The 70442-nt window shown below is 51.2% G+C and overlaps 2 protein-coding genes across 3 annotated transcripts; one reads left to right on the plus strand and one right to left on the minus strand.

Annotated features, from left to right (window-relative positions):
• Window positions 1-7600: 7600 nt before the first annotated feature.
• TSR2 (TSR2 ribosome maturation factor) lies at window positions 7601-13553 on the plus strand. Its single transcript, XM_084871172.1, has 5 exons — window positions 7601-7739; window positions 7894-7984; window positions 11091-11182; window positions 12162-12332; window positions 12780-13553. Exons 1-5 carry the CDS (start codon window positions 7611-7613, stop codon window positions 12912-12914), a joined length of 618 nt encoding a protein of 205 aa, XP_084727298.1. The 5' UTR covers window positions 7601-7610; the 3' UTR covers window positions 12915-13553.
• Window positions 13554-13691: 138 nt separating this feature from the next.
• Window positions 13692-53413, minus strand: FGD1 (FYVE, RhoGEF and PH domain containing 1). 2 transcript variants are annotated; one of them, XM_084871036.1, is made up of 18 exons: window positions 52362-53413; window positions 33589-33762; window positions 33156-33333; window positions 32598-33036; window positions 30808-30897; window positions 29759-29907; window positions 26788-26944; window positions 26547-26685; window positions 24710-24768; window positions 24451-24597; window positions 23744-23836; window positions 23512-23591; window positions 19218-19248; window positions 18657-18758; window positions 17275-17400; window positions 16980-17141; window positions 15800-15943; window positions 13692-14628 (listed from the first exon to the last, which is right to left on the minus strand). In XM_084871036.1, the coding sequence occupies exons 1-18, from the start codon at window positions 52663-52665 to the stop codon at window positions 14323-14325; spliced, it is 2880 nt and encodes a 959-aa protein (XP_084727162.1). In that variant the 5' UTR covers window positions 52666-53413; the 3' UTR covers window positions 13692-14322. The 2 variants fall into 2 exon arrangements, with proteins under 2 accessions (XP_084727162.1, XP_084727163.1); XM_084871037.1 differs by lacking the exon at window positions 52362-53413 and adding an exon at window positions 37798-37813.
• Window positions 53414-70442: the final 17029 nt, after the last annotated feature.

Raw genomic sequence — 70442 nt, forward strand, 5'->3', positions numbered from 1 at the left:
GCACATCCCTAGATTGAAGTCTGGGTGCATGTGGGAGGCAACCAATCAATGTCTGTCTCACATCAATGTTTCTCTCTCAGTCTCCTCCCCCCCTTTTCACTCTCTCTAAAAATGAATGGGAAAAATATCCTTGGGTAAGGATTAACAACAACAAAATGCATATCTTGTTTTTTTACTAACCTCCAATGAAATTTAACAATTCTTTCAATAATGAATGTAGGCAACCAGCCACAGTAGTATTGGCAGCACCTATGACTTTATTATCAATACACAGATACTTTTCATAGCGATCTCTTAAAATATTATTTACTCAATGTTTCTAACTCTCTGTCCCTCTCTCTTCCTCTCTGTAAGAAATCAATAAAATATATTTAAAAAAAATATTATTTACACTTGTCATTAATTTGAAATTTCAGTACTGTAGTAATTTATCCTGTTAGTAGATCATAGTATTTCATGAATTAATAAAGAAACACATATATTACAGATTGTTATTGTAATATTTTGATAACTGCATTTTAATATAATTGGTTTCCTTTGTAATCCCATATTTTATTGTATGTATTTACAAACATTATTCTGGGGCCCTAGCTGAGTAGCTCAGTTGGTTTAGAACAGGGGTTGCAAACAAATTAGTCAACAGAGCCAATTATCAACAGTACAACGATTGAAATTTCTTTTGAGAGACACATTTTTTAAACTTAAACTTCTAACGCCATTTCTTCAACATAGACTCTCCCAAGCTGTGGTATTTTTGTGGAAGAGCCACACTCAAGGGGCCAAAGAGCCACATGTGGCTCATGAGCCGCAGTTTGCCGACCGTGGGTTTCAAGCATCATCCCAATACACCAAGGTTGCAGGTTCAATCCCCAGTCAGGGCACATGCAGGACTCACCCAATGAATGCATAAAGAAGTGGAATAACAAATTGATATTTCTCTCTGTGTGTCTCTCTTCCTCTCTGTCTCTCAAATCAATAAATAAAGAAATTAAATAAAAAATAAAACCATGCCGAAACCGGTTTGGCTCAGTGGATAGAGAGTCAGCCTGGGGACTGAAAGGTCCCGGGTTCGATTCCAGTCAAGGGCACGTACCTTGGTTGCGGGCACATCTCCAGTGGGAGGTGTGCAAGAGGCAGCCAATCGATGATTCTCTCTCATCGACGTTTCTAGCTCTCTATCCCTCTCTCCTCCTCTCTGTAAAAAAATCAATAAAATATATTTTTTTAAAAACAACATTATTCTAGAAAGGGATGTATTAGCTTCACCAGATTGTCAGATAGGTGCAAGGCACAGAATAGGTGAAGAAATCATTTGGGGACTTTTTTAAAACGCCGCGGGACAAATTGTTAAAAATCGGGACTGCCCCGCCAAAAGCGGGACGTCTGGTCACCTTAGTCAGTGATATTGTGATTTATAATAAGATATGTGTATTTGAATATTTGATTTTCCACCCCTTTTCTAACAAAGCACCCCTAAATTCCCTTTAGAGTTTGCTAAGCGATGACTGTGGTAAAGGTCCTTTTGCCATGTTAATGAGGTTACTTTGGGAAATTCCCTCCGTATGGAAGGGGGTTGGTTGCCATGGAAGGGGGTTGGTTGCCTATAGAGCCAACCACGTGATTAGAGGTTTGGCACTTTCAGTCTTATCCCAGGAGCCCCTGGGAGGGGAGAGAGGCTGGAGATTGAATTCAAGCATCGGTGGCCAATGATTTATATATATATACACTGAGTGGCCAGATTATTATGATTTCTGAAGGCATAATAATCTGGCCAGTGTATATCCTATATAATAAAAGGCTAATATGCAAATTGTCCCCTCAACCAGGAGTTCTACCAGCAGGCAGGCCGACCAACCGCCCTGGCCAGGCTGGCTGGACCCCATCCATGCACGAATTCATGCACCAGGCCTCATATATATATATATATATATATATATATATATATATATATATATATATATGTGTGTGTGTGTGTGTGTGTGTGTGTGTGTGTGTGGCCAGATTATTATATGCATTCAGATGTCATAATAATCTGGCCACTCAGTGTATAGGTTTTTAATTTATTTTTTTATATATATTTTTTATTGATTTTTTTTTTACAGAGAGAAAGAGAGAGGGATTGAGAGTTAGAAACATCGATGAAAGAGAATCATCCATCAGCTGCCTCTTGCACACCCCCTACTGGGGATGTGCCCGCAACCAAGGTACATGCCCTTGACTGGAATTGAACCCGGGACCTTTCAGTTCGCAGGCTGACGCTCTATCCATTGAGCCAAACCGGTTTCGGCAGTGTATAGGTTTTTATTGATTTGCTATTGGAATCTGAAATGTGTGTTGGGGGAAGTGAGTTTTGTAGGACTGAGCCCTTAACCTATGGCAGTGTTTCCCAAACTTTTCTCATGACGAGAATCACCTGGTGGAGTTGTTAAAACACAGATTCCTGATTCCCAACTGAGAAGTGCTAAACTAGGATTTTTGGGAACATATAGGTAAAATTGTATACTTAACTTACTGCTCTGTCTTAGTGTACAGTTTTACCTATATGTTCCCCAAAATTCTAGTTTAGCACTTCTTAGTTGAGATTCGGGAATCTGTTTTAACAACGCCACCAGGTGATTCTCATCATGAGAGAAGTTTGGGAAACACTGACCTACGGGATCTGACAGTACCTACAGCTGGTGTCAGAATGGAGCTGAATTGTAGGTCACCCAGTTGATGTCGGAGAATTGCTTGGTGGTGAGGGAAATCACCCCCACCCCCACCCCATGCCCCCACTTCCCCCATGCACACAGTGGAACTGGTGACCAGAATCTAATCTACCCGCTCCATGTACGTTTGAGGTCTCAGATCCTGGGAACTCAGGCAGAGGTGCCTAATCTCAGTGTCTCCATTGGGCCTCTTTGAACTCCATCTAAATTGCTGAGTTGAAATGGCTGCATCTGCTGGAATGAGGGTCTGGAGCTCGGGAGGAGTTATGCCTCCTGAGTTTATCAGTCTTGGAATGTCCACTCTTCTTATCACACACCATGCTGTTTCCCGCCTCTGTATACACATTGTTGCCACGGCCCGAAAGGTTATTTCTTCCTTTTAGTGACACCCCCTCCCTCGTACACACACACTGCCCACCGCCTGGCAAAATGCCTCTTCAACTTTGCATGGCCCCTGGTGTCATCTCTGAGAGGCTTGCCACAACCCCCATGGCTGGGTCAGGGACCCCCCCTGCTGGTCTGTCTTGGTCTCCTTTCTCCTCCGGCTTTGCCAGGAGCTGGAGAACTAATCAGGCTTGAGCCTCAGTGCCCCGCAATGCCACAGGCCGGTTCCGAGTCTCTGGTTGTTTTACTGAGCATCGTCCATTTGAAACGCGTTTAAGATTTGTCATGGCACAAGAATAGTTCAATACCCTGAAATTTTACAGCTCACATGGAAGAGAAACTAGATAGAGGTTTTCCCAAATTTGGCAACAATCTTAAAATTCGCATTACTCATAACGAGCTGCGAGGGTGAAACTTTTCTAAACATACCAATAATAAAAAAGTTTTGGCCCTGACTGGTTTGGCTCAGTGGATAGAGCGTTGGCCTGCGGACTGAAGGGTCCCAGGTTTGATTCCAGTCAAGGGCATGTACATTGGTTGTGGGCACATCCCCAGTGGGGGGTGTACAGGAGGCAGCTGATAGATGTTTCTCTCTCATCGATGTTTCTAGCTCTCTATCCCTCTCCCTTCCTCTCTGTAAAAAATTCAATAAAATATATTTAAAAAAATAAAAGCAAATATTTAAAAAAAAGTTTTGATCACCTGAGTGGAATTGAATTCTTTTTATTCTCTCTAGGAGTTGTTATTATAAAATAATTGTCCTACTTATTTATAAGAGAATCTAAAAAATGGAAACATTAGTTGAGGGGTGAGTCAGGCAATTGATAAGAATATTTTGGTTTTCTGGATTTGAGGATGTTTATGTAGATAAATGCACTTTAAAAATTGTAATTTGTATCATTTGTGATTTCTTTGTAAATCTAAAGCAATGTTTACTATCATACCTAAATTGATACTATTTTTCTTTTTAAAACATTTGATTTTAGAGGGAGGAAAGGAGAGGGAGAGAGAAAACATCTATTTTATAATAACATTTCCTAGAGAGACTACAAAGAATTCCATTCCATTCAGGTGATCAGAACATCTATGGGCTGCCTTCTGCAGGCCCCCTACTGGGGACTGAGCCCACAACCTGGGCATGTGCCCTGACCAGGAGGGACCATTTGGTGCATGGGGTGACAACCAACTGGGCCACATTGGCCTGGGCTGTACTATTTTTGTTTTTCTTTTTAAAATATGTTTTATTGATTTTTTGCAGAGAGGAAGGAAGAAGGGTAGAGAGTTAGAAACATTGATGAAAGATAAACAATGATCAGCTGCCTCCTGCACACCTCCTACTGGGGATGTGCCCGCAACCAAGGTACATGCCCTTGACCGGAATCGAACCTGGGACCCATCAGTCCCCAGGCCAATGCTCTATCCACTGAGCCAAACTGGTTTCGGCTGTACTATTTTTCTTAAACAGAGCTTGCAAAATTCTATCTGCTTCAGGCCCTTCAAAACCTAGAATCCCCCTGAGCACTGATCATACTCTATGGTCCTTGAACAAATCTTAAGCGCCAGAATGGGCTCCCTGAGCATCTGACCAAACCCCATGACCCAACACCATTCCGCACAGGGCCAGGCACAGAATCATCAGACTGTTTGTTAACAAGGATCTAGTCCTTAGTTTACAATCATTGTTGTGAGAGAAAGTCATCTACAATACTTTTCCAAGAACAGCTTTATTGAAATATTTGTTTCCCTTATTAAAAGTGTACAATTCAATGGCTTTTAGTATATGCACAGTGTTGTGTAACTATTAGTTTGCTAGGGCTGTCATAACAAAATACCACAGACTGATGTCTTCAACAACAAAAAATTATTTTCTCTTTAGTCTAGAAGCTGGAGGTTCAAGATCAAGGTGTTAGCAGGTGTGGTTTCTTCTGAGGCCTTTCTCCTTGGCTCACAGATGTCCACTTTCTGTGTTCAACGGTCATCTCTCCATGCATGCATGTGTCTGCTGTCTCTGCGTGTCCTGATCTCTTCTTACAATCACACCAGTCATATTAGATTAGGATAGGGGTGTCGAACTCAATCAGAGAAGGGGCCAAAATCTAAAATCCAGCCTAAATCGCGGGCCGAATGGTTTACTGAACAGTCATAAACTGACAATGTCATAAACTGACAGCGGAGTGCAGTGATGACAGCGCGGTGCGGGCCACATCGCAAGGCCTGGCGGGCTGGATTTGGCCCGCGGGCCTTGTGTTTGACACATGTGGATTAGGATGTACTAATATGGCTCATTTTACCTTAATTATTACTTTATTATTTTTTTTTCTTTTTTCTTTATTGATGAAGGTATTACATATGTGTCCTTATTCCCCCAGTGCCCCCTCCCTCATGCCCTCACTCCCTGGTATCTGTGCCCATTGATTAGGCTTATATGCATGCATACAAGTCCTTTGGTTGATCTCCCCCCCTTACTCCCACCCTCCCCAACCTGCCCTCTGAAGTTTGACCATCTGATGGATGCTTCTCTGTCTCTGCATCTGTTTTTGTTCATCAGTTTCTGTTGGTCATTATATTCCACAAATGAGTGAGATCATGTGATATTTATCTTTCTCTGACTGGCTTATGTCACTTAGCACAATGCTCTCCAGGTCCATCCATGCTGCTGCAAATGGTAAGAACTCCTTTTTTACCGCAGCGTAGTATTCCATTGTGTAGCTGCACCACAGTTCTCTAATCCACTCATCTGCTGATGGGCACTGAGGCTGTTTCCAACTCTTAGCTATGGTGAATTGTGCTGCTATGAACACAGGGGTGCATATATCCTTTCTGATTGGTGTTTCTAGTTTCTTGGGATATATTCCTAGAAATGGGAACACTGGGTCAAATGGGAGTTCCATTTTTGTTTTTTGAGGAAACTCCATACTGTTCTCCACAGTGGCTGCACCAGTCTGCATTCCCACCAGCAGTGAAGGGGAGGGATCCTTTTTCTCCGCATCCTCACCAGCACTTGTCTCCTATTGATTTGTTGATGACAGCCATTCTGACAGGTGTGAGGTGTTACCTCATTGTTGTTTTGATTTGCATCTCTCAGATGATTAGTGACTTTGAGCATGTTTTCATATGTCTCTTGGCCTTCCTTATGTCTTCTTTTGAAAAGTACCTATTTAGGTCCATTGCCCATTTAAATATATATATATATTATTGATTTTTCACAGAGAGGAAGAGAGAGGGACAGAGAGTCAGAAACATCGATGAGAGAGAATCATCAATCAGCTGCCTCCTGCACATCCCCCACTGGGGATGTGCCCGCAACCACAGTACATGCCCTTGACCGGAATTGAACCCGGGGCCCTTCAGTTTGCAGACTGACGCTCTATCCACTGAGCCAAACCGGTTTTGGCCCATTGCACATTTTTTGATTGGGTTATCTTCCTTTTGTTAAGTTGTATGAGTTCCCTGTAAATGTTGGAGATTAAACCCTTATCGGTGATAATTATCATTTTAAAGGCTCTATCTCCAAATATATTTCTACATTTTGAGGTATTGGGGGGTTAGGTTTTCAACATGAGTTGTGTGTGTGTGTGTGTGTGTGTGTGTGTGTGTGTGTTACAGCTCAGCCCTTATAGCATGTAATTGTAGAACATTTCCATCACCCCCAAAAGAAAGCTTGTACCTATTAGGAGTCAGACCTCATTTCTCCCTTCCCTAAGCCCTGGGTAAACGTTAATCTATTTTCTATCTCTATAGATTTGCCTGTTCAGTACATTTCTTATAAATGGTATCATACAAAAAAAAGTACAAAAAAATAAATGGTATCATACAATGTGGTCTTTTTTGACTAGTCATAACTGATGCCGCCTTTCTCATCCTGATTTCCATAACTTGGAGTCTTCTCTCTTTCTCTCTTTCATTACCCACTCGTGCTGAGTTTGTCAATGTTTTTGATCTTTTCAAATAACCAACTTTTGGTTTAACTGATTCCCCCCCCCCATTGTTTTTCTATTTTACTTATTTCCTCTCCAATCTTTATCTCCTTCTTTCTGCTTGCTTTGAGGTTATTTTGTGTGTGTGTGTGTTTTTTTTTCTTGTTTCCTAGAGTGGAAGGTTAGGTTATGTTTGAGATATTTATTTGTTTGTTTGTTTATTTATTTCAGACAAACATCAATTTTTTCTTCCACTTGTTGATGCATTCATTGGTTGATACTTGTATGTGCCCTGATCAGGATGGAACCCACAACCTTGGAATATCCAGGCCAGGTTCTCACCAACTGAGCTACCCAACCAGGGACCCCACATCTTTTCTGCGCAGTAAACATGGCCCTGGCCCGGAACCCAGGGGCTCAGAACCCTTGGCCCCACGCCATCCTCCACAGCCCAGTAGCTGTGATGCTGTCATCCGTTGCTCCGACAGACTTCTCTATTGCTCTAGTCTTGTGCCAGGTCAGCGGAAAGATGAGGCCGGGTTCTCAGGCTCGGCGATCGACTCCTGCTGCCTGGGCCGTCCTGCGATCCGATTGGTCCGCGATGCGAGCCGATTGGTCCGCCTACGCATCACATGCTCAGAGCCCGATGATGGCGGGCGCCGGGGAGGATTTGAGAGCGCTCTTCAGGGCTGGCGTCCGCGCGGCGCTGGAGGCCTGGCCGGCCTTGCAGGTGAGCGGGATCGGGGACGGGAATGGTTAGTGCCCGGGACAGGCTAGGATCGGCCGGCGAGGGCGCTGCGGCTCGGCGTCCTCGGCGGCGGCCTCCTGCGTCACCCCCTGCGGGCTGTCGGGCTGACGTGGTGGGCTCGGGCCTGTGTTCGCAGATCGCCGTGGAGAATGGCTTCGGGGGTGTGCACAGCCAGGAGAAGGCCGAGTGGCTGGGAGGTGCCGTGGAGGAGTACTTCTCCCGCAATGGTGAGCGGATGGCGGGCGCTGCGGCTGTGGAGGGGGCGGGTGGGGGAGGGGACGGGGGGGCGGAGGGAGGGGGGAGGCAGGAAGTTGGGGGGTGGGGGGGGAGAATCCGCCCTTCCTCTTGAGCAATGATCGCTGGTACCTGAGGGCGAGGTGGCATGAATACCAGCTTTGGAGTCAGGATTGTGGGTTCAGATGCCTTACGGGAGGGGGTGTTACTCATGGTTTCACGCAGGCGAGTCATTTCATCTCCCGGAGACTCAGTTTCCTAATTCCTAACATGGGCATCAAAGTAGCCACCCCAGAAATATATTTGTATCCATCCTGACCAGGGCCTAGACAAGTCCAATAGAAATAGAAATATTTGTATCCATCCTGATCGGGGCACATACAAGTGCAATAGAAATATAATGCGAGTCACGTCTCATTGCCTTCAAAAAAAATTCTGCAGTTGCTTTACATGATTTTTAGCATTGCGTTTTCAAAATCTGCGTATTTTCGTTTTACCAAAATTTCTTCTTCTTCTTCTTTTTTTTTTTAAATCCTCACCCGAGGACATTTTTCCATTGATTTTTAGGGAGAGTGGAAGGGAGGGGGAGAGGCAGAGAGAATCACGATGTGAGAAACACATTGATTGGTCGCCTCCCGCAGGCGCTCTGACGGGGGCCCAGGCCGGGGAGGAGCCTGCAGCTGAGGTACTACGTGCCCTTGACCGGAATCGAACCCGGGCTGATGCTCTATCCAGGGAGCCAAACCTGCTAGGGCCCGTTTTTTGCAAATTTCAGTTTGGCGTCGCCGCTGCATTGATATTCTGGATAACCACATCTGGCCATTTGAACGACAGGGATCCCCTTTGCTTTGTAGTCTTGAGGGCTTTTTGCATAATACGATTTTTACAAAATTCTTCAGTGTTTGAGTCTTGAAGATGACAGTAGGCAGAGACTTTCCAGGAAATGTACAATCTATCCAGGGATCCAGATAAAGAAATAGGCATTCACACACAGGGTGATGAGTGTGTTCTGATATCAGGAGCTCAGGGTGCGGGGGTGACAGGAGACTTAGGAGGAGGCTTTGGTGGTGGGTGAGCTGAGTCTGAAGAGGGGAGAAAGAGTTAAGGAGGTGGAGGAGTCAGGGAGAGCTACACTCAAACCCTGTGGTATGCGGAGATGATGTGTTACATTTGGAAAGTGGTAGGGTGCTCAATATTGGAGTAAGTGTGTGTGGTGTGTGTGCGTGCGTGCATGCATGCATGCACGTTTGCTTGCTTGTGGGTGTGTGGAGGAGAGGAGTGGCAGAGAATGAAGCTGGGGGTGGGGGTGGGGAGGCCCCCGGAAAAGGGTAGGACACTGATGGCCTCACGTGCCTTTGGTTTTGTCCTTTAAGCCAGTGTTTACCAAAATGCATGCTACGGAGGCATAGCTCTGTTAGATGTTCAGGGACGAAAAAGCTTCCCCAGCCAAATTATGTAAGAAAAGCTCTTTTTTGCAGCTCCTCCTTAGGAGTCACAATAATCATTAACATAGTAAAGGCTCGGATGAGGTGAGAACTAGTCAAAAGAAGCCTGTTTACCTCGGTTTCCCAATCGCTTTCTGCAATAGATTCCTTTAAAACCGAGCAGGACAGCTGTTTTTCAAAAGCCCAATATGAACACTGCAGTAGGTGAGGAGAATTCACTGGCAGGTTCTGAGGTGAGTAATAGGATAGGATTTGCTGACTAATGGGAGGCTGTTTCTCTAGACTGAACTAGGCCTGAACTAGGGCAGTGGTGAGAGCCATGGGAAAGAAGGGGTGGGTTAGGGGCCTGGAGATTGCTTGGCTGCAGAGAGTGAAGGAGAAGGAGGCAGGTTCTGGGATGAGTGACCCAGTGGATTAGGTGCGTTCATGGTACAGAGAAGCCTGGAGGGTAGGTAAGGTGATGAGTCTGGCTTTGGATATGGAGGGTCTGAGGTACCTATGAAATAGGCGAAGCAGTCGGAGTTGGAGACAGATGTGGAGGATATTAGATTAGAGTGGTTGGCCAGCCATGAAGACAGAAGAGACACAATTCAGAGAGGGAAGATGCTGACGACGCCTCAGCATACCAGCAGACAGCAGCTGTGTGTTGCTGAAGGATGCCCAGGACCAAACCAGAGACGGGCGGACCTGCATTACCGCCATTTGTCCACCAACCAGATCTGAAATATCATGGCTGGCATGTACACATAAGGAACTATCTGGCATTGAAATTGGGATGCAAAAGAACTGTTGGCCCAGAAAGGAACTCACTTCAGACTGATTCGTTTGCCTCTCAGCGTAACCATTATGGCTTGTTGCAGTTTAGGTTCTTACAAGGGTATTTCTTGGATCACATGATCTCACACATCTAGAGGAAATAATGAACAACAAACACAAACAGACAGAGGAAATAATGAACAACAAACACAAACAGAGAAAGAGAACCAGCGATCAGACTCTCAAACCTCAGAGGGAAAGTAAGGGAGGTTGGGGGTAAGGGGAAGAGATCAACCAAAGGACTTGTGTGCACACATATGGGCCTAGCCAGTGGCCATGGACAACGAGGGTTGGGGGGAGCATATCTAGGGAGGGGTTTGGGATGGGAATGGGGGATTAAGGACAATTATGTGAGACCATAATCAATAAAAAAAAAATAGAGTGATTGGGAAAGCCAAGGGGGTGAATGAGGTCTTGGGGGTACAGGGGGTGGGGGAGCTTTGTGGACGACCTTCTTGAGTAATTCTCCAATTCAGAAGACGATGGGCCCATAGGGTAACGGAAGCCCAGAGGAGAGCTTAGCTTAGCCAAAGCCACACAATAGGATGTTGATGTTCAGGCTAGGATATTTCATCATTGCGAGTATTTATACCCATTTCTTCTTATCTGTCCCATTGGTCTGTGGCCTCCTGTATCCACGGAGCCACAGTCATGAAGGGTCTCTCCATTTAAAAAAAAAAAAAAAAGTGATGTTCAAACCCAGAATGCAGAGCACGGCAGCGTATAAAAGGCTCACCAACCAGATGTGGCCCCAGCCGGTGGGCGCTGGAAAAGCAGCAGGCGGGCGTGGTGGCGGTGGCTCGTCTCTGACCACAGCGCCCTGTCCTTCCCTCTCCAGCTGACTTGGAGCTGGATGAGGTGGAGGACTTCCTCGGGGAGCTCATGACCAACGAGTTTGACACGGTTGTGGAGGACGGGAGCCTGCCCCAGGTGAGCATGTCATGGGCACAGCTGCCCCCTTCCTGCCTATAGTCCGTCTTCTCCCCAGGTGTTTATTTTAGGGCAGCGCCCTTGGCTCTAACCACTGAGCCTCACACAAGAACCCTTTATGACTCCCTATTGCCTAGTCTTCCAAGGCTTTTCCAAATCCTACCTTTTCTCTTAAAAAATTTTTTTGTTTATTGACCTCAGAGCTGGAGAGGGAGAGAGAGAGAAACATCAATGATGAGAATCATTCATTGGCTGCCTCCTGCACGCCCCACACTGGGGATGGAGCCTGCAACCTAGACATGTGCCCTTGCCCGGAATCGAACCCGGGGCCCTTCAGTTCATAGGCCGACGCTCTGTCCACTGAGCCAAGTCGGCCAGGGCTTCTCTCTTCTCTTGAGCCACCATTCCCGGCCAGGTCTGTTCCTCAGGAGCCCCACCCCAAGGGCAGGCCGGGTCAGGCACATCTTCACCCCTCCCCTGGTTAACACCACCCCCTGCTGGGATCGCCTTCCCTTTTCCCTCTTCCATCTTCCAAACCCGGTTTTACTAGTTGTGCCTTCCTAGCTCGGAGGCCCTCCTTCCGTGCTTCGGGCCGTTACCTGAGCTTTCTTTCATATGTGGCTCCTTCTTGAGTGAACTCCTTGGGGGAGGAAAGGGCCCCATGGCCTCCTGGGACATTCCACACCCTCCCCCACTCTCGCTGCAAACCCGGGCTGTTGTATTGTAGGTCCTCTAGGGTAGGGGTGTCGAACTCAATCAGAGAAGGGGCCAAAATCTAAAATCCAGCCTAAATCGCGGGCCGAATGGTTTACTGAACAGTCATAAACTGACAATGTCATAAACTGACAGCGGAGTGCAGTGATGACAGTGCGGTGCGGGCCACATTGCAAGGCCTGGCGGGCTGGATTTGGCCCGCGGGCCTTGTGTTTGACACATGTGCTCTAGGGCAACCCAGGCTGGTGGAATGCTCTCTTGACAGGTGAGCCAGCAGCTGCAGACCATGTTCTACCACTACCAGAGGGGTGATGGGGCCACCCTGAAGGAGCTGACCTCCCACATCATCCAGAGGAAGCGCAGGGTTAGAGCCACGGCACTTGCGACAGACAAGCAGGCGGATGATAATAATGCGGACAGCGCGGAGGAGATGGAGGTGAGCGGGGTGCCCTTGGGTGGAGAGATGGAGATATTTTTTTAACTTATTATTATTGATTTCACAGAGGAAGGGAGAGGGAGAGAGATAGAAACATCCATGATGAAAGGGAATCATTGATTGGCTGCCTCCTGCACGCCCCACACTGGGGATTGAGCCGCAACCTGGGGGTATGCCCTGACCGGGAATCGAACCATGATCTCCTGGTCAACGCTCAACCACTGAGCCATGCGGGCCGGGTGAGATGTAGATATTTTCAATTTTCTGGGAGATCATAGGGAGCTGATGGGGATGGGGTGGTAGTGGCTGTATTATCCAGAGAGGGCAAGGAGCTTCCCTAAGATCACACAGCCAATCCTTGCAAAGCGGGGAGTAGAGCCTGGGTATTCCAATGGTCACAACGGGGAGGTGTGTTGTATTCAGCTCCCTTCTGTGTGTCTCCTGCAGGTCACAGCTACGAATGATGGGGCAGCTACCGGTGGGGTCTGCCCCCAGGCTGAACCCTCGGGTCCAGACACCCAGACTATTAAGGAAGAAGATATAGTGGAGGATGGTTGGACCATTGTCCGGAGAAAGAAATGAGCGGGGCTGGCCATGGTTTGGGCCCTTGTATGGAGGAGTGTGAACCTTTGGACTGGTTATCCCATCTCCATCCTCTCCCCATTCCCCTGTCCAGCTCCCTCCAGGGGAAGAAGAGCCCTAGGGTCCTTGGCCTTGGTTTGGTGGGACCTGGTTGACCACACCCCCTTGGGCCGTAAGTTATTGTCCGAATGGTGAGGCCTTGGGTGCAGACAGTAGGATGAGTGGGTGCGGGTGTGGTTGGAGGCGCTGAATGCTGGTTGGTTGACAGTGGGCAGGTAGGTTTATGAAAGGAGAGAGGACCAGCAGAACCACCACTTCCGCTGGCTCAGGAACGCTGAGATGAACATGGCGGCCGGAAGAGAGAATCATGGACAGCGGGAACGGAAGTACAATAGCTGTGTTCCCTTTCCCCCTTCCCTGCTGCCCGTACACACACACAGCAGCGTGGCCCCATCCCGCAGCGCGGCCTGCAGCCCTGGTTCCTTCAGGAAGTCTAAGGCATTGGCAAGGTGGTGAGCTCGGGGGACCTGGGCTTCATTTTCTGTCTCCTGCAACCTCTTTCCAAACTCTTCATCCAATTCCATCCACGTCCAGGGATGAGGCTTAACAGACATGAATAAATAACACCTTAAAGCTGAACCTGTGGCGTCATTCCTCGGGGAGCTGAGACGCCGAGCTCAGCGAGGGAGCGGGTTGCGGGCCCACCCTAGCAGGCGGCACTTTCGGGGACACACACACACACAGACGGACAAACGGAGCACAGCAGTGGCCCGCAAGTTTCCGTAAGCCTGAAATAAACTGTATTTTTTTTTCTTTAAAAAACAAAACAAAACCGAGAGTATCCATTGTCCCCCCCTGTTCCCCTGTCCTGCCCGGTGGCCCTGCCATGGGTCTGGACGATAAAATACTGGGTAGCCTCGGGGGTGGGTAGAAGCTGTAAGCCGTGGAGAGGCGGGAAGGATCTGGTCACTGCCACGCCTTGCATTGTACGTGTGAGGACACTGGGGGAGTGGGCAGGGCTGGGCCAGGGCTAGGGCCTGGGTGGGAGAACTGGCACTCGAACCCAGGTCTCCTGCCTCTGGTGCTTTTGGGGGGGGTGGTGGAGGCAGGATCAGGGGGGGTGGAGGGGATGGGGAAACGGCCTCGTTCAGGCAGGTCTAGCCACAGCTCCCACCCTCCCTGGGGACGGGGATTAAAAAAAAGGAACATCACTGTAGGAATATTTCTTTTAAAAGCCCCCATTGTGTGAAAAGATGAATTAAAAAACCCAAGACCCAGCATTCGGGATTGAAAGTGCCCATGATGGGAGTTCAAGTATTGACTGAGCTGGGAGGGAGGGGGCCGGGGCCCCCGTCGGACATGGGCAGCTAGAGTGTGGGACAGGGGGCCTCAGGTCCCCCCAAGCCCTCTAGGTCTTGTCTCGGGTCTGGGGGGCTTCAGAGGGCTCGGCGGCGGCTCCCGCAGCTGCCACCTGCGCCTCCTCCAGCTCCTTGTCCTCGGACGGGGTGGGCCCCAGGCAGAACGTGTCCCCACGGCCCGCCCGGCCGAGCACGGCCATCCAGCGCCGCTGCAGCTCCTCCGTCTCGGGGCTGAAGTACCAGCTCAGGTGGCTCTGGGTGATCTTGAAGACGTGCCGTCTGTCGGGCCGCTCCCCGGCCTCGGGAGGCCCCACCTCGAAGCCGATGAGGGGCAGGCTGCGCTGGGCTTTCACATCCTGGGGGACAGACAGAGCCTGGGTCACCGGAGGCTGCGCTTCTCATTGCCTTTTCACCTGCTCACCCCCCTTTCTCCTTCCCCTGCTCAACAACCTGCCAAGGCTGCGGAAACCGGTGTGGCTCAGTGGATACAGCATCGGCCTGCGGACTGAAAGGTCCCAGGTTCGATTCTGGTCAAGGGCATGTACCTTGGTTGCGGGCACATCCCCAGTAGGGAGTGTGCAAGAGGCAGCTGGTCAATGTTTCTCTCTCATCGATGTTTCTAGCTCTCTCTCCCTCTCCTTTCCTCTCTGTAAAATATCAATAAAATATATTTTAAAAAATCTGCCAGGGTTCCCTTGGTAGCAACAGAAAATTGTCTGGGTTCACATACCTGTTCCCTCTTACATCCCAAACCAGCTGGGTTAGTTTCCTTAGTGTATTTTATACCGAGTAACATCTCCAGGCCTTTGTCTAGGCCAGTGGTCGGCAAACTCATTAGTCCACAGAGCCAAATATCAACAGCACAACGATCGAAATGTCTTTGGACAGCCACATGTTTTAAACGTAAACTAACGCCACTTCTTCAACATAGACTCGCCCAGGCCGTGGTCTTTTGTAGAAGAGCCACACTCAAGGGGCCAAAGAGCCGCACGTGGCTCGCCAGCTGCAGTTTGCCGACCACGGGTCTAGGCTGCTGCCCCCATTTATTTATTTATTTATTTAATAAATATATCTTATTGATTTTGTACAGAGAGGAAGGGAGAGAGATAGTTAGAAACATCGATGAGAGTCATCAATCAGCTGCCTCTTGCACACCCCCTACTGGGGATGTGCCTGCAACCAAGGTACATGCCCTTGATCGGAATCGAACCCGGGACCCTTCAGTCCCCAAGCCGATGCTCTATCCATTGAGCCAAACCGGTCTCGGCTGCTGCCCCCATTTATGCGTTCTTCCCCATCCAGGTTGGATCTAGTGGTGCCTCGTCTGCACCCTGGCTTTCTCTGGGAAGCTAGCCCCCCCACCCCTCCACATTGGCCAGCAATCACTCCTTGTTTCTAGCCTGTGTGGGGGCTCTGATTTCTACTTCGGGTCACGCGATCCCCAAGGCCAAGGGGAGGCCGAGGGCGGAAGGGGAAGGGGGTAGCTTGGCTCTGCCAGGTGGCTGAAGGGACCCCGAGGAGGCACACCTGAGGGGCTCCGTAGATGTACAGCACCAGGGGCTCGTTCTCAGGGACCACAAACCACGCCTTGTGCCAGCCTTTGCCGCCCTTCTCCATGTAGTGCAGGAAGCTGCAGATGACGCTGTTCTCCGCAGCCACCGAGGCCTGCTTCTGTGGCCAGAGACAGAGAGGGCGTCAGCGTGGAGGGAGGCCTGGCCGGCCTCCTCTGGGCTTCAGGACCCCTCAGCGGAGGTATTGCGCGGCCCATACTTCAGATGAGGATGCTGAAGCTCAGGTGGCAGGAGTGATTTGCCCCGTGTCCCCCAGTGAGTCAGACAGGCCATGGCGACTACCTCTAAGAGCTGCTGCTGGGAGAGGCATCTACATGGCAGTCAGGCGTTCTTCCCTCGCTTCATCGATTCCTCAAGTCCTTTATGTGTTTGCACCTCACCTTTTTTTTTTTTTTTTCATCTTTGGTCACATATCCACCCCCTACGCTCAGCAAGAGGCGACCTGGCATTGTGGTTAAGGGGCTGGGGTGCGGGGGGGAGGAAGGGGAGGCTCAGAATGCCAGCTCTAGATTGTGTATTGACTAATAAGGAAAACATACAGAGCTACTGGAAGGATTAAACGAATTAATAGATGCAAAGCGCTTAGAGCAGTGCCTGGCACAGAGGGAGGGTTCTTGAAATGTTAAATAAAATAAATACCTCGATTGGGCTAAGAAACAAAACCAAAATGCGCACGCGCCTAGAAAGATAGGAAGCAGAAGAGTTAGTGATCCTCTAGTGGGCGGAAGAAATATAGGGTGTTTTTATTATTTGCTTAGACTGCCGGCTTTCCTTCAGTGCGCATATCCTACTTGGTAATAAGAAGAGATGGTTTGTTAATTAAAAAACATGCAAGCTCTGCCGCTCACTGGTTGCGTGACTCGGTTTCCTCATTTGTAAAACGGGAATAGGAATAGATTCGTTACTCTGAAGATAAATGCCTAAAGCACTCAAATAAAATGCCAAGGGGTCGAAAGGACCCAAGTGGCTTTCAGTAGGGTTGCATTCATGTCACTAGCGTCTAGCTTGGGTCACCTGATCAGTGGATGCATGTGGCACTACGGTTCCAGAGAAACCCAGGCCTCCATCCCCGGGGGGGTGGCTGGCACCCATGTGCGTGGCGTGTGAGGGTCAGTGCTCACAGGCCTGGCACTCACCTCCAGGATGGACCTCCGGCGCTGGGGGGTGTGCTGGCTGCAGGCCGGGCTACTCCCAGGCACGCCGTGCAAGGCCACGTAGCAGTCAGTGCACACGCGGTTGGAGCGGTTGTTGTCGTAGATGAGGCGGGCCCGGAACTCGGAGCACTTCCCACAAACCACCTGGAGTGGCAAATGGGCAAGAGATGCCTGATTTGCAGAAGGCCTTCCCCTTCGGTGTCCGGACTCCCAGGATGGACCCCCGGTCTTCCCTCCTTCTGCCCTCCCTGGCTCTGCCCGGCCTCCCCACACTCACGTGCCCGCAGGCCTTGCAGTGGTGCCTGCGCTTGGTGATGGAGTTGAAGGGCTCCTGGCACCGCATGCACATGGTGACCTCCTTCTCACGGATGGGGGTCGGGGCGCGCTTCCCAAGATCCACGTTCTGGAGAGAGGGCCAGGGCCTGGGTCAGAGGCAGCTGCTCCCCAGGCCCAGCCCGGCCGGCCCTCGCCCGTGCCCTGAGGCCTGGGTCATCACTGGAGGCAGCAGACCCACCTTTCACAATTTTCTGATTTCACAGAATCCTATCAGAGCTGTTAAGCATTTAACAAAATCCTATCCTTCTTGAAGTTATCTATGCTGTTTTTTATTTTTAAAAAATATATTTTATTGATTTTTTTTTTTAACAGAGAAGAAGGGAGAAGGATAGAGAGCTAGAAACGTCGATGAGAGAGAAACATGGACCAGCTGTCTCCTGCACACCCCCTACCGGGGATGTGCCCGCAACCAAGGTACATGCCCTTGACGGGAATCGAACCTGGGATCCTTCAATCTGCAGGCCGATGCTCTATCCACTGAGCCAAACTGGTTTCGGCATCTATGCTGTTTTTTAAAACAAAGCTGCTTTCATAATAGCCCTAGCTGGTTTGGCTCAGTGGATAGAGCATCAGACTGTGGAATGAACGGTCCGGGTTCGATTTCAGTCAAGGGCACATGCCTGGGTTGTGGGCTCTATCCCCAGTGGGGGGCGTGCAGGAGGCAGCCAGCCAGTGATTCTCTGTCATCATTGATGTTTCTATCTCTCCCTCTCCCTTCCTCTCTGAATCAATAATATATATATATATATATATATATATATATATATATACACACACACACACACACACACACACACACACACACAGACACACACACATATATAAAACATATATATATAAAACACACATACATACATATATATATATATATATATATATATATATATATATATAAAACATGTAACATAGTATTGTACAATATTCCCATATTCAATGACTAATCAGTGGTTATTAATAGGTAAGAGTGTTGTGCCACAATCAGCATAGTTACCTTTTAGTATATGCTTCTGATTTATACGAAATAAATTCCGGGAGATATAGAATTAATATTGCTACGCAGTTTTGTTAACTCCCGTGTTTCCACTACTGTATTCTATGTTACATGTATGCGTGTTAAAGGCACTGCTGGGGGGAGGGGGTAAGACCTGCTTTTGAGTCCCAGCTCTCTCCCTACCTGACTGTGCTACTGAACACAAGTCATTCCTACTCTCTGAGCCTCTATTTCCCCAGTGATGTCTGCGGCCCCACCGCCAACACTGCTTCCGGTCTCCCCGGGGGAGGTGGGACTCGGAGGCTCAGTATGGAGGGAGGGAGGACTCTTACTGGAGAGTTAGGGGGGGTGTCTTCATCTTCCCTGTTTGTTGAGTTCAACAGTTTGAAGGTCTCCAGCGTCTGCTCGTGCTTCAGAAGGGTGGAGTTGATGGCCTGGGGAGGAGGTGGAAGAAGTGGGAGGTCAGATCACCTCACAACCCGTCCATTTGCACCCACACCTCGCTCTCCTAGGACCCAGCCCGAGGTCAGAGAAGTTGCGTTCTGGCCACAGCTCTGCCCCTTGCTGGGCGGCTCCGTTCTTGTCTTGGTGAAATGAGGGCGGGGATCAGTGGCTGAAAAACCTCAAAAGGCCTCCTAGCCACTGAGGGCTGAATTCTGCTTTTTTAGGGCTTAACTCACTGGGCTCACCCCCCCAGAGTAGGCGGGTCTCTAAAGGCAGAATTTGTGAGCCGTTACCTCTGGACCTCAGTGAGCTAATCTGTAAAATGGGGATGGGCCAGTTTGCTGTCCAGGCTCACAGTGGTCAGGTGCCGGTTTTAGGGGACAATTCCCCGCCCCCTTGGGAGCCTGTTAATACTCCTGCCCCCACCACAAAGCCTTCTTGGATGTTACCTGGACCCAGTCCTTCTTCTCCTCCTCAGTCCTTGGGGGCAAAAAAGAAAGAGTTGGGTTAGGCAGGCCAAGCCAAAGTGATCGGAGTCAGACAGACCTGGGTTGGACCCTCTACTCTAGGGGTGTCGAACTCAATCAGAGAAGGGGCCAAAATCTAAAATCCAGCCTAAATCGCGGGCCGAATGGTTTACTGAACAGTCATAAACTGACAATGTCATAAACTGACAGCGGAGTGCAGTGATGACAGCGCGGTGCGGGCCACATTGCAAGGCCTGGCGGGCTGGATTTGGCCCGCGGGCCTTGTGTTTGACACATGTGCTCTACTCCTTCACTTATAACTCATGTGACCTTGGGCACATCCTTAAAGCTGTCTGAGCTATTTATCCAATAGTTACTAACACCTTCCAGACTCGGTGTTGGGGACTTGTGCCCCAGAGGGGACCCTACTCTCAAGGAGCTAGTGGCCTGCAGGGGTGGAGGGGGATGGGAGGGGGGAGATAAACAGGGACAATACGGGATATTAGTGCTGCGACAGCGAAATCGGGCTGAGGAGTCCGGAAGAGGAGACCCCGTTTGCAGTTTGGGTGGCAGTTGCTAAGGAAGGCTTCCCTTAAGGAGGTGCTAAGCTTCAGTAGAGAGGTAAAGATGAGGTGTGGCCGAAACCGGTTTGGCTCAGTGGAGAGAGCGTCGGCCTGCGGACTGAAGGGTCCCGGGTTCGATTCCGGTCAAGGGCATGTACCTTGGTTGCGGGCACATCCCCAGTAGAGGGTGTGCAAGAGGCAGCTGATCGATGACTCTCTCTCATCGATGTTTCTATCTCTCTCTCTTTCCCTCTGTAAAAAATCAATAAAAAATATATTTTTTAAAAAAGATGAGGTGTGTGTGACAGTAGGTATATACAAGAAACCTTAAATAGTTCCCTCTGTCAGGAATGTCCAGTTTGAGACAGAAGAGTAGTTGCTTTTCCTTCACTTGGAAAACGGAGATGATCATTACTTAACCGAGGCGACATTTACCCGCCCAGCGCAATCCCCGCTACACTAGATGCTCAATTAGCGTGGACTTCCCCTCCCTCTGCCTTTCTTCCCCGACTCTCCTGTCTGCCCCGCGTCTTCCAAGGCTTCCTGGCTGATTCCCTCCTGGTCTCTTCTAATGATGCACACTCCAGACATCAAAAGTGCTCTTCTAGCCCTGGCCGGTGTGGTTCAGTGGATAGAGCACTGGCCTGCAGTCTGAAGAGTCCCGGGTTTGATTCCTCTCAAGGGCAATGCCCAGGTCGCGGGCTTTATCCCCAGTAGGAGGCGTGCATGAGGCAGCTGATCAATGATTCTCTCTCATTGATGTTTCTATCTCTCTCCCTCTCCCTTCCTCTCTGAAATCAATTAAAAAAAATTTTTTTTAACATCAGGTTTTTTAAAAGCTCCCCAGGTGAGGTTGTCACCAAGGTTGAGACTCGGTTGTCTAAATGGTGGGCATACGGGTGTTGGTTGTATTTTGACTTTTCTCCATATTTGACTTTTTTCGTTAAAAAATACATTTTTAAGGGCAGGATGGCAAAGCAAACCCTCCATGCCTCCCTCCAGCCACTAGGAGGAACCCTGCACTGCTCAGCGCTCCCCTCTCCGCCCAGCTTCCCTCAGAGCCACTCTCTCATCCCCAGCAGACTACACACCCCGCTGGGCCCCAGAATGAGGGTTCTGACTCATTTCTCACTTCCTTGCACTCTGTCTGAAGCAGATCATCTAACCATATGCATCCATTCTCCAGCCTTGACCATGACCTGGGTACCTATCACCAGGGCCCTCAGAAGGCAGCATGAGCTCCAGTCCCAGCTCTGCTCCTTTCTAGCTGTGGGAATTTAGGCCAGGTGCATAACTCTACTGTGCCTCAGTTTTCTCATCTGTAAAATGGGGTAGATAGCAACAGTAGCTTCAAGGGTTGTTTTGTTTTTGAAAAAGCATATTTTTTACTGATTTCAGAGAGGAAGGGAGAAGGAGAAAGAGCTAGAAACACCAATGATGAGAGAGGATCATTGATTGGCTGCCTCCTGCACCCAGAGCCGTAGTTGGCAAACTGCGGCTCGTGAGCCACATGGGGTTCTTTGGCCCCTTGAGTGTGGCTCTTCCACAAAAGACCACGGCCTGGGCGAGCCTATGTTGAAGAAGTGGCGTTAGAAGAAGTTTAAGTTTAAAAAATTTGGCTCTCCAAAGAAATTTCAATCGTTGTCCTGTTGATATTTGGCTCTGTGGACTAATGAGTTTGCCGACCTCTGGTCCAGGGGAAAGGAACCATGTCCTGACACACCGGCCAGGCAAGGGGTTGTTTTAAGGATTGATTACATTTATACTGTTGAAGCTAAAATTAAGTTAAAACAGTGCCTGGCATAAGAGCAAGAACGTGCTCTCTATCTCTCTCCCTTCCTCTCTGTAAAAAATCAATAAAATATATTTAAAAAAAAAAAAGAGCAAGTACGTTTTCATTAATTGTGAGCTACTATTAGAACCATCCAAGTAAAGGATAGATAAGAAAGAAGCCTCTTTGGACATTACTTTTAACTTTATTGTTTAAATTTGTTTCCTTGTTTGAAAAATGTCAAAAAGTCATGGACAGCCGGGACCGGTTTAGCTCAATGGATAGAGCGTCGGCTTGGGGACTGAAGGGACCCGGGTTCGATTCCGGTCAAGGGCATGTACGTTGGTTGCGGGCATATCCCCAGTAGGGGGTGTGCAAGAGGCAGCTGATCGATGACTCTCTCTCATCGATGTTTCTAGCTCTCCATCTCTCTCCCTTCCTCTCTGTACAAAATCAATAAAATATATTAAAAAAAAAAAGTCATGGACAACAGTGTGGGGATTGCTGGGGGAGGGGGAGTGGAGGGAGGTGGAGGAGGATATTGGGGGAAGGATAAATGGATGGATGGAGACTTGACTTGGGATGGTGAACAAACAACACAGGGTACAGGTGATCTGTTGTGGAATTGTGGACCCGAGACCCTTATCATTTTAACCAGTGTCACCCCAATAAATTCGATAAAAAGGAAAAAAAGTTGTTAAAAAAAGGGAAAAATTTCACCCTAGCTGGTTGGGCTCAGTGGATAGAGCGTTGGCCTGCGGACTGAAGGGCCCTGGGTTCAATCCCAGTCAGGGCACATGTCTGGGTTGCGGGCTACATCCCCAGTGTGGGGCGTGCAGGAGGCAGCCGATCAATGATTCTCTCTCATCATTGATGTTTCTATCTATCCCTCTCCCTTCTTCTCTGAAATCAATAAAAATATATTTTTTTAGCCGAAACCGGTTTGGCTCAGTGGATAGAGTGTCGGCCTGCAGACTGAAAGGTCCCAGGTTCGATTCTGGTCAAGGGCATGTGCCTTGGTTGCGTGCACATCCTCAGTGGGAGCTGTGCAGGGGGCAGCTGATCGATGAGTCTCTCTCATCGATGTTTCTGACTCTCTATCCCTCTCTCTTCCTCTTTGTGAAAAGTCAATAAAATATATTTTAAAAAAATATATATTTTTAAAAAAAAGAAATTTCAAGCATATTGAAAAACACAGTATAGCACAAATACATTAAATATCTACCCACTAGATAGATGCAAACATTTAAAATATTTTGCTATATTTGCTTCCTTTTTATTATTGATTTATATTTTATGTGTGTGTGTGTGTGTGTGTGAAAATGTGTGTATATGTATGTATTTTTAGTTGATAAATCATTTTTAAAAATAAATTACAGATATGATAGATAGAAACTCCTCAGCTGGCATCATCAGAAAACAAGACCATTCTCTCTCACTCTCCGAGGAAGTTAGCAGCAATTTCCCAAAAGCTCAATTCACATTTCCATTTCCCCATTGTCTTGCAAATATCTCTTAGGGCTGTTTTTCTCACACCGGGGAACAAGCATGGCGGTTGGTATTTCTCTTGAATCTATTCGTGTTGTTTGTTATTCAAACCCACAGGAAGAAGCATCTTTGGGAAAAGGTGCCCACCCTCTCCTGGGGTCATCTCTCCCCTGGGGAGGTACCTGCTGCGCATGCCCTAGGGGTGTCGAACTCAATCAGAGAAGGGGCCAAAATCTAAAATCCAGCCTAAATCACAGGCCGAATGGTTTACTGAACAGTCATAAACTGACAATGTCATAAACTGACAGCAGAGTGCAGTGATGACAGCGAGGTGCGGGCCACATTGCAAGGCCTGGCGGGCTGGATTTGGCCCGCGGGCCTTGTGTTTGACACTTGTGCCCTAGGCAGAGAACGCCAGCCTATCTGAAGGGAGGGGACAGGCGAGGGCGGGTACCTGGCCTGGAGCTCCAGGGAGCGCTGCTTTCCAGACACCAGGAAGGTCCGAGGCAGATTGAGGTTGGAGCTTTCCTTCAGCTGAAATGGAGGGAGACGGAGGCGTTGTGAGGTCTAGCGAGTCCCTCATCCTTTGCACACAGGCTTGGGGGGCAGAGTCAGCCGTCTCTGTGACAACCTCCCAGCACCAAGGCCCCGCTCCCGGTTCCCGTTTCCCACGCTCTGGCACTCACCTCCATGCCGTCTACGTCAATGCGTGCCCGCACGCTGAACTTCTGGCCAAGGAGCCGCAGCCTGGGCACGCAGTAGAGGAGGCGGTCGTTGAACTAGGAAGGGAAAGGTTTGGGCTGTATGTGTGTGGGACCCCAAAGCTTTATTACCGGGGATTACAAGGCAACAGGAGGAGACAGGACACCAAGGTCGCAAGGAGCCTCAGCCAGTTTGGCTCGGTGGACAGACCAAAGGATCCTGGTTCGATTCCGGTCAAGGGCATGTACATGGGTTGCAGGCTCCTCCCTGGCCCATGCAGGAGGCAAGCAATCAATGTATTTCTCTCAAATCTGTTTCTCTCTGTCTCTCCCTCCCCCTTCCACTCTCCCTAAAAATGGATGGGAAAATATCCTCGGGTGAGGATTAACAATAGATAGATAAATAGATAGATAGGTAGATAGTTGATAGACAGATAAATAGCTAAAACAAAGGTAGCAAGGAAAGAGTGTAGGCAGGGGAGTCACTTCCTAGATGAGTGACCTTGGGCCGGTCACTTCTCTCGGTCTTAGTTATAACATCTGTAAAGTAGAGGGAAAACCATGCCTCGTGTAGGTAGTGAAAGTGCAATGCGTCAGAGGAGGAAAGACTGACTAGCAGGAGGTAGTCTGGAGTACCAGGTCAACATGTGGGGGAGGGGAGGGCCACCCGCAACCCCACCCCTGGCACTTACTAATATGAGGTATCGGTCTTGAGTGGTCCCGTTCTTCGCTGACAGCTTAAGGATGTGGCCTTCTTTGATGAGCTCCTTGGTGGGACTGACAATGTCTTCCTCACCCCCCAGCAGCTCATATACTTTCAACAGCTTGTGCATTCGCTCCTGGCAAGAGACAGTGAGCACAAGGCAGCGTTGGGGCGCTGGCCACCCCTCTGAGGGGACAGAGACAGCACAGGCGGCTGGCCGAGGAAGGGCAGGGCGAGAGGCCACTCACCATTTTGCGGATGGCAGCGTTCGAGTGCTCCGCGGCGGTGGCTATTAGCTCCAGAGACTCTGTGGGCAGAGGGGGAGGTCAGGCGGAGGAAGGCCAGCAGAGAAGAGGCTCTGGGGAGCTCCCTGGCTTCCTGCGTATCCCCTCCTGGCCTGCCTGCACCCTCCCCATCCCAGAAAGCGCCAGCCTCAAAGATGTCCATAGCAACGTTACACAAAATCAGAGACTGTCTCAAGGCAGAATCCTAATACATGGGCTAGCTGGCAGCCTAGACAATGCAAGCTTAACAAGATTATTATTACCATTAAAAATAGCCACAAGAGCCCGGCCAGTGTGGCTCAGTGGTTGAGCCTTGACCCATGAACCAGGAGGTCTCAGTTCGATTGGCTGTCAGGGCACACGCCCGGGTTTCGGCTCAATCCCCAGTGGGGAGCATGCAGGAGGCAGCTGATGAATGACTCTCATCATTGATATTTCTCTCTCTCTCTGTCTCTCTCTGTCTCTCTCTCTCTCTCTCTCTCTGTCTCTCTCTGTCTCTCTCTCTCTCTCCCTCTCTCCCTCCCTCCCCCTCTCTCTCCCTTCCTCTCTGAAATCAATAAAAATATATTTAAAAAAAGAAAACGGAGAGCTTCATCTGGGGCAGGTTAGTCTGGGAGTTGAGATGGAAGGTCAGCCTTGGAGCTTGGCATAAGTAGCTTAATTTGGGGGGCTGGGGCTAGGGAGAGGAGAGTCTGAGTCTCTGTCTGGGTGGCTCAGTCTCAGGGCTCTCTCTGGGATTCACACCGGGAATCCAGTCTGAGGGCTCAGTGGCCTGTGGGATGGATCTTGAGGGTCAGTCCTCTGGGCTCAGTCTGAGGGGCAGGAAATGGAGAGATCCATCCAGGGTGCTCCGTTTGACAATACCCTTCTATAGAACGGCGAACAAGGAGACCAGACTGAGAGAAAGCTGGGAGACTCTAGAGAGCACTTTTGGGGGTGCGGCCCTGGGGATGGGTCTCATGCTGGAGGAATCAGAATGAAACACTTTCTAGCGGTTCGATGTGGGGAAGCGGCATCTCGGCCTAGAAATCTGCATCTTGGAGGCAGAAAACCCCCAGTCCAGTCTGGGAAGCTCTGTTCTGGAGAGCTCCCATCAGACCCGGAGGCTGTTTGGGGAGGTGCATGCTGGGTGGGGGCTGGCAGATAGGGAGTGGAGCTCTAAATGTGGACGATGGCCGAAACCAGTTTGGCTCAGTGGATAGAGCATCGGTCTGCGGACCGAAAGGTCCCAGGTTCGATTCCGGTCAAGGGCATGTACACTGGCTGCGGGCACATCCCCGGTGGGGGGTGTGCAGGAGGCAGCTGGTGTATGTTTCTCTCTCATCGATGTTTCTAGCTCTCTATCCCTCTCCCTTCTTCTCTGTAAAAAAAATCAATAAAACATTAAAAAAAATAAATAATTGTGGAGGATGGACAATTGGACAAATCTCAGCTCAGCTGTGGAGACCGACCCGTGGAGTCCGGTCTGGACTCTCAGCCTAGCGGCTCAGTGCCTTTGGACTTGGACAACTTCCTCTGAGAACAAGTCTAGGGGTCGGCCTTGGGGTGTTGGCTGGGGAAACAGGTGTCTGCCTTGAGGGGATCATTCTGGGCATTCGCCTCCAACTCTGGCATCGCAGTTGGAAACCTCAGACTGGAGGACCCCTGAGTGTTTTGTGGGTGGCCTCAGGCAGGGTTCTCAATTGGGGTCTCACTCCAGAGCTTGGAGATCCCATTCTGGGATTTCAACTATGTGGGCAAAGGCAGGCTGGCCGGCGAATGCAGTCTTGGCAGGGGGCTGGGCCCGGGCATGCGCACTCACTTTGAGCATCCTTGCTGTCCGGGGAGCCGTGGGGCAGCTTGAGGAGATAGTCCTTGAGAAGCAGCTCGTAGCGAGGGATGCGCTGCACGGGCTCCAGCATGTGGTGCTGCAGCGTCAAGTTGCCGCAGGCTTCTTCCTTCTGTGATGGGCAGAGGCCAGGGGGCTCGGGACCGGCCACAGACCCCACACCAAGCCCCCCAGACCTCTCCACCCGTCCACCCCGTCCCTCTCGGCTGCGTACCTGCACCTCGTGGATGATGACCTTGAACTGGGTAGAGCGCTCTGTCCAGGTGTTGACCAGCTCCACGGCCCGGTCGAAGTTTTTCACGTACTCGCCGTACATCTTGAGGAAAGGCGCCAGCTTCTGCAGGATGTCTCCGATGCGTGGGTAGCGGTCCCTGGGGTGGAGGCAGGGCTGACATGGTCCTTTTGATCCTTGTCCCCAGGCCCCACCCCAGCAGTCCCCTACCAGCCTCAGGCAGAGACCCATGGGGTCTCTTGGTCCTGGACATCTACTTCCCAGCCAGTCTGCTTCTTTGTTGCTGTTGCTTTAATATATTTTTGTTGATTTCAGAGAGGAAGAGAGTGAGAGAGAGAGAGAAACATCAATGATGAGAGAGAATGCCTCCTGCACGCCCCACACTGGGGATCGAGCCCACAATCCTGGCATGTGCCTTGACCGGGAATCGAACCATGACCTCCTGGGTCCTAGGTCGACATTCAACCACTGAGCCACGCCTTTATCAGCCAATTAGGCCAAGAGACTCAGCTTGACGTGAGACTTTGGCCTGGGCCAGTGGTCGGCACTCATTAGACACCAGAGCCAAATATGAACAGGACAATGATTGAAATTTCATTTGAGAGCCCAATTTTTTAAACTTAAACTTCTTCTAACGCCACTTCTTCAACATAGACTCGCCCAGGTTGTGGTATTTTGTGGAAGAGCCACATTCAAGAGGCCAAAGAGCCGCCTGTGGCTCGAGAGCCGCAGTTTGCTGACCACGGAGCTAGGGGACACACAGGACGATGACTGGTCCAGCCTTCAAGGGTCACAGCCAGTTGGGGAAATGTAGGAACTGGTTTCAGCCAGCTCTCTTTGGTCCCTGTCTGATGAGGGGGACATATTTTATCCTGTGGTTGTGGGGAGTGTAGAGATGATTTTAAACAGGAAGTGACACGGTCTGATTATCCTTCAGAAAGACCGTTATGGCAGGTGGTGCAGACTCTAGAGCAGGGGTGGGGAAATCATTTAGTCTGGCCCTGCCAAGGCATTATCAGTGCATTAATGAAATGTTTAACCAAATACAGCAGGTGAATTTCTTGTTTTGTTTTGTTTTTACTCCTCACTCGAGGATATTTTTCCATTGATTTTTTTTAGAGTAGAAGAGAAAGGGAAAGACACAGAGAGAAACGTCGATGTGAGATAAACACACCTATTGGTTGCCTCCTGCATGCATCCTGACCAGGGCCCAGGCCTGGGAAGACCCTGCCATGGAGGCATGTGCCCTTGACCAGAATAGAACCCAGGACCCTTCAGTCTGCAGGCTCTATCCACGGAGCCAAACCGGCTAGGGTGTAGCAGGCTAATTTTTGTTGTTATTGTGGTTAGTCCTCACCAAGGATATTTTTTTTCATTGATTTTTAGAAAGAGTGGAAGGGAGGGGGAGAGACAAAGACAGAGAGAAACATCGATGTGAGAGAGACACATTGATTGGTTGTCTCCGCTCACGCCCTGACCAGGGTTGGGGATCCAGTCTACAGCAGGCTAATTTTTAAGTTGATAATTTAAAAAATATATATATATATTTTATTGATTTTTTACAGAGATGAAGGGAGAGAGTTAGAAAGCTAGAAACATCGATGAGAGAGAAACATCGATCAGCTGCCTCCTGCACGCCCTCCACTGGGGATGTGCCCGAAACCAAGGCACATGCCCTTGACCGGAATCGAACCTGGGACCTTTCAGTCCTCAGGCTGACGCTCTATCCACTGAGCCAAACCGGTTTTGGCCTAAGTTGATAATTTTGTATGGCCCGAAAATGATGTTATAAACATACAAATGGCCCTTGGCAGAAAAAAAGGTTCCCCACCCCTGATCGAAAGGATGGATTGGAAGAGGCGAGCCTGGAGGTTGGGAGATTGTCTATCACCCCAGCCCTCCTACCTCAGGCCTCAGCTTAGGCCTCACCTCCTCTCTGGACCCTTTTCTAACCCCTCCCCATTAGGCTTGGTTTCGTTCATTTTTCTGGATTCCCACAGCCTTCCATTCTGAGCTCTGTCATAGCACTGGTGAAAAACAGCTCACATTCATTGAGCACTTATTATATACCAGGTACTGTTCTCTACATGAATGAGCTAATTTAATCCTTAAAGCAACCTTACAAGGGAGCCTACTCTTACTACTTTTATTCCACAGAGAGGAAACAGAACCACAGTAATGTAAGAAACTTAATGTCACAAATCTACGTATGACAGAGCTAGAATTTGAACCTAGACCATTTGGCTCTTAACCTCATACTCTTATGGGCTTTGCTATCCTATATAATAAAAGCCTAATATGCTAAGTGTCCAGTTGTCCTATCGGCTGTTCAACCAATCAAAGCATAATATGCTAATGATATGCTAAGGCCACTCAACCACTCACTATGGCGTGCACTGACCATCAGGGGGCAGACAGTCAACCGGTCAACCAGTTACTATGATGTGCATTGACCACCAGGTGGTAGATGCTCTGATTGGAAGGTTAGCTTGCTGCTGGGGTCTGACTGATTGGGACTGAGTGAGATGGGCTGGACACGCCCTGGAGCCCTCCTGTAGTCCCTCCCAGGTTGGCCAACCTCCTGTGTCTTTTCCTTGCCCCCATTGTGCACCGGTGGGGTCCCTCAGCCTGGCCTGAGCCCTTTCGAAATCCAGGACCCCTCAGGGGATGTCAGAGAGCTGGTTTCAGCCCAATCCCGCAGGCCAGCCTGAGGGACCCTACTGGTGCACGAATTCGTGCACCAGGCCTCTAGTTCTGTTATAATTTTCTGAGTCCTGGACTGTGTTTTCTATTAGTCTGGGAGGGCCTAGAAGGCAGAGCTTGGGCCTAATTCTTTCTGTGACGGGTGGTAAGTGCAGAGGGCAGGCAGCAATGAACTTTGTGCACACATCTGGCCTGAGTCTCAACAGGCAAGCGGACAGGAGGACGAAAGCCTAGATCTGGGGCCCCTCACCATTCTTCCATGCGCTTCTCTAGCTCGGGCAGCAGGAATTGCTGGTGGAAGCAATAGATGGAGCAGATGTTAGAGAAGATGCCGTGGACCACGTCAGCCGGGAAGGAACTGCGGTTCCGTGCTTCTTCCAGCAGCCGGGCGCAGAACACCTGTGGGGCAGGGCAGGAGGCTCAGCCCAGCTGGGCCTGGGGTTTGGCTAGGGCAGGGCGGCTTGCAGGTGAGGGCTGTGTGTGTGGGTAGCGGTGTGGCCCTTTGGGGTCAGCACGGTCTTGAGACTGAGGAGAGAGGGGATGGTGTTAGGTTTCCATGGGGTGCTGGATTTCAGGGGGTCAAGGTTAGGACCTGGAGGTAGGCACTGGAACAATGAAAAGTCAGAATCAGGGTCAAGGTCAGAATTAGATTCGGGGTGAGAGAGAAGGTTGGAATTAGATCTGTTCATTTAGCAAATATTTTAAAATATATATATTTTATTGATTTTTTACAGAGAGGAAGAGAGAGGGATAGAGAGTTAGAAACATCGATGAGAGAGAATCATCGATCAGCTGCTTCTTGCACAGCCCCTACTGGGGATGTGCCCGCAACCAAGGTACATGCCCTTGACCGGATTCGAACCCGGGACCTTTCAGTCCGCAGGCTGACACTCTATCCATTGAGCCAAACCGGTCTCGGCCATTTAGCAAATATTTTTGAGTGCCTACTGTGTGCCAGGCAATGAAGAAAGCAGTTAAAAGTCCCTGCCCTTAGAGACTCTAGTGGAGTTGGGGTCAGGGTTAGAATGAGGTTCAGGGGTCAGTTCAGGATCTGGGTCAGAGTTGCAATTGGGGCTGGTGTACCCACCCAGGGTTAGGGATGAGGGTTGGTATAAAAATCAAGCTTGGGATCGTAATCAAAGCAGACTTTAGGGACAGGATGGGGGTCAAGGTCAGAGAGGAACCTTACCGCCTCTAGATTCTAGCCCCGATGGAAGGGTTGAGCTCAGGTGCTATCACTTCTGCCTGAGCATCCATCTATCAGATCCCAGGGCCCCGGACCCCCGAGGGGCTATTTACCTGATCCAGGAGGTGGAGCCTGGAAACGTAGGCCTTCTCGGTCTGCAGGAGCTCATTGGCAATGTGGAACACCTTCTGCTGCACCGTCAACTGGAAAGGAGAAGAGGCCACCTGACCCACAGTCCCGTACTCCAACCTTTACCAGGCCCCCAGAATTCTCAGAATAGCTCAAAGGCTAGTCTAAGTCTAATGCCAGATATAACCCTGCATCCCATTTCTAGACCTTTAAGCCCCATAACTTCATCCCTGACTCTCCAATATATCATAAAAAAAGCCACCCCTTGCCCACCTGGCGTGGCTTCATGGTTGCACGTCGACCTATGAACTAGGAGGTCACGGTTGGCTCGATCCCCAGTAGGGGGCGTGCAGGAGGCAGCCGATCCAAGATTCTCTCTCATCATGGATGTTTCTAGCTCTCCCTCTCCCTTCCTCTCTGAAACCAATAAAAATATATTTTTAAAAAGCCACCCCTCCATCCAGATGCCATGCACTCCTTCACTAGGCCACTCATTCACCCATTCTCTCCATTCATTTACATAGTGCAGTGGTTAGGCCTGTGGGTCAGGAAGTCAGACTTCCCGGGTTCAAATCCTCACTCTGCCACTCATTAGCTTACATAAATTGTCTAACTGCTTTGTACTTAAGTGTCATTATCTACATATACAGCTAATAATAGCACCTACGTCCATTTGTAATCGAGACAAACGATTTCATATAAGTGAAACAGAGCAGAGTGCGGATTAAGAAGTCTATAAATGTTAGTATTTATTCACCCACTCGGTTCACTGTCAGCAGAGTCGTGCTGAGTCCCTGGCGTGGGAGGAAAACACAGAAGTCTAAAAATGTCTAAAACGCCTTGCCTGCTGGCCCAGTTTCCTATTCACCGGACATATATTTGGGGAGTCCCTGGCCTCAGCTCCCACATTTGAGCTGGGTTCTGGTGGAGCGGGCATCCTGGCCACGACCCAGCTTCTGGCTGCGGCCTAAGGATGCCTTTGGAAGCGGTGTTAGCCTGCCAGGGCCAGAAAGAGGTTCCTGTGGCCAGAGCCCTCGTCCCCAGAGCCTCGGGACTCCAGCCCCTGTGCCCCCCGGAAGCCAGCTGTGGAGAAGTCCCTTTGAACGTGAGAGACTTTCTATTTTACAAATAAAGACACTGAGGCTCGTGGTGGGAGAGCAGAGACTTGCCCAACATCCCATAGCTGTTAAGTCATGGGATTTTCAAGCTAGGACAAGACTCTGAAGGTCCCCAACTAGGATGGCCATCTTCAAGATGGAAAAACTGAGGCACAGCCCAGCTGGTGTGGCTCAGTGGTTGAGCATCGACCTATAAACCAAGAGGTCATGGTTTGATTCCCAGTCAGGGAATATGCCCGGGTTGTGGGCTCGATCCCCAGTGAGGGGCGTGCAGGACGCAGCCGATCCATGATTCTCTCTCATCATTGATGTTTCTCTCCCTCTCCCTCTCCTTTCCTCTCTGAAGTCAATAAAAATATTTTTTTAAAAAAAAAAGAAAAACTGAGGTCCCACTAGTGTTTCTCCAATGAGGCCGGAACCATTTTCCAAGTGGGCATTTAGAACTGGGCAAGGTCAGGCTGGTAGTCAGAGTGGTGGCAGGGCAGGGCGGGGCGTTGCTACTCAGAGTTAGTGCCAGGGGCCCAGGGAAGCCCAACATCCAAAGTGAAAACACACTCTCTTCGGAGAAGCACTGAGCTAGAGAAAGAACCCAGCGGGCCAGCCAGGCTCCTGGTGCCTCCCCAGGGCCCTGCCCCTCAGTGAACACGGGTCAGTACCTCCACCGACTCCTGTCTCTCCATCAGGGGCACTGGGATTTCTCTGTCCTTCTCCTCCTCCTCCTCCTCGTCCTCCTCCTCCAGGTCGCTATCAACCTCCTGAGAGCTGGGCCGGTGGGGGTCAGCCAAGGCCACGGGGACGCTGGCCAGGGCGGGGGGCCCGGGGCAGAGGCCGTGGCTGGGGGGCCCGTCATCGCTGACGAAGCAGGTCTCCTCGCTGTTGGACGGAGAGCTGATGCTGTCGATGCCGCTGTCCCGGTTGGGGACCTTCTCACCATCCCGGGGCCCAGGAGCCAGCAGGAAGAGGCAGCGGGCGGCCTCGCCCTCGGGGAGCTGGGGCACCGGAGGCTGCGGGGGTGGCTGTGGCAGCATGGCTGGCTCTGGGGGACCTGGGCTGGGGCCGGGGGCTGGCCTGTCCGAGGCAACAATCACGGGCTCCCTGAGGCGGGTGGTGGACACACATGGAGGCAGGTGTGAGCTTGACTGCGAGGCCTGTCTTACCACCATCCTGCCTACCCCGGGCCCTCCCTCACCCTCACCCCCAGGCACCACACTCACCTCTCAAACTTCTCGATCAGTGAGGACACGGCTGCGGAACTGGGGCTGGCCTCTGCCCTGGGAGCCAGGCCCTTGGCCACTCGGGGGTCTGCAGGCAGCGGGCGTGACGGTGGGGGGGGGATGGGCTCGGGTGGAGGGGGCATCCGGGGCATCTGCAGGTAGCTGGGCTTCGGGGGGACTGGATGACAGGGGACAAAGAGAGGAGATCCAATGTGCTGCGTTTGGATGGGGCTGTCACAGCCGGGCACAAGCCCCGAGGTGGGCACGGAGCAGGCCTGGGTGACATCCTGGTGTGCGGGCATTAGCTCCGAGTCACAGCCTCTGCCCCGGGACCACGGTGCTTGCTGTTCTCCTAACACGCCTCTCCCCTGCCCCTGGCCAGCCTCTCCCTTCCTCCGTCCCCTCTCCCGGGCCACTCCCTGGAACAACTCACCCTGTGGCTTTGGGCCCGGTGCCCGCTTCAGTGGCGAAGGACGCTGGCTGGGGCTTTCGGTGGGGGGGCCGGGGTCTGAGCGGAGCCGCTGGGGACCCTCGGGATGAGGCTCGATGCTCTGGCCGGGGTCGAGGGACAGACTCTTCACCAGGATCCGGTTTCCCTGGTGCAGGCCTGCGGGAAGGGAGACTGGGCGTGAAGCAACGGATGGGACTGCGGAGGAGCCTGGGGAGGAGCGCATCTTAGCAGGTGTGTGGGGTGTCGGGTTTCCCGGCACCCCCTCTCTGGCCACGCTGCCGTCCTGGGAAGCCCCTATCCCGGCCCTCAGACGGGGAGCCAGGCCCAGAGCTGGGGCTGGGAGTTTTCATACTGGAGAAGACCTTTGGCAACAGGATAAGAGTTCTTTGCGATCGATACACTGATCCCTTGCCTGTCATTATTTACCTGGGAGTTTACCCAGGTGGGGGTGGGAGCGAGCACCCTATAGTTTGCTTAGTTGTAGGCCTGGTTTATATGGCCAAAGTGGTACATTGAACCTAAATCATCCTTTCTTTTTGTTAATCCTCACCCAAGGAGATATATATATATATATATAAAATTGATTTTTTACAGAGAGGAAGAGAGAAGGATAGAGAGTTAGAAACATTGATGAGAGAGAGAAACATCGATCAGCTGCCTCCTGCACACCCCCTACCAAGGTGTGCCCCCAACCAAGGTACATGCCCTTGACCGGAATCAAACCCGGGACCCTTCAGTCCGCAGGCCAATGCTCTATCCACTGAGCCAAACCAGTTAGGGCAGGATATATTTTTCCATTGATTTTTAGAGAGAGTGGAAAGGAAGGGGAGAGACAGAGAAACATGGATGTGAGAGAGACACATCGATCGGTTGCCTCCCACACGCCCCCAACCAGGGCTGAGTTTGCAACTGAAGTGCATGCCCTTGACTGGAATTGAACCCGGGACACTTTGGTTCCCTGAGCCAAACCTGGGACCTTTCATGCCGAAACCGGTGTGGCTCAGTGGTAGAGCGTCGGTCTGCGTGCGGACTGAAAGGTCCCGGGTTCGATTCCTGTCAAGGGCATGTACCTTGGTTGCGGGCACATCCCCGGTGGGGGATGTGCAAGAGGCAGCTGGTCGATGTTTCTCTCTCATCGATGTTTCTAGCTCTCTATATCTCTCCCTTCCTCTCTGTAAAAAATCAATAAAATATATTAAAAAACAAAACAAAACAAAAAACAAACCTGGGACCTTTCAGTCTGCAGGCCAAGGCTCTATCCACTGAGCCACACCGGTTTTGACTGTACTGTCCCTCTTGCCTCGAGGTAGGCTCCCTAAACCCACCTCATGGTCACACTTGGCAGAGAAGATTCGGTCTGCCTGGTATCAAGGGAGCCCCTAGAGATGATTCGCCCCCAGGGAAGGAATGTGTGTGTGTGGAGGGGGGGTCTCTCAGATGATCCAGAAGTGAGTGGAGGCCGGAGCAGAGAGGGCAAGGTTGGATGGCAGGCTGAGGGTCCAGGTGACCATCCTGTGGGCAGAAGTGTTGGAGGACAAGACAGCACAAAGAGCTACCACCCTATAGAACATCAGCCTGAGGATTGAAGGGCCCGGGTTCAATTCCCGTCAAGGGCACGTGTCCAGGTTGCGGGCTTGATCCCCGGTGTGGGGTGAGCAGGAGGCAGCCGATAACGATTCTCTCTCATCACTGATGTTTCCATCTCTCTCTCCCTCTCCCTTCCTCTCTGAAACCAATAAAAACATATTTTTTAAAAAAGCGCTACTACCCACACATGGTGTCAGCGTGTCTATGCCACAGCCATGTGGCCTCTCACAGTCATGGAGGGTCTGTGACCCTGTGTCACACCATCTCAGTCACCAATGGGCCCACCCTGTCCCAGAGACACTCGTGTTATTTACTGTGTCACATGACCTCAGAGCCACAGAAATTCAAAGGTCCAATCACATGCCATCACGCTCCTGAAAACCCGGTCATATGTAGCCACAAAGACCTCCAGTCACAGTGTCGCATAGGATCACGCGGTCACCCAAACATGCTTCATCATATACCTGTGCATAGACTCCTCGAACGTGGCTCCACCGAGCCTCGAACATACGCAGTGTCACTTACGCCATGTCTCACAATGGCAGGGCCGCAGTATCACATGGCAACATGGTGTCCCAGAGACAGCAGCCACACAGGGCCATTATCCCACGTGAGACACAACCTCAGCACAGCCACACACTGCCACGAGCCCAGAAACACAAAGACACACGCATGGAGCAGAACTTACTAGGTCCTACACGTGAAACAAGCATGTCCATGATGTCCCCGGCTCTTAGGGGCTCAGCCACACACACACACACATACACACACACACACACACACACACACACACACACACACACCACTTGCCTCCTGGTCTAATGGGTCAAGGGGCCTGTGTCACAAAAACACAGACAGCCCACAGGGTCACCCGGCATAAGAGTCCCATGTTAGGTCTCCCGGTCCCGGAGGGAAGGACCAGCCCAACCCCCAGGCTTCCAGCAGCTTCCCGGACTCCCTGACACCGCCCTGGCCACAGGCCAGCCAGACAGGCCCCAGGGGACTGAGGCCCGGGTGCCCTCCTAGTGCTGGGGGCCCAGTGGACCCCCTGCCCCCACCCCGTACCTTGTTTGGGGGGCAGTTTCCTCACTTCCTCCCCCACCTGGGCAGGCAGGGCCCGGCCGGAGGCGGGAGGCGCTCCTCGGCTCAGCTGGGCCGCTCCCCCTGCCCTGCTCAGCACATCCCGGCCTGGTCCTGCCCGCCCTCCCCTGGGTGTGGGGGTGAGGATGAATCACCTGGCGGGTGGCACACGCACAGACACAGTGGGAGGAACACACGGCCAGGGAAAGTGAGACAGACAGGAGCTGCGCACGGGGCCCCGGATCCAGAGAGGAAAGCGGGGCGCTCCGCCACGCAGAGGCCCCCGATCGGAGGTGCAATGTAGGTGCTGGGGTCCCAGGGCCCCTCTGGCCAGGGGACCGGCCCTGACTCCGCCTCAAAGGGAGAGGAGACCCAGCAAGCCTCTTGGCAAGTCCCCCCACCCCCACCCGCTCTGCACAGGGCAGCGGGGCCCTGGCCGGCCTCCTCTCCCTTAGCTCCACTGCTTGTCCCGGGGAGAGGGTGACCATACCGCCCTCCAGGGCCCTGCTGTGGCCAGCCTCTCCTTCTCAGAATGGGAAGCTGAAGGAAAGTCAGCTAGTCTGGGGCGTCTTGGATCCCCAGGTGAAGCGGGGCAGGGATTTGCAGCCCACGTTCTAATGAGGAGGTGAAAACAGAGAGAGGAGAAATGAGCCATGGGCCATGTGGCTCAGTGGTTAGAGCGTGGGGGGGGGCACAGAAGTGTCGTAGGTTTGTGCCCAGCCCCTGCCAGGGTGCATGCGAGAGGCAACCGATCGATGTGTCTCTCACATCGATGTTTCTCCCTCTTCCCCTCTCCCTTCGACTCTGTACACATGAATGGCAAAAATAGCCTCCGGTGAGGATGAGCAGGTGTGCTCTGTGGTTAGAGCACCAGCCCATGCACCAGAGTGTCAGGCTCGATTCCCAGACAAGGGAACTTACCTGGGTTGCAAGTTCTAATAGATCCCTTCCATGGGGGTTTCTCACATCGATGTTTCTCTCTCTCCCTTCACCCCCATCCTCCTTCCCTCCCTTCCACTCTCTCTAAAAAAAAAGTCAATGGAAAAAATAACTAACTAACTAACTAACCAACTAACTAAATAAAGTCAATAGGAACAATATCCTTGGGTGAGGATTAAATCCCCCCCACCCCAAAAAGGGGGCAATGACTTGCCCAAGGTCACACAGCAAGTCCATGCAGACTTTCCACAGACGGGCCTTGGACTAGACTCCTTCCTAAGCATGCTCTCTCAGGTGAGGCTGGAGAAGAGGGGAGCCAGGGGGAGAGGGGTGTACCCGGTGCTTCAGAGACAGTGTGGCTAGGGAGCCACACCCCCACACCCACCCATATGGAGATGAACCATGGGGTTCCGTTCAGGAGCCTCAGCCTGGCCAGCAAGCAGGCAAGCAGGCAAGGGTCCACGGAGGGAAAGGTTAAAGATCCCGCCCCCCAGTTCAGTGCCCCCCTCCCTTGTCCCTCTGCCTACATGCCCCTGTCTTCCATCTTCCCTCAGCGGCCCCTCGGCCCCAGGTCTTGCCACTTACCTGCTCGAGAACCTTCTGTAGCTCCTGTGGGGAAAACAGGAACTGCTTAGCTAGGGCTCGGCGGCCCCTCATGACCTGCTGGACTTCCTGGCTTCTCTTGGGTTCATTTAATCCCCTAAATATTTCTGAGCTCTGCTCTGAGCCTGGTGGACTGGGAACTGCAGGATATAAAAATCCCATCCCGAGGGAGGCCCTCCCTAACCCTCCCCTTCCTAGATACCACAGCCCTGCCCACTGCCCCATCTCCTCCCCGCCCAGCCGCGGCCGGCACTGCTTTTCTCTGGCCTGTTTTTGTACTCCCCCCCCCCTTTCTGTCTTACATTTTACCTTAGTTTATTCAAAAAAGAATTGTTGTTGTTGTTGTTAGTCCTCACCCGAGGATATTTTTCCACTGAGAGAGTGGAAGGGAGGGGGAGAGACAGAGAGAGAAACATCCATGTGAGAGAGACACAGAGATCGGTCGCTCTGACCAGGGCCAGGGATCAAGCCTGCAACCCAGGTACGTGCCCTTGACTAGAATCGGGACCCTTCAGTCTGCAGGCCCGAGCTCTATCCATGGAGCCAAACCGGCTAGCACTGGTCTGTTTATTATTATTATTATTATTATTATTATTATTGATTTTTTTACAGAAAGGAAGGGAGAGGGGTAGAGAGTTAGAAACACTGATGAGAGAGAAACATCGATCAGCTGCCTCCTGCACCCCCCCCCCCCCCCACTGGGGATGTGCCTGCAGCCCAGGTACATGGCCTTGACTGGAATCGAACCTGGGACCTTTGAGTCTACACTCAGGCTAATGCTCTACCCACTGAACCACACCGGCCAGCCCTGACACCAGCACTGGTCCCTCCACCACAGGGCTCACCAGTGTCCCCAGTGCCCCTTGAAGCAGAGATCAAAAAGGCCACCCCCACATTAAGTCACACCCCCAAACCTCATCGCTCTCTGTGGGCACCATCCTCAAGACCTACTGAGAACCTCAGAGCTGTTCACATGTCCGTGTGTGGCAGGCTTGACATGCACACACACACACAGCCGCTGTGGAGCGGAGGTGGGGGTTTGCACCCGGACAGGCAGTCAGGCCGGAGGGCAGTCTTGACCCTGACCTTCAGGGAGGATCCGGATCTCAAAGACAAGAGGCTCTCTCTCATTCAGGAGGCGCTCAGCGCGGCTCAGGAAGTGCAAGGGAGTCAGCCAGTCGGGCCTGGGGAGGGAGAGGCCAGCCGCAGGGTGGCCAGATAAAATACAGGCTGCCCAGCTGTACTTGAATTTCAGAAAAACAATGAATAATTTCGGAGTGGAAGCATGCCTCATGCCTCCTTCTACTAAAAACTTACTATGCTATACCAAAAAAGTATTTGCTGTGCCCTGGCTGGTTTGGCTCAGTGGACAGAGCGTCGGCCTGAGGACTGAAGGGTCCCGGGATCGATTCCGACCAAGGGCACATGCCCGGGTTGTAGGCTCGATCCCCAGTGGGGGGCGTGCAGGAGGCAGCTGATGAGTGATTCTCTGTCATCATTGATGTTTCTATCTCTCTATCCCTCTCCCTTCCTCTCTGAAATCAATAAAGACTACACGTGCTGAGCACGCAGCATGGATTAAGGCAGTGGTCAGTAAACTGCAGCTCGTGAGCCTTGGGTTTGCTGCTCTGTTGACTAATGAGTTTGCCGACCACTAGTAAGGCATCACAGCACCTTCATTAGGAACAGCTGGTTCAGAGTTCACGCGGTAGTTAAAACCAAAACCCTCGTTTACTCGCTGTGTGACCCTAAGCAAGCCTCGCCAGCGATCTGAGCCTCAGTTTCCCCATCGGAAAAATAGCATACTAACCACAACTCCCTGGTTTGGGGAGTCCGTGAGACAATGAAGGGAAAGGGCACAGTGTCCCGCACCCACGGAGCAATGTGGGTGTGTTGGGCTTAACAGCCAACAGAACTGCACAGCTGGTGTGGCTCAGTGGTTGAGTGTCGACCCAGTAACCAAGAGGTCGCCAGTTCGATTCCCCGTCAGGGCACATGCCCGGGATTTCGGGCTCCATCCCCAGTGGGGAGGTGTGCAGGAGGCAGCCAATCGTGATGTTTCTCTCTCATCCATGTTTCTATCTCTCTATCCCCCTCTCTCTAAAAAGAGCCACGCCGCTGAGCCACGCCGGCCAGGCTAAAACATATATTTTTAAAAAGCCAACAGAACTGCACATCACAGACACGAAACTGCACACACAGATATGCAGACCCACAGGCCACCACTCAGCACAAAGCTGTGAAGACACTGCAGACATCAAGCAAGCCAGCCAGAGAGGGATTCGGATTCGGATTCGGATTCGGATTCGGATTCGGAAGCCAGCCCCACTCCCCATGGCAGATCCAGCTGGATGCCCACCAGAGGCAGGTGGCAGTGAAGAGGCTATGGCGCCCCATCCCCACTCCACTCAAATTCAGCTCAGGCTGCAAACCCGGGGAAGGAAGTGTTAAAACAGAAGTCTGAATTTCCCCGTGACACCTGATGGTTATTGAAATAGCAAAATCATTCCAAAAATTGTTTCTGGCTCCTGCAAGCCCAGGCTTGGTAGGTGCCCTGGGCACATGCTTCTGGGCGTACAGGCAGAGCAGGTGTGTTTGAGGACTGGGACTCCTTGGCTGCCCGTTCCCAAGGGAAAGAGGGAGAGAAAAAAAAGAGGGAAAGAGACAGAGACACATATCGATGTGAGAGACACACATCAATTGGTTGCCTCCCGCACGAGCCCAGACCAGGGCCCGGATGGAGCCTGCAACTGACGTGCGTGCCCTTGACCGGAATCAAACCCAGGACCAGGAGCCTTTAGTCCACATGTGTCAAACACAAGGCCCGCGGGCCAAATCCAGCCCGCCAGGCCTTGCAATGTGGCCCGCACCGCGCTGTCATCACTGCACTCCGCTGTCAGTTTATGACATTGTCAGTTTATGACTGTTCAGTAAACCATTCGGCCCGCGATTTAGGCTGGATTTTAGATTTTGGCCCCTTCTCTGATTGAGTTAGTCTGTGGGCCAATGCTCTATCCACTGAGCCAAACTGGCCAGGGCTCAAATATATTTTTATTGATTTCAGAGAGGAAGGGAGGGGGAGAGAGAAATAGAAACATCAGTGATGAGAGAGAATCATTGATCGGCTGCCTCCTGCATGCCCCCTACTGGGGATCCAGCTGGCAATCCAGGACCGGAAATCGGAAATCGAAGCGTGACCTCCTGGCTCCTAGGTCAACACTCAACCACTGAGCCACACCGGCCGGTCTCTCCTCATCTCTTTCGGGGAACTTCAGCTCCCAGCGTTCCCCCTCCCTGGCCAGAAGCACCCCCACTCCCTTCCCCAGCTGTAGCCTTGGCTTCATCTCAAGACAGCTAAGAGGGCCTCGGACTGGACCTCGGCCAGGCCATTAACTCCCTGGTGACCTGGGGGGTCACTTCGCGGCCCGGGATCCCAGTGTCCCCATTTGCACAATGGTGAGATGTGCGAGGCGAGGGACTGGTGCGATCCTGGAATGGGATGAAGGCGGCCCCGGCGCCCAGGCCTCCTGCTCCCCAATGCACGCCCAGATCTTGGCCTCTGCAGGCTGAGGTAGGCCCCTGGGACTGCTGGCATTCCTGGGGTGGGGTGGGGGAGAGGGATCAGAGGGAGTGGAGAAGGAAGAACTGCAGTAAATAAGAAAGAGCCTTCTGGGAAGCCAGCTCCGTGTGGGGCAGAGCCCCCAGCTTGAGAAAAAAAACAGGATAGAGGCCCCCGCCCCCACCTCTTCCCACCGGCCCTTTGCCCGTGATATCCACGCCACCTTGGTGGCCAGACGGCACCCAGCCTCGCTGGACCTGGCAGATGTCCTCTGTGAGTTCAATCACAAAGCTCTGTGAGCCGTGGCCCTGGCTGGTTTGGCTCAGTGGATAGAGCATCGGCCTGTGGACTCAAGAGTCCCAGGTTCAATTCTGGTCAAGGGGGCATACCCCGGTGTGAGCTCGATCCCCAGTAGGGGGGGGTGCAGGGGGCAGCAGATTAATAATTCTCTCTCATCATTGATGTTTCTCTCTCTCTCCCTCCCTCTGAAATAAATAAAAAAATGTATTTTTTAAAAGTGTGAGCTGTGTGTGTGTGTGTGGGGGGGGGGGGGGGGGTAGCTGAAAGGTCTCTTCCCTGAAGCAGACGGGTCTTCTGAAACATAAAGACTCTGCATAAAAACGGGGGCACTGCTGAAACCGGTTTGGCTCAGTGGTAGAGCGTCGGCCTGTGGACTGAAGGGTCCCAGGTTCGATTCCGGCCAGGGGCATGTACCGTGGTTGTGGGCACATCCCCAGTGGGGGGTGCGCAGGAGGCAGCTGATCGATGATTCTGTCTCATCGATGTTTCTAACTCCACCCCTCTCCCTTCCTCTCTGAAAAATCAGTAAAATGAAGGAACTCTCTTAGTGAAATGACACTTCTTAAAAGTGAAGGATGTTTCTGTCAAGTGCAGACCTTTGTGTAAAGCGAGGCCATCTCTGTCAAACAGGACAGTGTAGGGCAATAGGGAGTGGTGAGGACTGCGGCAAACTGGACAGCACATGCCTGTCCTAAAATAGGAACCGCAGCTCCTCCTTCCATCCGTTTCATCGTTGCATTGAGTTAACGGGGCCCTGTATTTATTTCCAGATCTCCCAATATTTTGAGAGGATCAGAAATCCAGACTCTTATGTGAAACGCCCCAAAAAACAGTGACTAGGCCAAATGAAACCTGGGAGTGAAATGAAGGACCACTCACGTAGATGGTCCTTAAAGCCCCTTCCATTCCTGCTGTGTCTCTCCTGCTCTGTCTTATGTGCTGTGGCTCTTGGGTGGCAGCCGTGGGGGTCCCCTCGTCCAGCCACCGGAAGGCCCAGTCTCCTCTGAACCTGAGAAGGCTCAGAGTGCTGGCTCCTGAAATACTGTGGGCAGTTCCCTGAGCTAGAATCTGCCTTTTGTTCTGTCTGGTCCAGTTCCCGTTCTGCCCTGGGCAGGACACCTGGAGAAGAGAGCAGGAGGAACTTTCAGAACTTTCTGGAACTGAAGGTGTTCACTTTTTAAAAATATATATTTTGATTGATTTCAGAGAGGAAGAGAGGGATAGAAAGATCAATGATGAGAGGGGATCATTGATTGGCTGCCTCCTGCATGTTGGACCAAGCCTGTGACCCAGGCATGTGCCCTTAGCCAGAATCGAACCTGGGACCCTCTGGTCCGCAGGCCGATGCTCTATCCACTGAGCCACACCAGCCAGGGCAGTGTTCACTTTGTAGTGGAGGATATGGGATGGGGATACAACTGTTTGCTGCACACCTACTCTGGGCCAGGCACTGTGTTGACGCTTTGCTGTGTGGCACCCTCCCAACAAGCCCATTGGCTCCATGTTACAGATGGGGAAACCAAGGCACAGAGAAGCAAAAAACAAAACCAAAGAATCCTGCCTGAGGCTAAACAGCTCGAAGTGGCTGAGCTGGGACTTGATCCCAAGTGTGCCCATGTCCGGAGCCACAGAGCACCACACCCTCAGTCAGTGTCCGCTGAGCTGGGAAGGAAATCACATGGGGGAGGGGCTTTCTACAGGAGCTGGTTTCTGAGCTCAGCTGTCCGGGCTGGGAGTGCTTTTACAGGTAGCGCGGGACTGAGCGGGGAGGTGCGGGCAAGGGGAGAAAAGAGAGCAAAGTGCGGGTACTGGCGGTGGGCAGGTGAAGAGTGTGTCTGAGGGCACCATGAACCGAGAAGCTGGGTTTCCAGGAAGGTTCCAGAACAAGAGAACGGGTCAGGAGAGGCCAAAAGGCCCTGCCACACACACACACATCAACCAGCACTACCAAGGTACTAGGAGGCATACGGACATGGACAACAGCACAGAAACACACACACACACACACACACACACACACACACACACATATGCACGTAAGATCTACATACTGACACCCACATGCAGACACATCTAGAACCCCCCAAGGGCTTAGGCAGAGCTGAGGTGACACACACGCAGGCCCTCAGCAACATACAACATACTACAGACTCAAAGAGACACATGGATACACAGACACACGCTGGAACGTACACGTGGGCAAACGGAAACGGGAACATTGAGATGCACAGAACACGGACCCACAGGGACGGAGCAGCCAGGCCGCCAGGCACATGCGCGCGCACACGCACACACCACAACCACATGGGAATACAGGCGGCCCTTCCCGCTTCCAGTTCCCTGATTGCTGGAGGGCCTGGCTACCTCCTCCCAGTGTCTCCGGACCTCAGGCCCTAGCGGCATGGGGGCGGTTGCTCCACCCCCGGGAGGGGCTGGGGACTTCAGAGGACAGGAAGGGAAGGGAGTGGAGTGCAGCTGGGAGCACTGGGGCAGTAATTACCCGGGGCTGGGGCTGCCACGCTGGCTGGGATTTCCCTCCCGGGGAGGACAAAGCCGCCAGGGGATGGCCCCTGTGACCCCAGCTGTGTGTGACCCCAGCCCCCACCCACTTCCCCCCTCTTCCCCTGTCATCAGAGGCCTGGTAAGAACTGAGAGTTGGCCCAAGAGAGATTATGAAGGCAGGAGACTGGGACAAAGACAAGGAAGGAGAAGGCAGGAAAACCAGAGCCAGAGCTCCGGACAGCTAGAGAGACAGGCAGACAGGCAGACATGGCAGGGGCCAGCCGGAGGGAGACGGGCCAGTGAGGCGCAGGCCCAGAAGCCACGGGCAGGGACAGAGGGGCAGGCGGGGCCATCTGTTGAACGTGCTGCAGCATTCAATCCTTACAACACCTGGGGGGGGGGGGGGGTGATCACCCCATTTTCTCCACGAGGCGTAGAGGTGATGGCCCGAGAAGCTAGAAAGAAAGTGGCAGGGCCGGATCTGGGGCGCGGGGTGTGTGTGTGTGTGTGTGTGTGTGTGTGTGTGTGTGTGTGTGTCCCCACTGCCTGACCCTGGGCGCACACAGAGATCTCTGAATGGATGCGGGGTGTGTAGGCTGGAGCCCCTAAGCGATGCACAGTGAGACCCACGCCGTCCCTGCCCCCTCCCACGCCGGCTGCCGGGTGGGGGAGGGGCCGGCCCACACCTGGAATGCATTAGGCGGAGGCCCCGCCTCGGGAGCCGGCGGGGCTGGGGGGGGGCAGGGAAGGTGGAGGTGGAGGCGGAGGAGCAGGCGGCCGCGGGGGCGGCGAGGCCCAGCAGGCCGGCCAGGGCGGAAGGGCTCCCATGCCAGCTGCGGCTCCTTGGGGCCAGCCCTGCCAGTCCTGCCTTTCCCGCTTTCTCCAGGCGCCTTCCGTCCATGGCTTAACCCTTCCGTGCACGGGCCGCGGGGAAGCGGAGCTCCCCGATGGCTGGAAGCTTCCAGGGCCAGGCGGAACCTGCAGCGCCCTGCCTGGGCCTCGGCCACACACCTGTGCCCCTCCCCGCCTCCTCTGGCGCCCCCGTGGGCACAGCGGATGCCCACTGGCCGCTGACACCTGAATGTGCCCATCTCCAGGCTCCCAGGCCTCTGCACCCTAAACCACACCCCTGCCTCGGCCCTGGGTGGCTTCTCTTCCTGCCTGCCTGCCCCATCCTGCGAGGGCACCTCCACCCGCCCTGCTCCCCAAGCTCCAGGCTGGCTTTCTCCCCGTCTCCTCTCTCCCCTTCTGCTCCTGCATCCAGCCGGACCCCAACCCTGCAGACCGGACTCGACAACCCATACATATTCTTTCACCCCAGCCTAACTCCCTTTTCCCTCCAATTCTTAGCGCTCCCCGCCCCCCCAAGGCACTCAACACCACAGCCAGTTTGTGAAAACGCCCCCCCCCCCCCTTTCCTGCAGCCCCCAGCGAAGGGCTCTTTGCTTTGCCTGCAGGGTGAGCTGCAAACTCCTGAGCTTGGGAACCAGTAAGGCCCAGCTCGGGCACATTCCCCACCCCCAGTCACAATGGCCTCTTGTCTGTTCCTCGAAAGTGCTCTCTTCCGCCTGGGGCTTTGGCACATGTGGCTCCCGTGGCCCCAGCGAGCGGCAGCCGCTGCTTCTCTTTACCTCTGCGCCCCTACTTTCCCTTCCGGCCTCACACAAGGGTCCTGGCCCGCCCCCTCCTCATCCGTTCCGGCAGCATCTGTGCTTGCCATTAGCTGTGGTGTCTGTCGTCCCTGCTGGAGAGGAGCTGCACCCGGATGGGGATCCACACCGGCCTCGTTGCCCACCCAGGACCTCTCCCAGGACCAAGCACATAGTAGGTGCTCAATAAACGCTTGTCAAATGAGGACATGCCCTCCTGGCTCCCAGGTCGCTCTGGCACAACCACTCCCCAGGCACGTATACAATATTATGTCAATCAGAGTCGACGACCAGGTCCACAGGCTTACAAAGGGGGAAACCAAGGCCCCGAGGGGAGAAGGGAGGCCGGGGGGGGGGGGGGGGGGGGGCGGTACAGTGAATCCCAGGCAGAGCCAGGAGCGCAGAGGTTTTGTTCGCTGCCTCCCTGCAACGATGTCTCCAGCCCTGTGTGTGTATTTGAGGCACCTTTTGGAGGTGTGATAGCTTCTCGGCCCAAGGAACCGGGTATGGGAGACAGAGCGGCTGAACTCACTGCCCCAAGGGTACCTGCTCTCTCCAGATGCGGGAGCTCCGAGGGGCAGGCCAGCGGCAGATCGCGCTTCCCGCCCCCATTCCAGACAGGTCTCAGCACCACCCAGGCCGCGTCTGGCCAGCTCCACATCTGCCGAAGGCATTTAGCTGCCTGGCCCCCAGAAAGGCGAGAGGTTTGAGTCCATCTGGGGGCCTGTCAGCTGCCACTCCCCCTGGAGGCCGCAGGTCGCGCCAGCCGGGACAGAGGCACCTGAAGGGACGGAGGGATGGGGGCCCCAACCACCGGCGACTTGGAAACTTCCATTCTCTTAGCCTGGTCCTTTCCATTCTGTCGTGCGTGTTTAAGGCCCCGGATGATGGTCTTTTCTCAAAACACTCCCCTGGAATCTCCAACTGCGGCTCTTCCACCCTCTCCTGTGATGAGTCCCCTCTTGTCCTTACCAAAAGCAGCCTCTCAGAATGTCCTCCGCAGAGAGAACCCCTACAGAGCAGCAGGAATTCATGAGTGCCCCCTCAGTGCTTGGCAGGAGCCACCGCCCTGGGTGTCTGCGACATGGGCTTTGCTTTGTGCAAACATGCTTGAAAAACGGCCCCCTGCAGGCATGTCCACAGCAACGTCTGAGCAGGTGGTGCATGATCTCCCCAAGCAGGCATGACTGCCACCCCGCTATCCGTGTCTTCAAGGCTGGGGCTGGCCCCCGGACCCATGAGCAGCTGTGTGGTCTGGGGTAAGTGCTGGCCAGCATCTCTCTTTCTGAGCTTCCCAGCCCTACTGGCCACCTCCTCCTGGATGTCCCCCCAGGTTTCTCGGACTCAACACATCTCAAACACAACTCAGGTCTTCCCCCCAATCCTGTGCCTACTTCTAGATGGTTCCATCACCACCCACCAGAGCAGTGGTCGGCAAACTCATTAGTCAACAGAGCGGTGAGCCGCAGTTTGCCGACCAGTGCACCAGAGGATTCTGATGTCTCCCTCTTCTTCAGCCTCTATACCCAAGCCACTACCAGGGCCTAAACTCTTCTCAGATCTTACCCTCCTCTCCTGCCACTGCTCAAACCGAAGCTGCCATCACCTCGTGCCAGGATGAATGCAAACACACCTGCTTGTCTCCCTGCGCCCACTCTGGCACCCCCACCACCCGCTCTGCACATGCGGGTGTGGGAATCTCAGGATGCCCCATGCCCTTTGCTCCCACTGTACGTCCTCCCTAAGCGCCCTCCCTGCTCCTCCCACCTTGCCGCCGCCCCTCCAGAGCCTTTCCTCAGGCCCAGGCCCTGTGCTGGGGGCGCTGGGAATGCCTAGGGTCCCGGAACTGCAAGTGCCTTCCAGCCTGAACCACCAGATGGTAGGCATTCCTGAGAGCTGGGCATGGAGGGTAAACTGAGGCAGCCAGTGTTTGGGCGTATGTGGGTGAGGGCTTGACTCAAATTTTGAAACTTCGATCTTATGCCTCCTTTTATTGAAAACACGTTTTTTGTTAATTTTGAAAAAGAGAGGGGCGAGGAGAGAGAGAGAGAGAGAGAGAGAGAGAGAGAGAGAGAGAGAGAAACATCGATGTGAGAGAAACATCGATCATGGACGGTTTGCCTCTGGTATGCACCCCGGCCAGGGATCGAACCCACAACCTGGGCATGTGCCCTGACCTAGAATCAAACCGGCGACCTTTTGGTGCACAGGACAGTGCTCAACTAACTCAGCCACACCTGCCAGGGTCCATGCCTTCTTTTGGGGTTGGGGGGAGTGAGTGAGGGGCGCCAGGGAGAGGACCTCACGGGAGCCCGACCCATTCTCCTGGTCCTAATGGTGCCCACTCACCCGAGGACCATGGGTAAGCTGCCTCTGGGCTTCCGCTGCTCCAACTGGGAACGGGCTTGCCCAGTGGTTCCTGTTCTAGGCTGCGTATCAGAATCACGTAAGGACTTTTGAAAATATATTCCTGAGTTGCAACCCCAGGATTCAGAGCTCTGGGGTGGAGTCCGCCAGGGATTCTGCCGCTCACCAGTTTGGGAAACCCAAGAAAGGATCTAGAGCCTTCCCAGTTCCAATCCTAAATCCTAGCCCAGTGGTCGGCAAACTCATTCATCCACAGAGCCAAATATCAACAGGACAACGATTGACATTTCTTTGGAGTCAACTTGTTTAAACTTCAACTTCTTCTAACGCCACTTCTTCAACAGAGACTCGCCCAGGTCGTGGTGTTTTGTGGAAGAGCCACACTCCAGAAGCCAAAGAGCCACATGCGGCTCGCGAGCCGCGGTTTGCCGACCACCATCCTAGGGTCTCTGAGGGTGCCCCGGGCTCCAGATCCAAGAGAGCCAGCTCCGCTCGTTGCTCTGGCAACTGGCTCAGTCCTCGCACTAGCCACGAAAATGCATCAGGTGCAACTCTTTCCGCCAAGGGAGAGTCAGGCCCCAAGCCCCCCCATACCCGGCACCTGGAAGGATATGGGGTAGGTTTCCCTCTAAACCTCTGTGAGCAAGCCTACCCCTGGGGACTGCCTTCGGACTCTCTCAAAGCTAAGGTGACCAGACGTCCCGCTTTTGGCGGGACAGTCCCGATTTTTAACAAAAATCGGGACTGTCCCGCCAAAAGCGGGACGTCTGGTCACCTTACTAAAAGCCCTCTTTGGCATAGCACTGGGGAGGCCACAGGTTTTACCAATCTGGAAAATGGGAATAAACAGCCGCCCCACCCCCTACCAGGAACCGGGAGAACTAAAAGAGAAAGCACTCCCAAGCAATTCAAGACGCTTCACATGCACCAGTGGTTGGCAAACTGCGGCTCGTGAGCCACATGCAACTCTTTGGCCCCTGGAGTGTGGCTCTTCCACAAAACATCACGTGCGATTGAAACTTCGTGGCCCATGCGCAGAAGCCGGTTTTCGGCCTGAGTCTATTTTGAAGAAGTGGTGTTAGGACACTCAAGGGGCCAAAGAGCCGCGTGCGGCTCGCGAGCCGCGCTTTGCCGACCGCTGACATGGATGATACCGATATTTTTCCAAACCCCTCTGCCCAGAATGGGCCACTGGGTCCTAAGGATGGCGATTCTGTGAAGGCCTCAGCCTTCTGGGAGAGGAAGCTGGCAGGCACACAGAAGTCTTAGCATGTGGACTGAAATGTTTCAACGCTTTAATTGAAGCTCAGGACTCTCCCCCACTTTTCACACATACACACACGGAAATCACCAACCCTGTCCTCTCTGAGCCAATTATAGGCGAGGACTGGGAGAGAGAAGCAAGTCACTTGTGCCTACCCCGGAGCCGCTCACGCCTCATGCTGCTGTGAATCACATGGCCCAGCACTGCCCTGCGGGGGCCTGAGTAATTCCTCCGCCCCCTCTTCAGGTTTTCCTCTTATTTAAAACAAAACAGTTCATTCTGCAGGCCCTGCAGCCAGTATCTCTACGTGAAGAAACCGAGGCTCGGACAAAGGAAGTCACTCACCCAGGTCAGTTATGGCTGGCTGGCCGGGAGGCCAGGTCCTTCCCCGACACCCCTTCTGAACCCGTCCTCAGCTCGGGGTTCAAAAAAGACACCCGCCAATGACAGAGGCAGGGACTTCACTGGGAAAGGGATCCTGGAAACGTTTGGGGGGAGGAGGGAAGCAGTGCAGGGTGTGTGTCGTGAGATTTGGAAGGACTGGCGGAGGGGGGCGGCAACTTAGAATCTCCGCTGTGCATTGATCAGAGGCCACGGACGAACCTTCTAGACTAGGGGTGTCGAACTCAATCAGAGAAGGGGCCAAAATCTAAAATCCAGCCTAAATCGCGGGCCGAATGGTTTACTGAACAGTCATAAACTGACAATGTCATAAACTGACAGCGGAGTGCAGTGATGACAGCGCGGTGCGGGCCACATTGCAAGGCCTGGTGGGCTGGATTTGGCCAGCGGGCCTTGTGTTTGACACATGTGTTCTAGACGCTGCCCAGCTACTGACTTACAGACTAAGCGTGTCTGGAGGGCAGGGATTCGGTTGTCCTCTTAGACAATAGTTACTGAGGGTCTTCCACGCGCTCCCTTGGAATGTGTTCAGTCATTTGTTCAACGAGGATTTATTGAGGACCTACTGTGTGCCAGGCGCTGCACTAGTCCCGGGGATACAAGTGTGAACCAAAGAGATCCGATCCCCTTGCCCTCTCGGAGCTCACATTCTAGCGGAGGGAGCCGGGCCACACACAAGCAGACATGTACAGTGAGATCACTGCGGACTGCGCTGAGGACAGGGACGGGAGGGCGCTGGCAGCTGCCTTAGAGACTCACAGGTGGCCCTGCCTAAGTGGTCAGGGAAGGTCTCTCGGAGGAGGTGACATCTGAGCTGAGACCTGAAAGATGAGGAACAGGCCAGGTGGAAAGCAGGGGGAAGAGATGCCAGGCGGAGGAGAAAGCAGATGCAAAGGTCCTGAGGTGGGCGTGCTTGGCAAGTGGGTGAGCAGCCTGCTCCACCCGGTGTATCGGTGTATCGCGGGAGTTTGGAAAGTGGCGGGAGCCACATGGAGGGGAGGGGGGTAAAGGCCATTGTCAGCTGGGTGACTCTTGCCCACACCCAGGGAGCCCCTGCGAACATCAGAGGTGCCATGACTAGCCCAAGGTCATAACAGTAGCGAGGGATCCATCTTGCCTGGGTTGTTTTGTTTTGCTTTAAATCCTCACCTGAGGATATTTTCCCACTGATTTTAGAGAGAGTGGAGAGAGAGGGGAAGACAGGGAGAAACATCGATGTGAGAGAAACACATGGATCGGTTGCCTCCTGCATGCTCCCCGAAGGGCCCGGGCCGGGGAGGACCCTGCAACCGAGGTGCGTGCCCTTGACCGTCATTGAACCTGGGACCCTTTGACCACAGATTGATGCTCTACGCACTGAGCCACACCAGCTAGCGCTCTTGCCTGGGTTTGGATGCTCCGCTACTGCTACCTGGTTCTGGGTCGCAATCCCGGAGACCTGTGGAGCCTGGCAGCTCAGGTTCCCACGGGGATGTCCCCAGATGGCGAGGGAGACACGGAGTGCCAGGCGGTGCCAAGGCTTCCCCTGGCACTGGCTGTGACCTGACCAAGAGCGGCCCCCCCGCCGAAAACCCAAGTTCAAGCATCCCGCTTTCTCCTCACCAACAACCTTGCAGCCTGCAGCTCCCCAGCTGGGTGCCACCGGCTTATGCCTGCCCTTACCTGTCTGCCGTCTCCCTGCCCACCGGCCCCTCCAGCCCTCCCCTCCGGCTTGCCCCTCAGGCTCACCTCGGCCACCTTTCTCTCTCATCAGCACCTTCCCTTCCCTCCTTCCCTTGTCCTCCCGCCACACACACCTGGCAGAACCCCAACCTTGGATCCATCCGCCATCCTTTCTTTTTTTTTCTTTTTCCACTCATACTCCAGAGCTGCTAAGAGCGCAGGAGAAAATCACATAAGCAGAAGGCTTGGCGTTGCTTCCATGGTCTCCAACCCCGGTTTGGGGGAGGCAGGGAGCGCGCAGACTTTGGACTCAAACAGATCTGCTTTGGAAACCTGGTCCCGCACGGGCTGCGTGACCTTGGGCAAGTTACTTCAACTTCTGGAGCCCCCCCATCCCTGCGAAATGGGAGGCTCCCGAGGATGAAACGGGAACCCAGGCAAAGCACCCAGCCTGCTGCCTGGCACAATGTAGGCGCTTGGCAAATGGGAGACTCCTTTTCTCCTGTTCCCCCAGCCCCGCTGCCCCAACCAGCCCCCCCTTGCCGCCCTGCCCTCCTGCCCCTTTTGCCTGGGGTGCTCCCTCTCCCATCACCCTCAGCAGATGGAACAGGAGGGGGGTCAGAGGGGCTGAGGGGGCCCAGGGGCCAGAGAAAAGGCTGGAGACAGGGGTGGAAAGGGCTGGATGGAGGCCTAGGAAGGGAGGGAAGGGGCTGGAGGTTGAGAAGACTCCAAGGGTTTGGGGTGAGCGGGCGGGCCCCGAGGTGGAGCTGGGAGAGCCCGAGAGCCAGAACCCCCTCCCGGCGCCAGGCCCGCGGCCGGCTCCCCTGCCCCGATCACTCACCAGGCCGGGGCTGCGAGCCCTCCAGGTGGTAGGAGAAGCGCAGGGCCCGGTGGTGCTGCGGGCTGGGGCCGCAGGGCAGGACCCGGGGGCCCGGAGGGGCGCCCAGGCCAGCGTCCGAGGGTCCGGCACACGGGGGCTCCGGGGCTCCGCCGAGAGCCGAGCCCGAGTCCCTGAGCGCCGGCGGCCCGGGCTCCGAGGCGCCGGGGTCCGAGTCGGCGCAGGCCGGCGGCGCGCCGGGGGGGTTCGCGGCCGGGTGCTCGGGCTCCGGAGGCCCGGCGCCCCCCGGGGCTCGGTGGCCGTGCATGGCCCGGGCCTGGGCGCGGGGCCCGGGCTCCCCGCTTGGCGCCGGCTCCTGGGGTGGAGGCGCGGGCGGCGGAGGCCCGGCGCCCGGCAGAGCAGCGGCTTCGGGCTCGGGGGGCGGGGCTGCGGGCTCAGCCCCACTGCGGAGCCCCGAGTCCCCAGCCCGGGCCCGGGCCGGCGGCCGTGGCAGCGGCGGCAGGACCGGCAGCAGCCGCGGCCACCGCCGCTGCCGTGCCTGGCATCGCCGGCCCGGGCCCCGCGCGGGGAGTGGGCTCGGCGGGGCCGGGGGCCCGCGGGGGAGCGCTGTCTATGCGGCGGCGGCCGGCCGAGGGTCCGGGCTCCCCCGCAGGCGGCGAGCCGCTTCCGAGGCCCCGGGGCGAGGCGGGCTGCCGGGAGAGCGGGGTCCCTCCTTTCTCCCCGGAATGGGAATCGATCTGGGCTCCCCTGGCTGGTCGGCGAGGGTTCTTCCTCCCGCCGCAGCGGAGGCCGGGGGGCGGAGGGGCGGGCAGGGGAGGGGAGGAGGGGGAGGCGGGCGGCGGAGGCGGGGGGCGCGCGTGTCCGCCTCGCGCTCGGGCTGCGGGGCTCGCCCTCGGCCGATCGGTCCGGAGGATGCTCCCGCCGCGGGGGCAGGGGAGCGGCCAGGGCCTGGCTCCGCCGTCCTCCCCGGCCTCGGCCTGGGTCTCCGCGGCGGCGGGCGGGAAGGAGCCCGGGGAAGGGGGTGGGGAGGCGGGAGCGGCGGCGGAGGCAGCCGCAGGCACAGCGGCGCTGGGACCCAGTTCCCCGGGCCCCGCCCCCTCGCCGGGATTGGCTCCTGGCCACGCCCCCTCACCGGGGCCGCCTCACTTCTCGCAGCGCCCGCCCCCAAATCCCTCCCCCCCCCCTGAAAATTCCCCCTCTGCCTGCCTTCCCCATCCGCTCCTGGTCCCCCACAGGCAAGGCTCCTGGCTCACCCCCCCCCCCCCATCTGCCTTTCTGTCCCATCTCGGGTCTTCCTCCCTCCGCTTGTCCTTCAATGTCTTTTCCAGAAGCTTGGCCACATGTTCCAGAGTTTCCCTATGGCTCGGCTCAGAGAGAGGGCTTGTCTCGGATACTCTTCACTCTGGGAGGACCGGACCTCATGGTCGTTTACTTGGCCCTTCTCCTGCCAGCAGCCTCAGTTCCCAGGATTGTCGCATACGCCTGGCAAGATCCCAGCCTTGGGCCAGTCCAACTATCCGCCTTTTCCATGCCTGTGCCCAGGCGGCTAAACACTGCGAGAGCAAAGCATCCAGCCTCATAAATGTGTGCCACTAGAAACTCTTGGTCCCTAGCTTCCACTAGGCCCTCAAAGCTGACCTACAACTCTATGTCCCCAGGCAGCTCTCCCCCCCCCTTCTACAGCAGCTATTTCACACCTCCCCCTCCTCACACACCCAACTTCTCCAGCCCCCGACCCTCAGCAGATGTCCCCCCTCCTGCTTCACAGAGTCACCAAGAAGGAAGTTTTGGACTTTTCGCCACCAAACCTACCGAGTCTGCCCCTTGCCCCTTCCCATCAGCATCTAAACATACCCAGGTCTCTTCCATCTCTGAACAGATCAATTACCACAAAGTCTGCCATCCTACAACCTCCCTCTCTTCATAAACTTCGCAAGAGTCGCCTACACGTAACTGTCTTAATTTTCCCACTTCCCACTTATCTTTCAACCCACTCCAATCTGTCTCCACGATTTGCCTGATACTGCTCTCTCATCAAGGTCTGTGTGGCCTGTATAACCAAACCCAACAGAATCTTTTTAAAAATATATATCTTTATTCATGTCAAAGAGGGAGGGAGAGGGAGAGGGAGAAGGAGAAGGAGGAGGAGAGGGAGAGAGGGAGAGAGAGAAACATCAATGATGCAAGAGTATTACTAATTGCTGATCACCTACTTCCTGCATGCCCCACACTGGGGATGGAGCTCACAACCCGGGCATGTGCCCTGACTGAGAATCGAACCATGACCTCCTGGTTCATAGGTCAGTGCTCAACCACTGAACCACACTGGCTGGGTTCCAACAATCTTTTCAGAGGTCATCCTACCTGACTTTTTGGTAGCATTTGAGCCTGGTGACCACTCCCGCCTCCTTAAGCCACTTCCATGACACCACATTCTAATTTTTCTCCGACTTCTTTGTAATTCCTCTTTACTTTCCAGGATCTTCTTTGTCCATCCTTGAAATGATGGTGCCCTTTAGGGCTTTGGCCTAAGCACTCTTGTCTTCTTTCTCATCGGCTCCCATGGCTTCAATTACCGTCTCTTTGAAGATGACTCCCAAATTGATGCCCCAAGTCTGGATATTTCTCTTTTAAAAAAAGAGACAGTGCCCTAACCGGTTTGGCTCAGTGGATAGAGCATCGGCCTGCGGACTCAAGGGTCCCAGGTTCGATTCCGGTCAAGGGCATGTACCTTGGTTGGGGGCACATCCCCAGTAGGGGGTGTGCAGGAGGCAGCTGGTCGATGTTTCTCTCTCATCGATGTTTCTAACTCTCTATCCCTCTTCCCTCCTCTTTGTAAAAAATCAATAAAATATATGTATATTTTAAAAAAGGTAATATTACAGATATCTCCCATCTCCTCCCCTCCCCCCTCCTCCCAGCCCCTTACCAACTCCAGGTCTTTACCACCCTATTTAACTCTTCTTGTTCCCCCAAATAATACACTGAGGTATGCCAGTCTGTCCTACACCTCCCTGCTTTGGATCTTATTTTGTTGGTGAATTCTTTTTGTTCATTAGATTCCACAAATAAGTGAGATCATGTGATATCTGTCTTAGATATTTCTCTTGACCTATGCATTCAACTGGTTACTAAACAGCTCTACCTGATACCTCAGAGACACTCCAAATCTTAGCTTCTCCCCAACTCAACACATGCTCTACCCAACCTGTTTGTCCTTCTTTGTATTTTGCCTTAGTGACTGATTCCAATCAAAGCCAAGCCCTGAGCCATACCCCTGATTCTTCTCTCTGCTCCATCTGCTGCAATCACCAAGTCCCACTTAAAAAAAAAAAATTCTCCCTGAGGATATCTTTTCCATTGATTTTCTTAGAGAGAGTGGGAGGGAGGGGGGGGAGACAGAGAGAGAAACATCGATGTGAGAGAGACACATCAAGTGGTTGCCTTCAGCACGCACGTAGACCGGGACCAGAACCAGGGATGGATCCTGCAACTGAGCTATGTGTCCTTGATGGGAATGGAACCCGGGGCCCGTCAGTCCTCAGGCCAACTCTCTATGCACTGAGCCAAACTGGCTAGGGCAAGTCTCATCATTTTAACCTCCTGACTCTCTCCCAAATTGATTTCCATAGTCTCTTCATGTCTGCTGCCACTCCCCGAGGCCAGGCCAGCATCATTTCTAACCTGCAGTGCTGTCCCTGCCTTCCCATTGCACTCCTGTTCCCTGGAATCTATTCTCCTGTAGGCAGTTGATATTTTGAAAAGGTAAATCAAATCATATCGCTTGGATGTTGAGAACCTTTCAATGAATCCCCTTTGACTCAAAAGGAAAGTTACCTTCCACATCAGGGAAGGTTAAGCTGCACCCTCCATGGTCTGGCCCCTACCAGGCTGTCTAGATTCCAAGCAAGCAAAAGCTAAAATTCTTAGACCGTCTTAGTCTCTCTAGCCTCTGAGTCTTTACTCAGAGTATGCTGTTGCCTCTGCATGAAACTCTCTCCACATCTCCACTTCATTTGTTCTTCAGATCAGATCTCCACTCATTTAAAAAATATATATATTTGTATTGATTTCAGAGAGGGAGAGGGAGAGAGATAGAAACATCAATGATGAGAGAGAATCACTGATAGGCTGCCTCCTGCACGCCCAGCATTGGGAATGGAGTCTGAAACCCAGCCATGTGCCCTGAGCGGGAATTGAACCATGACCTTCTGGTTCATAGGTTGATGCTCAACCATTGAGCATGTTGGCCGGGTACCACTCATGAATGCCTTTTGAGCACAAACTATGGGCCAGAGACCACGTGTAGCGCTAGTTACACAGTAGTGAATGAGACAGATACGAATAAGACTGTGGTCAACAGCCTTGGCCAAATGGATAGCTCATTTGGTTGAAGCATCATCACAATACAAGGTTGTGGGTTTGATCCCTGGTCAGGACACATGGCTGGGTTTCAGACTCCATGGAAGAATCAACCAATGAATGCATAAATAAGTGGGACAACAAATCTCTCTCTCTCTCCCTCTCCCTTCATCTCTTTCTAAAATCAATCAATCAAACAAAAATTTTAAAGGCTGTGGTGAGCCCTGGCTGGTTTGGCTCAATGGATAGAGCATCGGGGTCCCAGATTCAATTCTAGTCAGGAGCATGTGCCAGGTTGTAGGCTTGGAGATTCTCTCTCATCATTGTTGTTTTTGTCTCCCTCTCCCTCTCTGAAATCAAGAAAAAAATATATTTTTAAAAAGGTTGTGGTGAACAAACTTGGCCCTTGCATTTTACAGTCTGATGCTGGAAGGACCATGAAGTAAACGCACGTAGCGAATACACATAAACATGCATAATTACCAATTGTGATCCCATATAATAAAAGGGTAATATGCATATTGATCAAACAACAGAATGACCGGTCGCTATGACACGCATTGACCACCAGGGGGAAGACTCTCAATGCAGGAGCTGCCCCCAGCCTGCAGGCCCTGATTGTCTGATGGGGGCCTGCCGGCGAACCTCTCAATCCCTTCCCCCAGCGGGCAGGCTCTGATCATCAAATGGGGAATGGGAACCAGAGGTGGGAGGCGGGGACACCTGCATCACCAGGCCAAGGACCCCACCCCGCTGGTTGCCCACACTCAGAGGGCAACTGGTGTTGGGGGATGGGCTGGTGAGTGGGTGGACAGCCAACCTCTCAGTCCCTCCTCCTGGCTGGCAGGCTCCAATTGCCTGATGGCGAACTGGGAGAGGGGGTGGCAGCAGGGGGTGGGGCCAGCTGCCAGCAGCCGGGGAAGATGGCCCTGATCGCAGGCCAGGCCTGGGGACCATACCTGTGCACGAATTTCGTGTGCTGGGCCTCTCTTAAGGCTATAAAGGGACAGAACAAGGTGATAGGAACTAGATCATGGGCGGGGCTAATTTAACTTGGAGGGGTCAGACAAGGACTGCTAGTTAAGCTGAGATTGAAGGAGTGGGAGTTAGCAGATGATGAGTGAAGGCAAGAGTGTTGCAGGCAGAGGACACAGCAAGTGGGAAGGCCCTGGGGAACGGTATACTTAGGAACTGCAGGAAGGCCAGAGTGTCTACTCTAGAGCATAGTGAGCTGAGGCCAAGAGGGGTGGGATATGAGGTAGAAGAGGTAGGTGGGAGCCAGATTGAATAGGGCTTTATTGACATGGTCAAGGAGAAGGGGTCTTATTCTATGAGCAACCAAAAGCTATTGAAACAGTGCTTTTAGCCCTGGTTGGTTTGGCTCAGTGGATAGAGCGTCGGCCTGTGAACTGGAGGGTCCCGGGTTCAATTCCAGTCAAGGACATATGCCCGGGTTGTGGGCTAGATCCCCAGTGTGGGGCGTGCTGGAGGCAGCCAATCAATGATTATCTCTCATCATTGATGTTTCTATCTCTCTCCTTCTCTCCTTCCTCTCTAAAATCAATAAAAATATATTTAAAAAAACAAACAAACGGTGCTTTTAAATGTGGGTCAATTTGCAGAAGGTACTTAAATCATTTTGAGAAGAGATAGAAAATATCAAAGTGTATCATAGGCTTCCCGGGAAGGGTATGTTTTATGAGACTTTGTTTCAGTTTGTATCGTAGATGAAGTGAGTCACAATGAAATAGCAACTCTCATAGATAAATGCTGAATACACTACACTGAAAGGTTTTAAGCTTGGGATTGACATGGTATAGTTAATGTTTAAAAAAATTACCTTGACCCGGCTAGCGTGGCTTAGTGATTGAGCGTTGACCTATGAACCGGGAGATCCTGGTTCGATTTCCGGTCGGGGCACATGCTCATGTTGCAGGCTTGACCCCCAGTATGGGGTGTGCAGGAGGCAGCTGATCAATGATTCTCTCTCATCATGGATGCTTCTGTCTCTCCCTCCCCCTTCCTCTCCGAAATCAACAAAAATATATTTGTAAAAATTACTTTGGCTGCTGTGAATTGCACTGGAGGTGGACAACATTAGGATCCCACTGCAATCAGATGATGGTGAGTGGAAGAAGGTGGGGTGGTGGAGATGGAGAGAGGTAAACAGATTTGAGAGATATTTGGAATTGAAAGGGCTTGTGGGTGGGAGAGAAAGGGAGAAATCAAAGATGCTGCCCAGGATTCTGGTCACGTGGAGCCAGGCCATTCACTAAGGTGAGGAAGACAGAAAGAGGGACAGGTTTTCAGGGAACACCAAGAATTTAGTTCCTCATGCTGTTGAGATAGCCAAGTGCGGAAGTCAAGCCAGTAGCAGCACATGCCAGAAGAGTGGTCACATAGAAATGCGAGGTTGGAAACAGAGCACAAAGAAAGGATGAGGATCCTTGACTGAGTCCCAAGGAACTCAGGGGCAAAGAAGCAGGAGGTGGCAAAGAGACTGAGAAAGAGGTAAAGAGAGAAGGACAACTGGTGGTCTGCGGAGGTCCGAAAGGTTGGTGACCACCGCACTGTAGGGTGTATTGGTGATGTTTCAAGAGTGCTGAGAAATCAACAAGATGAGTTAAAAAGGGTCCATTGGGCTCAACGGGCATGGCTCAGTGGTTGAGCGCTGACCTGTGAACCAGGAGGTCACGGTTCTATTCCCGGTCAGGGCACATGGCCAGGTTTTGGGCTCGATCCCCAGTGTGGGGTGTGCAGGAGGCAGCTGATCAATGATTCTCTCTCATCATTGATGTTCCTATCTCTCTCTCTCCCTTTCTCTTCCTCTATGATATCAATAAAAAAATATATTTCTAAAAAAGAGTCCATTGGATATGGCAATACAGATATTGGTAATGGCCTTGATAAAAGTAGTTTTGGAGGAGTGGTGGGGGAAACACCGGAATGAATGAAGCTCGAACCCATACACCATTGATGGGAGGGTAAATGAATATAAGCATTTTAGAAATAGCTGGACATTTTCTAGTAAAGTTGAATGATGAACGTACGCTATATGCCAGTAATTATACACTGAGTGGCCAGATTATGATCTCTGAATGCATAATAATCAGGCCACTCAGTGTATATCCTATATATAATAAAAGGCTAAAATGCAAATTGTACCCTCGACCAGGAATTCGGCCAGCAGCAGACAGGCCGGCCACTGCCCATGTCCCTTCCCCCTGGCCAGGCTGGCTGGACCCTACCCATGCACGAATTCATGCACCGGGCCTCTAATATATATACACGGAGTGGCCAGATTATTATGCGTTCAGAGATCACAATATTCTGGCCACTCAGTGTAGGTATATACCACAGAGCAGTGGTCCTCACAGTGCAGTCTGGGGAGCCTGGGGGCGGGGAGAGGGTGGTAGGCAGGAAGCCCAAGCCATGACGCTGGTGAGATGTTATTTGCTTCTTTTACTCTCATTTTCTCAAGAATGTGGAGTGGAGTTTTCCAGAGGCTTTATGGCATGTGACAGCACAACAGATCGAATGCAGAAGCAGATACGGAAATCCAGCTGCCTTCTATTAAGCAATACAGTGAAGAGATTTGCAAAAATGTAAACCAGTGCCACTCTCCTCACTGAATTCTTTTCCTTTTGGAAAATGTAGTTATTTTTCATGAACATGTTTTTGTGTTAAATGTAACAGGTTTTATTGTTATGGAACATTGACTATAGTTAAGCTTTTTCAGTTTTCATTTCTAATACAGCAAATATCAATTGATATAATCCACAAAGAGCAAAGCTCTTTGGGGTCTACAATATTTTTTAAAATATATTTTATTGATTTTTTTCACAGAGAGGAAGAGAGAGGGATAGAGAGAAACATCGATCAGCTGCCTCCTGCACACCTCCTACTGGGGATGTGCCCGCAACCAAAGTACATGCCCTTGACCGGAATCGAACCTGGGACCTTTCAGTCCACAGGCCGTGGTTCCATCCACTGAGCCAAACCGGTCTCAGCTACAATATTTTTTGTTGTTGTGTGTTAATCCTCACCTGAGAACGTTATTCCATTGATTTTTAGAGAGTGGGAGGGAGGGCGAGAGACACAGAGAGAGAAATATCCATGTGAGAGAGACGCATCAATTGGGAGCCTGCAACCAAGATACATCGAAGCCAGGACCCTTCAGTTCATGGACTGACCATCTAACCACTGAGCCAAATCGGCTAGGGCTGCCATGATTTTGAAGAATGTCCTTAAAGGCAGTCCTAGACCAAAAAGTCTGAGAATCCCTTCCCTAGAGAAATTCTCGCGCATGTGTACTGGGAGACACTACAAGAATGTTCACCAAAGCCTGTTTTTAACGGCAAGAAATGCAAACAAGAGTATGGGATGAATAAATTGAGCCATATACAGAATACTGTATGGAAATAATGAATGAACTGTAGCTATATGTATCAACATGGATGAAAATCAGAAAACCCAAATGCTGATGCAAAAAAAAGTCATAAAAACGCTGAAAGTGGAAAAACGTGTAAAATTACAGAATTTATGGATGCAGTCATATGTTGTAAAACTATAGAGAAAAGCAAGGAATGAAAAATACAATATTCATGCCTAGCCAGTGTTGCTCAGTGGATGGAGTGTCGGCCTGCAGACTGAAGGGTCCCAGGTCAAGGGCACATGCCTGGGTTTCGGGCTCGATCCCCAGTGTGGGGTGCCATGCAGGAGGCAGGTGATCAGTGATTCTCTCTCATCATTGATATTCTCTCTCTCCCTCTCCCTTCCTCTCTGAAATAAATAAGAATATATTTAAACAAATAATAATAAAATATTTTAGGAGAGTAGTTCTTCAGGGAGAGGAAGGAGGTGTCACTGGTTTGGGCTGACTACACAGGGGGTTTGCCATTTGGAAATGATCAGTTTTTGCAGCAGGGTGATAGGTATACTGGCTATTTCCTTTATTATTTACTCAAACAATATATATATATATATATATATATATATATATATATATATATATATATATATATATGGCGTAATATGCTAATTAGACCAGGCGTCCTTCTGTCCTTCCGTGCAAACTTCCAGGTGAAGCCAGGGCTGTGAGGGAAGTCCAGGTCCCAGGTGACAGAGGGAAGCCAGTGCCAGCAGCTGGGGGAAGGAAGGCCTGTTCTTACATGAATTTCGTGCATTGGGGCTCTAATATATATATATATATATATATATATATATATATTCTAAAATGTGTCATGTATGAGAAAAGAAAATCAATTTAAAAGGCAGGAAGGATTGGTTAGTGTGTGGGTGGGAGTGCAGCTTGTTAAGGACCCTCCCCAAAGTCAGTGGGAACAGAACACCCTGCCCACCCCACTGAAGTGTAGCCAGGTGTGTAGGCAGTGCCCTTGAGAACCCGCTGGGCATGGGCACAGAGCTCAGAGAGATAACGCGATGGTAGGAGCACAGTCAAAGGTGATATTTTTGAATGATGGGAGATACTTGCCCGGCCAGTGTGGCTCAGTGGTTGAGCGTCGACCCCATGCACTAAGAGGTCATGGTTGGATTCCCATGCCCTGTTGTGGGCTTTCATCCCGAGTGGGAGCTTGCAGGGGGCAGCCAATTGGTGTTTCTCTCGTTGATGTCTCTTTCTTTCATTTTTTTTTTTTTTTTAGTTTACCCTCATCCGGGGAGATTTTTCCATTGATTTTTAAAAATATTTTATTGATTTTTTACAGAGAGGAAGAGAGAGAGATAGAGAGCTAGAAACATCACTGAGAGAGAAACATCGACCAGCTGCGTCCTGCACACCCCCCACCAGGGATGTGCCTGCAACCTATGTACATGTCCTTGACCAGAATCAAACCTGGGACCCTTCAGTCCGAAGACCGATGCTCTATCCACTGAGCCGAACTGGTTTCGGCTCCACTGATGTTTTTTAGAGAGTGTAAGGGAGGGGGAGAGACACAGAGAGAAAAACATCAATGTGTCTCTCTCATATAGATTGGTTGCCTTCCACATACACCCATTGGGGGTGGGGGTGGGGATTGAGCCTGCAACTGAGGTACATGCCCTTCACTGGAATCGAACCCGGGACCCTCCAGCCTGCAGGCTGGCACTATCCACTGAGCCAAACCGGCTAGGGCTCTTTTTGATGTTTATCTCTCTCTCTTTCCCCCTTCTTCTCTAAAATCAATGGAAACATAGTTAAAAAAAAATGGGCGGTATTAGACTAGACTTGTTTGCTGCTGGGAACAACCCAGTAGAGAGGTAGAGGGTGAAGAACAAGAAGAGAAAGGGGATTACACCAGGGGAAGGAAGGCCGGGCCTCAGAGGAGCAGAGGTCGTGGGGCCTCTCATTGTAACAGGAAGGAAAGAGGCGAGGAGCACTGCAGACACTGGGAGGGCTAGAGACGCAGTGGTGGGTGGTGAGGGCTTCTATTTGTATAACTGAAGCATGAGGTAAGGCCATTTCCTATAGAGAACAGAAATATTAGTCAGCCTTTCTTTTTTTTTTTTTTAATATATTTTATTGATTTTTTTTACAGAGAGGAAGAGAGAGGGATAGAGAGTTAGAAACATCGATGAGAGAGAAACATCGATGAGCTGCCTCTTGCACCACCTCCACTGGGGATGTGCCTGCAACCAATGTACATGCCCTTGACTGGAATTGAACCCGGGACCTTTCAGTCTGCAGGCCGACGCTCTATCCACTGAGCCAAACCAGTCTCAGCAGTCAGCCTTTCTTAATAGCACGGTTGATAGACATTTGTGTGTGTGTTTTTTTAAAATATATTTTTCTTGATTTCAGAGAGAGGAAGGGAGAGGGAGAGACACAGAAACATCAATGATGAGAATCATTGGTTGGCTGCCTCCTGCACACCCCCACTGGGGATCCAGCCCGCAACCTGGGCATGTGCCCTTGAGCGGAATCAACATTCAGTCTGTAGGCCAATGCTCTATGCACTGAACCAAACCAGCTAGAGCTGATCTGCTTTCTATAGATTTGCCTCTTCTAGACAGTTCATATAAATGGAATCATACAATATGTATCTTTTTATGCCTGCCTTCTTTCACTTAGGATCATTGATTTCAGAGAGGAAGGGAAGGGGAGAGAAACATCAATGATGAGAGAGAATCATTGATTGGCTGCCTCTTGCACACCCTACACTGGGGATGGAGCCCGCAACCTGGGCATGTGCTCTGACCAGGAATTGAATCTCCTTCATAGATTGATGCTCAACCATTGAGCCACATCAGCTGGGACAGCTCTGCCCTTCTTGCTCCTGTTCTCACTCTCACCATGTTGTCAATGTTGTGGGGATCCCTTTTTCTCCATCCTGTCCGCATCTGATGGTTCTCATTGGGTTCGTGTCTCTGTCCTCACATATATAAGACCACATGTTTCTGAATTGGTGTGTTCCAGAATTTCTGTCTCATCTGTTTCTCTTTCAATTTCCTTTGGCTCCTTGGCCTCTGTTCTGCCTGCCTCTCTGTCTTCATCACTCAACCCCTATTTATTGGATCTCTGGCTATCTCCCAGGCCTCGTCAATCTGTGTTGCTGTCAATCTGTGTTGTTCCTTTTGTCTGCCTCTGCTCCTCACTTGGCTTGCTCTATCTATGCTCACCTTTCTGTTCTCTCTCTGTCTTTACGCCCTCCCGCCCAATATTTACATTTGTTGTCTCTTTCTCTCTTTCATACACACACATCCCTATGTTGGTCTTCTTGCTCCCTTTCCCCGTTTTGATTCTCATTTCTCTACCAGCACTTTTCTTTATTAAATATTTTATTATTATTTAATCCTCGCCTGAGGATATTTTTGTGTTGATTTTTAAAAAATATATATATAGTATTGATTTTTTACAGAGTGGAAGGGAAGGGATAGAGAATTAGAAACATGGATGAGAGAGAAACATCGACCAGCTGCCTCCTGCACAACTCCTACATGCCCTTGACTGGAATCGAACCTGGGGCCCTTGAGTCCACAGGCCAATGCTCTATCCACTGAGCCAAACCGGTTAGGGCTGTGTTGATTTTTAAAGAGAGTGGAAGAGAGAGGGAAAGACAGAGAGAAACATCGATCTGGTTGCCTCCTGCATGAGCCCTGACCAGGGGAGGATCCTGCAACCCAAATACATGCCTGTGACTAGATTTGAACCCGGGACCATTAGGTCTGCAGGCTGATGCTCTATCCACTGAGCCAAATTGGCAAGGGCTCTCCTCATCTTTTATGTTGCTGCCTCTGTGGCCCCAAACTCTGTCTTCATCCCCATTCCCATCTCCTCTCTCTCTCTTCCTCCCTAAATTCTTGTCTTATTTCTGTCATTCCCTCTGTTCCACACCGTTCACTCTGTCTTTCTGTGTATATTGTTCAGCCCCATCAGTTTGTTTCTTTTTTTTAAAGACAGTAATTTTATTTATTTAAAATATATTTTATTGATTTTTCACAGAGAGGAAGAGAGAGGGACAGAGAGCCAGAAACATCGACGAGAGAGAATCATCGACCAGCTGCCTCCTGCACACCCCCCACAGGGGATGTGCCCGCAACCAATGTACATGCCCCTGACCGGAACCTGGGACCCCTCAGTCCACAGTCTGATGCTCTATCCATTGAGCCAAACCGGCTTCGGCTTATTTATTTTTAATGTACTTTTAAAATTTATTTTAGAGAGGAAGAGATAGAAACATCATCAATGATGAGAATCATTGATCGGCTGCCTCCTGCACGCCCTCCACTGGGGATTGAGCCTGCAACCCGGCATGTGCCCTGACTGGGAATCGAACCGAGGACCTTTCAGTCCACAGGCTGTCATTCTATCCACTGAACCAAACCAGATAGGGCTTTTTTGTTTTTTTATCCCCATTTCTGATTTTCTGCTCTCACCTTTCAGGACCTATTTCTTAGTCTCTGTCTCTTTGTTCTCATTTCTCTATCTGTTCCCTTGTCTCCATCTCTCTCTTTATTCATCTATTCCCTTAAAAAATCTTACTCTGTTTCTTTGCCCTCATCTCCCTGGTCTTCCTCTGGCCTCCATGGACTATTTCGATCGGGACTGGTCTGGTAGATAATGTGGAGCTATAAAAAGGTTTAGGGGGAAGAAGTGGGCCTGGCAAGAAGCGAGTGGCAGGGTGTGGAATTTCATGGCTCTGCCAATTCCTCCTGAAAGACGTGGCCTCTGAGGTCAAGGTTAACATAAACCCTCTCCACTCAGCCTCCTGAAGAAAGACAAAGAATGCTGCAGTTATTGGGAGGACCAGGAAGGGGTATTTTGCTGAGTGAAATTCCATCCGGAAGCTGGAATCCAGAGCATTTCCTGTTGTAATGCTTCTTCCAGACTTGGAAAGTCTGAACTTGCCACGTAGCATGTGCAGTCTATGCATATATTTCTACAGTGAAGCACAGATGCATGCAGAACCCGCTGTCCTTAGAGAGGCAGACCTGTGCAGAGACCTGCGGAGACACGGAGAATCACCAACCCTCACAGTTGCAGACACTCTAAGATGTGAAAAAGCGCACAGAGAGAGCCACCCCCCGCCGAGATGTACAGGGACATTGCAAGACCCATGGAATTACCCCCTCCTAGCTCGGGGGCCCAGGCAAACAGACACAGAAAAATAGTTACACAGAGAATCATCCAGCTAAATCCCCTTTGAGAAACTGCTTTTTCAGGCTGATATTTTGGTATAAACAGAAGCATACCAGAACATCATGTATAAACACATATTTATGGAAGTGTGCACATTCATATACAATCACAAATATCCGAAGCAAGAGAATCGCACGTAGCCATCGCTTTGCTGGGAGGTCAAGCTCCCTCTGGCCCCCGAATGACAGACGTGCTGTTGTCACCCAGCACCCACTCTCTGTGAGGGCACTACCAGGGACTCAAACTAGAAACTTGACTGTTAGAAACTAGACCAAAATAATTGGAAAATCTAGGTAAAATTTTCCCTAGAAAAATATAAAATGCAAAAATGCAACAATGGTATAGGAAGAACTAGAATAGAATACTACATATTATTTTATTTTTTATATTTTTATTGATTTCAGAGAGGAAGGGAGAGAGAGAGAGAGAGAGAGAGAGAGAGAGAGAGAGAGAGAGAGAGAAATATCAATAATGAGAGCGAATTTTTGATCAGTTGCCTCCTGCATGCCCCCACTGAGGATTGAGCCTGCTACCCAGGCATGTGCCCTGACCAGCAATCTAACTGTGACCTCCAGGTTCATAGGTTGATGCTCAACCACTGAGCCACACGGGCTGGGTGAATACCAACTATCAATAAAATGGGAAGAGTAGGCAAGGACCTCGCTCCCCCCCTCAAATCCGGGCCCAGATGGATTTACAGGTGTATTTTGCCAGACTCTCAAGGAACAGTTACTTTTCTTATACAAGTTATTTAAAAAAAATAGAAAAGGAGGGAAAGTTGTCCAGCTCATTTTATTAGTCTGGTACAAACTTGAAATCTTGATTCTCAAACCAGATAAGGACAAGGAAAGAAAATAAAAGTATAGGCTCATTTCCCTTACTAATATAGATGTATAAGTCTTAAATAAAATATTAGCTAATCAAACCCCAAAGTATATTAAACATACATCATAATCAAAGGGAGGTTATTCCATGAATGTAAAGATGATTTGTTTAACCTCAGAAAATCTATCAATGTAGTTTACCACATTAAGGGACTAAAGGAGAATAATCATCTGATTATCTCAATTAATGTAGAAAAAGTTTGTTCCATGCCTACTTATGATAAAAAATTCTTAGCAAACTAGGAATAGAGGGCAAATTTCTTAACTTGGTAAAGTTTACATACCCAAACTTTACAGCATTTCCTTGAGGACTGAGAATGAAAGTAGATATTTACTCTCCCCAACTACTGTTTAACATACGACTGGAAGTCTTGGCCAATACCATAAAAGGAGAAAAAGAAATGAGAGGTATAAGAATTGGAAGAGAAAAAATAAAGCGAATCAGATTAAACAGATGCTCTGTTAGAATTAAACAATTTAGCAAGGTTGCCAGGTACAAAATCAACTTACAAGAATCGACAGTATTTCTTTTTCTTTAAAAAATATTTTTGCTTCTTTTAGAGAGGAAGGGAGAGGGAGGGAGAGATAGAAACATCAATGATGAGAAAGAATCATCAATCGGCTGCCTCCCACATGCCCCACAATGGGGACTGAGCCTTCAACTGACCCCAGAATCGAACCGTGACCTCTGGTTCATAGGTCAATGCTCAACCACTGAGCCTTGCAGACCGGGCTCAACAGTATTTCTTTACAATAGCAATAAACAGCTAAAAAAAAAAAAAAAGTAATAAAAAATAAAATACTGCCCTAGCTGGTTTGGCTCAGAGGACAGAGCATCGGCCTGCAGACTGAGGGGTCCTGGGTTCGATTCTGGTCGAATGTCTGAATTGTGGGATTGATCCCCAGTAGGGGGCGTGCAGGAGGCAGCCGATCAATGATTCTTTCTCATTATTGATATCTCTGTCTCTGTCTCTCTCTCTCTTTCTTGCTGAAATCAATAAAAATATATATTTAAAAAATAAAAAAATAAGATACCAATCTGGCCGGTGTTGCTCAGTTGGTTGGGAGTCCTCCTGTGTATCAAATGGTTGCCAGATCAATTCCCAGTCCGGGCACATGCCTGTGTTGTGCACAGGGGGTGTGCAGGAGGCAGCTGATTGATGTTTCTTTTCTTTCTTTCTTTCTTTCTTTTTTTTTTTTTAAATGCTATGTACATTGCAGTAAGTAGTCTTTTTTTATATAATATATATATTTTTTATTTTACACAGAGAGGAATTGAGAGGGATAGAGAGTTAGAAATGTCGATGAGAGAGAAACATCGACCAGCTGCCTCTTGCACAGCCCCAACTGGGGATGTGCCTGCAACCAAGGTACATGCCCTTGCCCGGAATCGAACCCGGGACCTTTCAGCCCACAGGCCGACGCTCTATCCACTGAGCCAAACCGGTTTTCGGCTGATTGATGTTTCATTCTCACCTCCATGTTTCTCTCTCCCTCTCCCTTCCTCTCTAAAAATCAATAAAAACATTTTTTTAAAATACCTAAAATGAATTATAATACTAGACCAAAATAAAAACGTTTGTAAATATCAGTATAACTAAAAACAAACAAAAACCCAGACTGCATAGTCAAGTGCTTTTAATATATAAACATATAATGAAAAACAAAACAAAAAATAAGACTATATTAATAACAGAAGTTCTTTTGTATCAATAAATATAAATGGTCTTACCTCATCTATTTGAAGAAAAATATTTTCCATTGGATCACTCAGCAAAACTGCTGTATTCAAAAGACTCAACTAAAACAAATTTATTCAGTCCAGGATGTCACGGTTCTATTCCCGGTCAGGGCACATGCCCGTGTTGCGGGCTTGATTCCCAGTGTGAGGCGTGCAGGAGGCAGCTGATCAATGATTCTCTCTTGTCATTTATGTCTCTCTCTCTTTCTCCCTCTCCCTTTCTCTCCAAAATCAATAAAAAATATTTTTTTAAAAATAAGACAAATTTATTCAGAAAGGTTAAAAATTTAAGAAAGGGAAAAGGTATACTAGTCAAATGCAAATAAACAAAGCAGAGGTTGCAATCTTAATTATCACACAAGTTAAAACCTCAGAATGAAAGGCATTAATTAACTGTCAAGGTCCTTAAAAACAAGGAAAGACTGAGCAACTATCTGAGATTGGAGGAAATATGATGACTAAATGCAATGCGGGATCCTGGGTTGGAGACTGGAACATAAAAAAAAAAAGGTAAAATCTGAATAAAGTCCGGTGTTTCGTTAATAGCAATGTACCAAAATTAACTCTTAGTTTTGAAGTTATATATTTACATGAGGGGCAAATAGGTGAAGGATATATCTTTGCAACTGTTCTGTAAATCTAAAATTATTCCAAAATAAGTAGCTTATTATAAAAAAAGCATTTATGGAGGCAAATAAGGCCATGATTCACAATGAGAATATAAATTTATGATCATTAAAAATTGTTTTTATTGATTTCAGAGAGGAAGGAAGAGGGAGAGAGAGATAGAAACATCAATGATGAGAATCACTGATCAGCTGCCTCCTGCATGCCCCAACCTGGGGATAAAGCCTGTAATCCGGGCATGTGCCCTGACCTGGAATTGAACTGTGACCTTCTGGTTCATAGGTTGATGCTTAACCATTGAGTCACACCAGTCAGGCATGACCATTTTTGTACCAAATAACAGTAACTTCCACAAAGGTGAAACGTTGAAAGGTACAAGGAGGGATGGAGCAAAAAAGAAAAAAGAGAGAGAGCTCATGGACACAGACAACAGTGTGGTGATTGAATGGGTGAGGGGAGTGAGCGGAGGTAGAAGAGGGCATAGAGGGGACAAATGGTGATGGAAATAATAAAATTAAAATTAAAAAGGTGTAAGGAAAAATAGAGAATAGATTGAAACACACTACAAGCAGGATAAATTTAACTCACATTTCTTATTCCAGGACAGGTCAAGTCAACAACAACAAACTACTAAGAATATAGAAAACCTAAACAACAAAATCAATATTAGGTCAGAAGAAAATCTCAGAAAATTCCCCAAAGTGGAAATAATACACTGTTCTTTGATATGACTGAATAAAACTAGAAATCAGTGTAAAAAGTCTCTATCAAACAACTCTTGGGTCAAAGGGGAAACTCAAACCAAAATTGCTCAATTTCATGGGAACCTTTTT

This window comes from Pipistrellus hanaki (assembly GCF_964339955.1).
Source record: "Pipistrellus hanaki genome assembly, chromosome: X".
Classification (NCBI taxonomy): domain Eukaryota; kingdom Metazoa; phylum Chordata; class Mammalia; order Chiroptera; family Vespertilionidae; genus Pipistrellus; species Pipistrellus hanaki.

Excerpts from the sequence above, each read along its gene's own strand:
- TSR2 (XM_084871172.1), top strand. The coding sequence starts at position 7,611 with ATGCGAGCCGATTGGTCCGCCTACGCATCACATGCTCAGAGCCCGATG. Across the intron at positions 7,985-11,090 it reads GGAGTACTTCTCCCGCAATG|CTGACTTGGAGCTGGATGAG; the intron begins GTGAGCGGATGG and ends TTCCCTCTCCAG. Across the intron at positions 12,333-12,779 it reads ACAGCGCGGAGGAGATGGAG|GTCACAGCTACGAATGATGG; the intron begins GTGAGCGGGGTG and ends TGTCTCCTGCAG.
- FGD1 (XM_084871036.1), bottom strand. The coding sequence starts at position 52,665 with ATGCACGGCCACCGAGCCCCGGGGGGCGCCGGGCCTCCGGAGCCCGAG. Across the intron at positions 33,037-33,155 it reads CTGATCGAGAAGTTTGAGAG|GGAGCCCGTGATTGTTGCCT; the intron begins GTGAGTGTGGTG and ends CACCCGCCTCAG. Across the intron at positions 26,686-26,787 it reads TCATCATCCACGAGGTGCAG|AAGGAAGAAGCCTGCGGCAA; the intron begins GTACGCAGCCGA and ends TGCCCATCACAG.